The sequence below is a fragment of the Zea mays genome, chromosome 5, assembly GCF_902167145.1.
Source record: "Zea mays cultivar B73 chromosome 5, Zm-B73-REFERENCE-NAM-5.0, whole genome shotgun sequence".
NCBI lineage: Eukaryota > Viridiplantae > Streptophyta > Magnoliopsida > Poales > Poaceae > Zea > Zea mays.
In genome coordinates this window covers 208,504,237-208,575,381 of record NC_050100.1, presented here as the reverse complement: position 1 = coordinate 208,575,381, position 71,145 = coordinate 208,504,237, and the positions used below count along the sequence as shown (strand labels likewise).

Genomic DNA, 71,145 nt, shown 5'->3' with positions numbered 1-71,145 from the left:
GTTTCATGATCAAAACAAATGGGTCTTTTAAAGAGGTAAGAATGTGTAACCCTAATGAAAACCCTAAATAAGCCCCATGAGCAAATTTAAGAAAATAAGGAAAAAGGGTATGAAAAACTTTAAAATTATGAGTTGAGCCAATTATAAAAATTAAAGTATATTTCATAAGCAACAAGAAAGGTTGAGAAAAGCTTAGCCAAATTAACTTAAATAAATTCTCAAATCAGCCCTTGAACTATGAACCCTTAGGGGAATTCAGATTTCTGAATTTCTAAAATTCAGACCTCTTTCCAAAGATCGACTGCGTTCTCTGTTTTTCGAAACTCAAAACCAAGAAATCCAAATATCAAAGTTGTGCCAAATTCCCTTGAACACATCCTGGAAAAGTTTGAACTCAAACTAAATTCGTTTGACACGGTTTTGGCGCGGTTTGACCTCGGGACCAGACATTCTGACACTGGCACCTTGGTGACGCTACAACTCCCTCTCCCTAGCCTAAAACCGCGTGACGTCCACACATAAAAGACAAAGCTTGGTCAGGTGAACAAATCCTTCACAGCGATCTTGCCTAAATTCATGAAGATTTGCTCCCAATAAGCGTTTGAACTCGGGCAAAAGCATCGGGCACACGTGTTCGACCATGGCTGACACCTCCGGTTCACGCCCGTTCGCGCACCCGCGCCTTCCAGTGCACGCCCGCGCGCGCTCGCCGGTCCACGACTGCCCGTGCACCGCGCCGTGCCTATAAAGCCTCCCCAGGCGCGCCTCACTTCACCCCGCACTCACTAGCGCCAGCCGGCCACCTTCCCTTAGCTCCGGCGAGCTCATTTCCGCCCGCCATTGCCGCCAGAGCTTCGGCCGCCGTGGCCAGCCCACTCCAGCCACCCTCGAGTCGAGCCAGCGCTTCGGCTAGCTCCGCCAGTAGCCCGTGAAGCTCGCCAAGCCCTCGGACCAGGCCGGACTTCACCGGAGGCCCGAGATCGACCTCACCGAACTTCGGTCTTCCGCCGCCGCGCGTGGACCGAGCTAACCAGTGAGTCTCCGTCCAATTCCTTGCACCCATATCTTCTCTGGCATCCCGTGAACCCTTCTGACCCATCCAATTGATCTATTCCGCCGTGACCAGGCCGGACTCCCCGCCGCCGACGAGCATCCCCGCCTGCGCGCGTGGACCGACCGACTCCGGCCATCCCCGACGGTGACCCGCACCTCGTTGTGATCCCCGATACCTCCCCTACGTCCTCGACCACTTCACCGGAGCCATCTCGCCGCCGGTAAGCCCCTCCGCCCTGTCTTCCGCCGCGGTTACTTTTTAACTTAGAAGAAGGAGCTCGGGTTAGGAGGTGAAGAACCCGAGGGGTTTTCTGTAACGTCAGTGACTCATGTGAATAGTAGCCTAAGGACTAATCCGCGAAGAAAACTTAGAATATCCGCCAGGGACCCCAGTGCAAAGTGGATTTCCATTTAATCAATTCTGATTAACCTTTTTAAATAACCAGAGAACTTGTAAAATCCATAACTTAATAAATCCTTCATAAAAAGTTGTCAAACTAATTTTGTTAGTTCCTGAATATTATGAACTATCATTTAAAAATGATAAACCCTATACTTTCTGTTCTAAATTTTAGAGTTTAAAATTAAAAACAGAAACCTACCAAACCTAGCTTAATTAAGGAAAATTAGTTTTTCTTCTGCACTGAATTTGAAAAAATTTGTAGATGTTCAACCCTCATTTAGACACTGTTTAAAAATAGTAGGAACCCCAGCATTGAAAAATATGATGTAGATATTCATTTAAAGCTATTTTGCCCAAAACTTAGGAAAAATCAGAAAGGCATTAGAAAGTAATGAACAGTGAATAGAATTATTTTTCCTAGTTTACTTAAGTAACAAAGAATCTAGGAAAAATAAAGAGACCTTTAGTCCAGATCAGTTTTAGATTAGAATGCTTTATTTAGCCTTATTTGAACTGAAAATCAATTATTAGAGTTACAAAATTATGCCCAAAATGGATAATAAAAATCCAGTGGACTTATAACCACCAGAGCCCCACTACAAAAATGATGAACACCTCAGCCCAACATATTAAGTAAGGAAAATAAATATAGAATGATAAGGAGGTAATTTCCAAATAAATCATGAACAACCCCTAATAATGTGATAATGGGCAACCAAAAATTGACTAAGTCCATAATAAGATAAACCACCAGAGAAAAATACAAACCCATGAAAAAGGAGCAAACTCTTACCTATTGCTACTGTTTTATGAGAAAGGCCACTAAATTCAAATAATGCATACCACCCCTTCCCTTAAGCAAAAAGATGCCAAACTTCAGAATGATTGCTCTTGCACAAAATAATAACCAAGAAAAATAATAACTTTGTTGTTTGATATTTTTCAAATATAGTGGTAGTAGAAAGCACCTAATTGGCTAGAAACTTGAGAAAACCACAGTAAAATAACTAAAAGGTATTAATGGCTAGAAATTTGTATCAAGTCATGTTATAAATCCTAAAAGCCAGCAAAAATAAGTTTTAGAGAATTACCCACTGTTAAATAATAGTTGTAGTTCAAAGCACCCCTTCTGCCCTAGAATTTAATAATTTTGTCCAGAAAAAATTATTCACTTTCTGATCCCCAAATTTTGAAACAAAGAAACATACCCCAGTGCCAAGCCACTGTAATTTTTGCAGAATTTTTGGAATTTTATTAAAGCAACTTGTAGTTCAAACCTACTCCCAAAACATTTAAGAGAATAAAAGAAAAGGAAAGAAAACATAAACCTCACTCTAATAAGCCTAATCTTGAATACTTATTAACTCCCACTAAGACTTAAAAAGAATTCAGTGGAACCCCCTACCACTTGCCTTAGCTAAGTTTAACATAAATTACCAAGTATACCACCCAAGGGTATTACATAAGTAGGGCTAACCTGGTTTAACTCAAGTAGGTCATACATCGTCAAAAGTTGTAATTTCTAAAAGCACATATCATATCATGCATATATCTTACGCATTGCATTCATTAGATTGTAATCTTACCGACGGAGAGTACGTGCTCATCCCCGAGCAAGGACCTGTCCAAGAGGAGGACCAGGAGCAGGCTTCAGAGGCTGCTATTGAGGATCTCCCCGCAGCCCCAGCAATTGAAGGCAAGCCCCGGTTGTATGCATAACCGTTTATATATGCTATTTTACTACACTTAATGTTTGTAGGTTTGTAATGTGCACTTAAGTGTAGGAGTTGCTTGAAACCTCTAGCTGCATGAACTTAGGATTCCTTTTTGAGATGAATACTAGTATGCTAGGTCGAGTAGCGGCTTTGCTAATCAGGATCTCGGTAGAAGTCGAGTGATTTTTCTAGCGCTCGCGCGAGGTCAGGAATTGATTGTATTCATCTTGATAACGGGGTATATGTTGGTCTATAGACTTGGATCCAGGGAGGATGTCTTGTCCATGAGACGGGAAAAAGAATTAAGGATTAATGTGTGGATACCTGAGTCAAGCTTTTGAACGTACTAAGCACATGCCGGGAAATATGGTAACCGGTAAACCTAGTACCTGAGTGAAGCCGGGCGCCGACCTTATCCCTCATGCGACCTGAGACTGGGTCTCCCATGCTAGCTATGGTGGGTACAAGTGCGGTCACTGCACGGCGGTAGCCGGGGTCAGTGGAGCATTGTATGCCAAGGCGGTGAGGCCTGGACGCGAACGGGGAATCGATGGGGACGGTTGTCATGTGTGGGGTCGGAGTACCCTGACATGCCATGTGTTTAGGTTTCCCTTGCAAGGTTAAAACTCGATTCGAATCGTCTGCTTCTCGCAGCTAATGAGACTGCTTGACCCCTTGTACTGCATCGAGTAAGAAGTGAAATGAGGTTACATGAGATAACTTGTTGATTGAACTAAATGCGTGTTACCATGTATGCTTAGAAGAAGTAAATCTAGCTAAGTTAATGATGATAGAATTGGAAAAACTAAAAGTTGATTTTAGAAACAGCTAGTGCTTTTGGCAAACCAAACCCCTCAGCCAAACAGTTGCATAGTCTAGAGGTAGAGGAGCAGACTCCTCACACCGGGTAAGTCTAGTTGAGTATTAGTATACTCAGCCTTGCTTGTGGCATAATTTTTGCAGGTACCATTCAGGAAATGGTTGATGGTGTGACTTGGCCTACCACCCTGCCACCGGGTTGGACGGTCGAGTGGGATGTTGCTCCGGCAGGAGAGGAGCACGAGGAGTAGTGGGCTAGGCCTTGCCCAATTCCTCGATACCGACGACATCGATTATCCGCTGCACTTTATTTTGTGAACTTCATTTGCTACTCAAAAACTCCGATTAATGTAATAATTCAGTACTTAATTTGAGGTTTTCCTGTTTTATTGTATTTCTTCTATGACTCACCTTCGAGTGAGATTGTGGAATTTGATCCTGGTTAAGTGGCTCTATCAGACTAGATCTGAGGGACTGACGGGTTATTCCGATTTAAGTGTGTTACGGCCCTTGAGGCGTGATTTAGGCACTTAAGCTGGAATAATGCGGGTGGTTCCACCACAGCTGGTATCGGAGCAAATTCCACCACAGAGAAGGACAATAAACCATGAATACCGATTTTCAAAATCTAAAACTTGCCTAGAAACTGCTATGGATCGTCAAGACTAGACCGCTAGACCTAGGACGAAAGGCCTTAGGCATAGAGGGAGAATTAGGTGGCTAATTACTTAGGCCCTGTGGGCCAGTACTTATATTTTTATGGATGTCCTAAAAAGCACCCTATTTTCCTTCGAGAGGCAACGTTTCCCCAGCATGCATGCATCATAAAACACAAAGAGGAATTAAAATTTGAGCTAACCCACTTTCTTTAAAACCATCCGGGCTCCCTTTTTCTTTTTCCTTCCACCATAATCTTTACCTTTGATTCCCTTCCGCAGATGAATTCACCCACCCCCGCCAGTGGAGGAGACTCTAGTTTCAGTTCTGACTTCCTTTCTCGCGATGGTTTTCCTTCCATCTTGTGGGAAGTGCTTAACTCCGCCTGTTACCCTACGCCCCCCTTGTACACGGTGCAGTTGTATGAGGAGCATCGGGTACCTCGTTGTCGGGTCTGGCTGACTTTGGAGGCTCATCCCCTTCAGCCGGGTTGGCGTTCTCTTGATTCCGAGACAATTGGACTCAGGACGGACGTCACCGTTGAAGCAGCAGCCATGAAGGCTCTAACGACTTTCTGTGGCTACCATCCCCTAGAGATGGTGATGCACCCCTTGGGACTCTTCCCTGCTGAGAGGAAGGATGATCCCATGTGGTGTAACCGCGTGAGCCATGTGAAGGATGTGTGGGCAATGTATCCTGACTTGGTTGGGAGGGTCACTGTTCAGTGCATGAGTGCGCTGTACCGCCTTCAGGCCCTTCAGAGCGACGCTATGGCACACCTTGCTAACATCGCTCAGACCGCCAAGCTCACTCTCGACAGTCGAGAAGATTTTGTGGTTGATCTATCCACCGAGTTGGTAGAGAAGGATCTGCAGGTGGAGAGGCTGAGCCAGCGCATCACCACCTTGGAGCAGCAGGTGGAGATCCGAGACAACACTATTGATGTCTTGGAGAACCAGCTTCACGATGTGCAGAGGGAACTCGAGGAAGCAAATGACCACCTGAACATGCACCACCTGGAGATGGAGGCCAATGAAGCCGGAAGCGAGGGAGAAGAGGATCCTGAGGAGCTAGGACCAGCCCCTGGTGCCAATGGGACTACCTCCGTGATGCCTCCTTCACCCGTATCCAGTGTCGCTTCCACCGCTCAGGGTTAAGCAGTCACTTCGACACTCTTAGGCGAATAGAAACCCATGCGAGCTTAGTTAATATCAGATTTTGGACTAGGCTTATGGGTACTTTCCCCTGATTGATGTAACCCTGTGAACTTTTGAATTCTATGGGATAATTGTCACCATGTTATCTTAAATTCGAACCTAATATTATGATTATGGCATTTTTCCTTCCATATGGGATAATATTCTGACGTTCGAAACTGTGAGTTGGGATAACAATGGTGGCAATCTCTGTTTTCAGATGGCAGCTAGGCAGCGTCGCGGGCATAACGAGTAGGTTCCCCCGCCACCTCCTCCAGCTCCCACAGTGCAGGAGCTGATGGCTCAGCAGAATGAGATTCTGCGACAGCTCTTGCAGCGCCAGCCCCACCCTCAGCAGCATGGTGGAGGCCAGCATCAGCGACCTCCGGCTATGGCAACATACCAGGAGTTTCTGAGCACGCAGCCGCCCTTGTTCACCAAGGCAGAGGATCCGTTGGACGCCGACGTATGGCTTCGCGTCGTCGAGTCCAAGTTTCCCCTCCTCACGGGAGACTGCCTTGATGCTACCAAGACCCGCTTCGCCGCGCAGCAGCTTCGTGGATCTGCTCGGACTTGGTGGGACCACTTCCGTGCTATGCTCCCCGCTGATAGTGAAGTGTCTTGGGAGGAATTCAAGACTGCCTTCAGAGGACACCACATCCCAGTTGGCATTCTTGATCGGAAGTTGAATGAATTTCTGGCCCTTAATCAAGGAACCCGCACGGTACTGCAGTATGTGCAAGCCTTCAATGACTTATGTCAGTATGCAGGGTATCATGCTGATTCTGATGAAAAGAAGAGAGATCGCTTCCGCAGGGGTCTCAATACCAAGCTGCGGGAACGACTCAACACTGTCCGGGCTGATAGCTTCAATGAGTTGGTCAATATGGCCATCTCCCAGGAGGATTGCATTGTAGCTCACCGGGCAGAGAAGAAGAGGAAGGCACCAATGGCAGCACCATCCGCTCAGGCTCAGAGGTTCCGGATTGTTTCTCACAACCAGAGCAGGGGTTTTCAGCAGCAGGCAGGCAGATGGGTGATCAGGCCACCTCAGCAGCAGCAGCCGGCACCCAACCGCTTCCCAGCTCCCGCTCCAAGGAACAATCAGCCTCCGCAGCAGCAGCAGTTCCGCCAGGGCAATGGGAACAAGTGTTTCACTTGTGGCAATGTGGGCCACTATGCCAAGAATTGTCCCAGGAACCAGCAGAGGCAGTTGCCAGCACCAAATCAAGACAAGGGAAGAAAGCAGAAGGTGCAAGTCAGGCAAGGGAAGCTCAACTTCACTACCCTGGAGGAAGTACCTGAAGGAGCTCCTATCATGATCGGTATCTTTTCAGTTTATAATCAGCCTGCTTTAATTCTATTTGATTCTGGTGCATCTCATAGTTTCATTAACCAAAAGTTCAGTGCTAAATGCAAACTGCCATTCTCTCACTCTAAAGGGTCATTCATGATAGTCACACCTGGGGGTAAAATTGCAACTAATCAATTAAACCAAAGTGTGGCTATTCAACTGGGAAGCCACATTGTCAAAACCACTCTTCTTGTGTTGGGATTGGAAAATGTGGACATTATTCTAGGAGCAAATTGGATGACCTTACACCAAGTTGTGCTTGATATAGCCAGTCGTACCGTGGAAGTTAATTCTCCGATCTGTGGGAACTTCACTTTAATTCTGCCCAGTCAAGGTTCTACTCAGTCATGTGCTTTCTCTATGACGGAGTTACCTTTGAAGAAGATCCCAGTGGTCTGTGAATATGCAGATGTCTTCCCTGATGAACTGCCAGGAATGCCACCGAACCGGGATATTGAATTCGCCATCGAGTTGTAGTCGGGAACGACCCCAATTTCCAAGAGGCCCTACCGAATGCCACTCGCTGAGTTGGCAGAGTTGAAGAAGCAATTGCAAGAGTTGCTGGATAAAGGATTTATTCGCCCAAGCACTTCGCCTTGGGGATGTCCAGCACTATTTGTGAAGAAGAAGGATGAAAGCTTGAGGCTGTGTATAGATTACCGCCCTCTTAATGCGGTAACTATCAAGAACAAGTATCCTTTGCCTCGTATTGATGTTCTTTTTGACCAGTTGGTCGGGGCCAAGGTATTCTCCAAGATAGACCTTCGCTCTGGCTACCATCAGATCAAGATACGAGCAAGTGATATTCCGAAGACGGCATTTTCAACCAGATATGGGCTATATGAATTCTTGGTGATGTCATTCGGGCTGACAAATGCACCAGCATATTTCATGTATCTGATGAATTCTGTTTTCATGCCTGAATTGGACAAGTTCGTGGTGGTTTTCATCGATGACATTTTGGTGTACTCAAAGAACGAAGAAGAACATGCCGGGCATTTGCATGTAGTGCTTCAACGTCTGCGAGAGCACCACCTTTATGCCAAGTTATCCAAGTGTGATTTTTGGCTGAAGGAAATCAAATTCTTGGGTCACACTATCTCTCAGGCTGGAATAGTTGTTGATCCTGATAAAGTGCAAGAGGTGATGAACTGGAAGCCACCAACAACTGTCCGTCAGATTCGGAGTTTTCTGGGATTAGCTGGTTATTACCGAAGATTTATTCCGGACTTCTCTTGAATTGCGAAGCCTATAACTGAGTTGCTAAAGAAAGAAGTCAAATTTGTTTGGAGTCAGAAGTGCGAAGATGCCTTCCAGGCATTAAGGCAGCATCTGACCACAGCACCAGTATTGGCACAACCCGACAACAGCAAGCCTTTTGATATGTATTGCGATGCATCTGGCGTCGGGCTAGGTTGTGTCTTGATGCAAGACAACCGAGTCATTGCTTATGCCTCAAGAGCACTCAGGCCTCATGAGCAAAATTATCCCACTCATGACCTCGAGTTGGCAGCAGTGGTTCATGCATTGAAAATGTGGAGGCACTATCTAATGGGAACCCACTGCAACATCTTCACTGATCATAAGAGCCTTAAGTACATTTTTACTCAGGCTGATCTCAACATGAGGCAGAGAAGATGGCTAGAGCTGATCAAGGATTATGACCTGGAGGTACATTATCGCCCAGGAAAAGCTAATGTGGTAGCAGATGCCTTGAGCCGGAAGATGCAGTGCAATTGTATTCTGATGGATTCTCGCATTAACACCTTGTGTGATGAGTTGAGCAAGATGCAAATTGAAGTGATTCCTTCTGGTTCTTTGTCTCACACTTCTGTTGAGCCAGCTTTGCAAGACCAGATTATCATGGCCCAGCTCAGTGACAAGGGAGTGCAGCTTATCAAGAAGAATCTCCATCAGAAGGTTGAGAAGTATAGTTGTTTCCGCCAGGATGAAAAGGGTGTGTTATGGTTCAAAAGCAGATTGGTGATTCCTAAGGACCCGGACCTCAAGAGGAAAATTTTGGATGAGGCTCATCTCTCCAAATTCTCTATGCATCCGGGAAGCACCAAGATGTACCATGACCTAAAGCCTTTGTACTGGTAGACCAGAATGAAGAGGGAAATAGCCCAGTATGTATCAAAATGTGACACCTATCAGAGGGTAAAGGCTAGCCACTTGAAATCAGCTGGAGCCTTGCAACCACTGTCCATACCTTCGTGGAAGTGGGATGACATCAGCATGGATTTCATTGTGGGTCTGCCCAACACCTCTCGTCATCATGACTCAATTTGGGTTATTATGGACCGATTGACAAAAGTGGCACACTTTCTTCCTGTGCACACCACTGATAAGGCTCAGAAGTATGCAGAATTGTATATTGACCGGATCGTGTGTTTGCACGGATTAGCTCGGACCATTGTTTCTGACCGAGGAGCCCAATTTGTTGCCAGATTTTGGGAACAATTGCAAGAGTCTCTGGGAACTAAGCTAATCAGGAGTTCAGCTTACCACCCACAGACTGATGGTCAGACGGAAAGGGTAAACCAAATTCTAGAGGATATGCTGAGAGCTTGTGTGATCGATTGTGGCAAGAACTGGTATAAGCACCTCTCCTTAGCAGAGTTTGCTTATAATAATAGTTATCAATCCAGCCTAAAGATGGCACCTTTTGAAGCTCTCTATGGAAGAAGGTGTAGGACACCACTCAATTGGTCTCAACCTGGAGAAAGAGAAGTTTTTGGACCTGACTTAGTGACTGAAGCCGAAAGGAAGGTCAAACTAATCAGGAAGAATCTAGAAGCTGCTCAGGCCAGGCAGAAAAGTTACCATGATAAAAGAAGGAAACCTCTCCAGTTCGAGGTGGGAAGTTTTGTATACCTCAAGGTATCACCCACCAAGGGAGTGCAGAGGTTTGGGATCAAAGGCAAGCTAGCCCCTCGTTACATTGGACCTTATGAGATCATAGAAGCATGTGGACCCGTGGCATACAAGCTGAAGTTACCTTCAAAAATGTCTGCCATTCACAATGTATTCCATGTATCTCAGCTAAAGAAGTGTGTTCGATTGCCGACTGAAATCTTAGCAGAGCCAAAATTGGAGATAGAGCCAGATCTATCGTACCAGGAGTACCCCTCCAAGATTCTGGATTGCAAGGAGAGATCAACTCGGGCTAAATCGATCAAAATTTACAAGGTCCAGTGGAGTAATCACTCAGAGGAGGAAGCTACTTGGGAAACCGAGGAATTCCTGAGATCCAACTTCCCTGATTGCCTACCCAAGGAAGCTGGTATGTAATCGCGCCCAACCCCTCCTCCTGCCCTTCGAATCTAATTTTCAAAAATATGATTTCAATTCAGAATGAAGTAACTATGAAGTAAAGCTTAAAAAGGACTTCCTTCTGAAGTTGCAAAGAGAATGACATTCGAAGAGCAGTTTTACCCAAATAATAACAATAATCGCCCATTTCCTGTAAGTCTCACCCTTCGCCTCACCCCGGGAGGACTCTGTCCCGAATCTCGGGACGAGATTCCTTTAAGGGGGGAAGGCTGTGACACCCCAGTGTCACCTAGGGTTTCTCTTAAATTGCCAAACCATGAACCATCATTTTATGTGAACCAAAGCAAGCATGAGCATCAAATTATCTTAGGAATAAAGAATTCTCCAAGCATATGCTTAAAAGTTTCATGATCAAAACAAATGGGTCTTTTAAAGAGGTAAGAATGTGTAACCCTAATGAAAACCCTAAATAAGCCCCATGAGCAAATTTAAGAAAATAAGGAAAAAGGGTATGAAAAACTTTAAAATTATGACTTAAGCCAATTATAAAAATTAAAGTATATTTCATAAGCAACAAGAAAGGTTGAGAAAAGCTTAGCCAAATTAACTTAAATAAATTCTCAAATCAGCCCTTGAACTATGAACCCTTAGGGGAATTCAGATTTCTGAATTTCTGAAATTCATACCTCTTTCCAAAGATCGACTGCGTTCTCTGTTTTTCGAAACTCAAAACCAAGAAATCCAAATATCAAAGTTGTGCCAAATTCCCTTGAACACATCCTGGAAAAGTTTGAACTCAAACTAAATTTGTTTGGCACGGTTTTGGCGCGGTTTGACCTCGGGACCAGACATTCTGACACTGGCACCTTGGTGACGCTACAACTCCCTGTCCCTAGCCTAAAACCGCGTGACGTCCACACATAAAAGACAAAGCTTGGTCAGGTGAACAAATCCTTCACAGCGATCTTGCCTAAATTCATGAAGATTTGCTCCCAATAAGCGTTTGAACTCGAGCAAAAGCATCAGGCACACGTGTTCGACCGTGGCTGACACCTCCGGTTCACGCCCGTTCGCGCACCCGCGCCTTCCAGTGCACGCCCGCGCACGCTCGCCGGTCCACGATCGCCCGTGCACCGCGCCGTGCCTATAAAGCCTCCCCAGGCGCGCCTCACTTCACCCCGCACTCACCAGCGCCAGCCGGCCACCTTCCCTTAGCTCCGGCGAGCTCATTTCTGCCTGCCATTGCCGCTAGAGCTTCGGCCGCCGTGGCCAGCCCACTCCAGCCACCCTCGAGTCGAGCCAGCGCTTCGGCTAGCTCCGCCAGTAGCCCGTGAAGCTCGCCAAGCCCTCGGACCAGGACGGACTTCACCGGAGGCCCGAGATCGACCTCACCGGACTTCGGTCTTCCGCCGCCGCGCGTGGACCGAGCTAACCAGTGAGTATCCGTCCAATTCCTTGCACCCATATCTTCTCTGGCATCCCGTGAACCCTTCTGACCCATCCAATTGATCTATTCCGCCGTGACCAGGCCGGACTCCCCGCCGCCGACGAGCATCCCCGCCTGCGCGCGTGGACCGACCGACTCCGGCCATCCCCGACGGCGACCCGCACCTCGTTGTGATTCCCGAGACCTCCCCTACGTCCTCGACCACTTCACCGGAGCCATCTCGCCGCTGGTAAGCCCCTCCGCCCTTTCTTCCGCCGCGGTTACTGTTTAACTTAGAAGAAGGACCTCGGGTTAGGAGGTGAAGAACCCGAGGGGTTTTCTGTAGCGTCAGTGACTCATGTGAATAGTAGCCTAAGGACTAATCCGCGAAAAAAACTTAGAATATCCGCCAGGGACCCCAGTGCAAAGTGGATTTCCATTTAATCAATTCTGATTAACCTTTTTAAATAACCAGAGAACTTGTAAAATCCATAACTTAAAAAATCCTTCATAAAAAGTTGTCAAACTAATTTTGTTAGTTCCTGAATATTATGAACTATCATTTAAAAATGATAAACCCTATACTTTCTGTTCTAAATTTTAGAGTTTAAAATTAAAAACAGAAACCTACCAAACCTAGTTTAATTAAGAAAAATTAGTTTTTCTTCTGCACTGAATTTGAAAAAAATTGTAGATGTTCAACCCTCATTTAGACACTGTTTAAAAATAGTAGGAACCCCAGCATTGAAAAATATGATGTAGATATTCATTTAAAGCTATTTTGCCCAAAACTTAAGAAAAATCAGAAAGGCATTAGAAAGTAATGAACAGTGAATAGAATTATTTTTCCTAGTTTACTTAAGTAACAAAGAACCTAGGAAAAATAAAGAGACCTTTAGTCCAGATCAGTTTTAGATTAGAATGCTTTATTTAGCCTTATTTGAACTGAAAATCAATTATTAGAGTTACAAAATTATGCCCAAAATGGATAATAAAAATCCAGTGGACTTATAACCACCAGAGCCCCACTACAAAAATGATGAACACCTCAGCCCAACATATTAAGTAAGGAAAAAAAATATAGAATGATAAGGAGGTAATTTCCAAATAAATCATGAACAACCCCTAATAATGTGATAATGGGAAACCAAAAATTGACTAAGTCCATAATAAGATAAACCACCAGAGAAAAATACAAACCCATGAAAAAGGAGCAAACTCTTACCTATTGCTACTGTTTTATGAGAAAGGCCACTAAATTCAAATAATGCATACCACCCCTTCCCTTAAGCAAAAAGATGCCAAACTTCAGAATGATTGCTCTTGCACAAAATAATAACCAAGAAAAATAAGAACTCTGTTGTTTGATATTTTTCAAATATAGTGGTAGTAGAAAGCACCTAATTGGCTAGAAACTTGAGAAAACCACAGCAAAATAACTAAAAGGTATTAATGGCTAGAAATTTGTATCAAGTCATGTTATAACACCTAAAAGCCAGCAAAAATAAGTTTTAGAGAATTACCCACTGTTAAATAATAGTTGTAGTTCAAAGCAACCCTTCTGCCCTAGAATTTAATAATTTTGTCCAGAAAAAATTATTCACTTTCTGATCCCCAAATTTTGAAACAAAGAAACATACCCCAGTGCCAAGCCACTGTAATTTTTGCAGAATTTGTGGAATTTTATTAAAGCAACTTGTAGTTCAAACCTACTCCCAAAACATTTAAGAGAATAAAAGAAAAGGAAAGAAAACATAAAGCTCACTCTAATAAGCCTATCTTGAATACTTATTAACTCTCACTAAGACTTAAAAAGAATTCAGTGGAACCCCCTACCACTTGCCTTAGCTAAGTTTAACATAAATTACCAAGTATACCACCCAAGGGTATTACATAAGTAGGGCTAACCTGGTTTAACTCAAGTAGGTCATACATCGTCAAAAGTTGTAATTTCTAAAAGCACATATCATATCATGCATATATCTTACGCATTGCATTCATTAGATTGTAATCTTGCCGACGGAGAGTACGTGCTCATCCCCGAGCAAGGACCTGTCCAAGAGGAGGACCAGGAGCAGGCTTCAGAGGCTGCTATTGAGGATCTCCCTGCAGCCCCAGCAATTGAAGGCAAGCCCCGGTTATATGCATAACCGTTTATATATGCTATTTTACTACACTTAATGTTTGTAGGTTTGTAATGTGCGCTTAAGTGTAGGAGTTGCTTGAAACCTCTAGCTGCATGAACTTAGGATTCCTTTTTGAGATAAATACTAGTATGCTAGGTCGAGTAGCGGCTTTGCTAATCAGGATCTCGGTAGAAGTCGAGTGATTTTTCTAGCGCTCGCGCGAGGTCAGGAATTGATTGTATTCATCTTGATAACGGGGTATATGTTGGTCTATGGACTTGGATCCAGGGAGGATGTCTTGTCCATGAGACGGGAAAAAGAATTAAGGATTAATGTGTGGATACCTGAGTCAAGCTTTTGAACGTACTAAGCACATGCCGGGAAATATGGTAACCGGTAAACCTAGTACCTGAGTGAAGCCGGGCGCGGACTTTATCCCTCATGCGACCTGAGACTGGGTCTCCCATGCTAGCTATGGTGGGTACAAGTGCGGTCACTGCACGGCGGCAGCCGGGGTCAGTGGAGCATTGTATGCCAAGGCGGTGAGGCCTGGACGCGAACGGGGAATCGATGGGGACGGTTGTCATGTGTGGGGTCGGAGTACCCTGACATGCCGTGTGTTTAGGTTTCCCTTGCAAGGTTAAAACTCGATTCGAATCGTCTGCTTCTCGCAGCTAATGAGACTGCTTGACCCCTTGTACTGCATCGAGTAAGAAGTGAAATGAGGTTACATGAGATAACTTGTTGATTGAACTAAATGCGTGTTACCATGTATGCTTAGAAGAAGTAAATCTAGCTAAGTTAATGATGATAGAATTGGAAAAACTAAAAGTTGATTTTAGAAACAGCTAGTGCTTTTGGCAAACCAAACCCCTCAGCCAAACAGCTGCATAGTCTAGAGGTAGAGGAGTAGACTCCTCACACCGGGTAAGTCTAGCTGAGTATTAGTATACTCAGCCTTGCTTGTGGCATAATTTTTGCAGGTACCATTCAGGAAATGGTTGATGGTGTGACTTGGCCTACCACCCTGCCACCGGGTTGGACGGTCGAGTGGGATGTTGCTCCGGCAGGAGAGGAGCACGAGGAGTAGTGGGCTAGGCCTTGCCCAATTTCTCGATACCGACGACATCGATTATCCGCTGCACTTTATTTTGTGAACTTCATTTGCTACTCAAAAACTTCGATTAATGTAATAATTCAGTACTTAATTTGAGGTTTTCCTGTTTTATTGTATTTCTTCTGTGACTCACCTTCGAGTGAGATTGTGGAATTTGATCCTGGTTAAGTGGCTCTATCAGACTAGATCTGAGGGACTGACGGGTTATTCCGATTTAAGTGTGTTACGGCCCCTGAGGCGTGATTTAGGCACTTAAGCTGGAATAATTCGGGTGGTTCCGCCACATGTTGTGAGTCTTGAGTACGGCCGGACCGTCCACCGGAGCTCTCCGGACCGTCCGGTGGGGTCCCGGACCGTCCGCGCCTACGTGCCGGACCGTCCGGGATACGCAGCACGGGTTCCTGCATCTGTCTCCCTGTCTGCGCTTGCCCCCCAGTACTGGAGGCTGTGATGGTCACCTTTAGGGTCTCCCCTCCATCGGGAGTCTTCTCGGCTACCACTTTCCTGCAAGAAACTTTACGATCCCCATCGACCTCTTTAGCATTGCCGATGATTGTCTCTTTGCCTTTGTCTTTATCGGCTGTGTTTGGCCGAACTAGGACTTTCTTGCCCTCGAAGTCAATCATGTTCATTGGAAAAGGCTCTGTATCCACCTTCATTTCCTGAAATTTCAATCGTCCCTCGTTAATGGCCGATTGAATCTGTCGCCGAAATACATTACAATCATTAGTGGCATGAGAAAATGAGTTGTGCCACTTGCAGTATGCACGACGTTTTAGCTCGTCGGCAGATGGAACAGTGTGATTTATTTTAATGTTGCCATTTTTTAGTAATTCATCAAATATTTTATCACACTTGCCAACATTAAACGTAAACTTTACATCCTCCTGTCGTTTCTTTTGAATCGGCTGTAGGGAAGCACAAGCCGAAGATTTGGCCTGCTTTGGCCAAACCATTTCAACAGCATATATTTCTGTTGACTCGTTCTCTGAGCTACTTTGATCGCACTCTACTATATGTACGTTATGACGAATTGCTTTAGCAGTTTCTTTGCTTCGGCTTTCACAAGTCAAAGCTCTCTGGTGTAACTGTGCTAGTGTAAAAAATTGGATGCCTTCTAATCTTTCTTTTAAATAATATCGTAGACCATTAAAGGCTAATCCTGCTAGTTGTTTCTCTGCTAAATGAATTTGGAAGCATCGGTTTCTTGTATCTCGGAATCTCCGGATGTAATCATTAACCGATTCATCTTTTGCTTGTCGTAATGACACTAAATCTACCAAATCCAACTCATAGTCACTGGAGAAAAAATGATCATGAAATTTTTGTTCTAGATCCCCCCATGATGAAATGGAATTAGGAGGTAAAGTGGTGTACCACGCAAACGCAGTTCCTGTTAAAGATAATGAAAATAAACGTATGCGAAATGCCTCTGTGTCGGCCAACTCTCCTAATTGTGCTAAAAATTGGACTATGTGTTCACGTGTGTTCTTTCCTTGATCACCCGAAAATTTCACGAATTCGGGTATCCTGGTTCCCTGCGGGTATGGGTGGTGATCAAATCGGCTGTCATAAGGTTTCCGATATGATTGCCCTCCAGGGACCATGCTTACTCCGAGCTTATCTCGGAATGCCCCGGCTATTTCTTCCCTTACTATATCAATGGCAGCCGGTGCGAGACCACTGGCTCTCTGATCAAACATAGGTGGGGTTGGCTGGATATTAGCATATTATCTTTCCCCCATTGGTTTGAACTACGTGGTGCATTGCCACTTGCCCTATATGGTTCATATGTTTGATCGTTCCTTTCCAGCCTTCTCGGTGGGGCCGAAAAGTTTTCCTGGGCTCTAGATCTCGAATTAATGGGTTGATGCGTTGTATAGTGCGATGGGAAGTGCTGTTGGGACGGGTGAGGATTCAGGTAACAATCCTCCTCAAAAAGGTCATGTGCGGACTGTCCGGACATTGGCCGGACCGTCCGTGATTATGTGCGGACTGTCCGTCGTTGTACGCGGACGGTCCGACTGGGTAGTTTAGATTCTGTGTCGTGTGTGGTGGTTCGGGCGCATATCTAGGTAACTCATTAAAAATAGGCACGACTGTTGTTGGTCCGGACGGTCCGCGCTCACGTGCGGACGGTCCGGGCATGTGCAGATCGGCTGATTTGCTGCCGATTTGCGGTTGCTCAGGGTATGTGTCCATCGGCATCCCATAAAGGGGTTGTGACTGGTCGTGACAACCTGTAGCCGATGTGTTACGCGTGTTACCTCCTAACTCAACCTCGTGCGAAGGAAAATTTGCGATACTAGATTTATCAAATGCACGTACTAGTCTCTTAAGATCGCTTTGCATACCCCCTATGATGTTCTGCATTTGTTCATGTTGCTCTTCTACATAATTTCTAAGAGATTGTAGCTCGTTGGTATTACTTACATTGGGGATATCTGGCGTGGGTAGGAGCGAAGTCGGATCCGTCGCCCGGTGTCGGACGACCTTGTTGTTCCTGTCCACTTTGAAGTTGGCCAAGAATTTTGCTTTCGCCTCCTGGATCATCTGCTCCTTGTGCTCCTCAAACTGGAGCTGCTCGTCAGCCGACAAGGTTTCCCAAGTCGGCTCTATGATGTTGCTTGGAGAAATATCAGAGCTATCCCTTGAACCGGCCATTGAGGGCCGATTTGATGAGCCTAGATGTGTTGTCCCCAGCGGAGTCGCTAAAAAGTATGTTGACACCTTTTTGGAGGCGCCAATCACTTCAAAAGAACCAGTGGCGGTGCTCTCTGGTCAGGCGCGGACAACAGGGCCGGACGGTCCGCGACCTGGCGCAGGAACTCGGGTTCCCTGCCTGACGGCCGGACGGTCCGCGCCCTAGGGCCGGACGGTCCGCGCGTGCGCAGGGGCGGCAGAAGATCGCCGGCGGTGCCTGGATCTCGCTCCCGGGAGGGACCCCGTCGGGGAGGAGAGATCCTAGGTGGTGTCTAGGCTCGGGTAGACCGACCTAGACTCCTCTAATCGACGTAGAGTCGAGGAGAGGCGGAGAATTTGGGGATTGGAAGACTAAACCTAAACTAGACTAGAACTACTCCTAGGATAAAATGTAAATTGTATTGATTGAAGGTTCGATTCGTTGTTTCAAATCGGCCGTAGACCTCTCTATTTATAGAGGAGGAGGGTTGGACCCGTTACAAACAAATTTCCGAGTGAATCCCGTGAATCTAGCTAACAACCGTAGCACAAAACTCGGAACCCTAAACTGCTCTGCGCACGCGCGGATCGTCCGCTCTGCTCAAAATGGGCTCCAACACCTTGTCCATATTTATGTAAGTTTTCTACGATCACCGGGGGGGGGCATGGGTATATTGCGATGAGCCGATGGCTGTAATATGTACGCACAGCACTAGTAACGAACAAAAGGTGATAAGTTTTTGTTTTTTTTAAAAAAAAGAGAGAAGTCTTTGGCATCCAACTTTGGTATTGACAAATCTGACGCCTGACGGGCTTTAAAAGGGCCCACACTGTCAAAACATGGTAACCAGGCCCGACTCTGCCCATAGAAGTTAATGGGCACCAAAAAGCTCTGTTTCAGAAGAGACCGACTTGCCGGCCAGATGTATCCTCCCTCGTCCTTGGCCTTTTCTCATTGCCGCCGTGGCCTCGCCGTTGCTGCTGGGGATTCGAGGTGAGTACCAAAAAAAAAACTGTAAATAAGCTCCCTCGGTTCTTCCATGCTTCATGTACCCAGCTAGCTAGCGCAGCCTTCATGACTACTGCACTCGTGCGCAAATGTGCTGTAGACATCCGTCCACGATGTGGCCAGGCTTCTGTAAGAAAGAAATCGAGTGGATCGTGATTGCTTGGTTCTCTCCATTATTTCGCACTGACTTTACACGTCACGTGTAGGGTGTAGCCGAAGAAAGTATCATAGCTGGCCGTGCATTGGTTATCGGTTATCCCATTCCAAACATCGCGTGGCTCGTCACTGTCGCTCCGAACACTCCACGGCGAGTAAATATAACGTCGCGTGGCCGCCGTGTCTCGCCCGCCCTCGGCCTCGGGTTCTCGGTCTCACGCTGACCTGCGGTAAGTCTAGCGGATCAGGCACGACGCTGCCAAAGCCAAGCCTGTCCGTACCACTCCCACGCGCCCGCGGGGCGGTGGTCTGTCCGCCTCGGCGCACCTACCCGATCGCCGCGGGATCGAAGGAGCCAAAGCTACATCGTCGCCAGTGGCGAAGAAGACGATGCATGAGACATCCCCATGTGTGCTCGCCACGTACTCCGTGGCCGTTAGCACCTCGGCCAGAGCGGCAGCTTGGAGCGCACCGGCCGGCGGTCGCGTACGCGTACGTGCGCGCGCTGCTTTGCTCGCGCGCGTGCCCTCACGTCCAAGGCAGTAGTAGTGTTCCCGACCTGGCATGGCACGGTGCTGTCGGCGCACGTCCCTCGGTACGCTTCACAAGAGATCTATTATACGAGCGACTTACGAGGTAGGTTGCCGTTGTCACTATAGCGTTTAAAATCTGCCGTTGTCACTATAACAGTTCGGGGTATACATGTCCAAACGGGCCGACCCGGTAGTGGGCCCGTGACCCGGCACGGTCGTGGCCCGGCACGAGCACGGCACGGCCCGACTAGAGGCGTGCCCGGGCCGGCCCGGTTCAATAGCCGTGCCGGGCTTGGGCTGGCCGTCGGGCCCGCGGTGCAGGCACGGGCCCGGCACGGTTAATTGGTAGGCACGGTAACGGCCCGTTTGAGGGACTTGTAATATGTGTTTATATGTGTATCTAAAATTCTTTTGTCTAAATATGTATCTAAAATTATAAATATAATTAATAAATCTAAAATAAATTTGAATATTACATTTAAATTCTGAATTTTGAAGTGTTTTTTTTTGTTTATGGGACCGGGCCCAACCCGGCACGACAGGCCCGCCGTGCCTCCGGCCCGGCACGGCCCGTGTAAGGATAACCGTGCCGGGCTTGGGCCGCGTTAGCCAACCCGCGGGCCGGCCCGGCACGGCACGATACCAAACCGTGCCGGGCTTGGACTAGTGTCTTTCGTGCCGGGCCAAGCCGTGCCCGGGCCGGGCCGGCCCGGCACGGCCCATTGGACATGTATAGTTCGGGGCTTCGCGCGCGGTGGCCAGTGGTTAAGATCTGCACTGCTGCTTCGCTTAACAGGGGAGGGAAACTGGGCCACGACGCCACTTTGAGCCAAACGATTCGTTGGCTCTTCATCATCGCGCAGCTGCTTGCCGTGCTTGCTGTGTGGTCAGTCAATCTGAGCTGCATCCATGTATCTATCTGTATCCTGTAGTTTGCACTGAACATCTGATGACTGCCTTACTGGCGACGCGGCCAGTTTATATATGGTTGTACCTTGTGTCCTCTGTTACATCTCGGCACAACATAACTTGTGTGTTCATAACAAGCAATATCCGTATAGAGATCGACCTAATATATTTATTGGCGTGCCCATAATCGATGATGTTTTACATGACACAGATGTACACACACAATTCTTAGACATATCTTGCGTAGACTGACTGACGGAAACAAGACAGATGCACGATCCTGGATCGGAACAGGAGCCTACACACACACACACAAAAACAGGTGTCGATCGCCTTCTCTTGTTCTCGAAAATACGGAAACATGACTTCGTAAATTCAAAAAACGGATGACCAAAATAAACACACGACTTTATGTCAGAGACACTGCAAAGTAAGCTGCTAACAGGTTTCATTAAGAAAACCGTACTGGCGACAGAACTTTGCGTGGTTCCAACGGTCATTTTTTTAAAAAAAACGTGAACGAGAGGAGAGCTGTTTCGTTTCAGGCCCAAGTAAAGTAACCAACTGGCATTCAACGTACATATATTTTATACTACTGTATATATACTGCACAGTGCCACAGCCTGACCGGCCCATATGCAGCCTACTCCCGCCGTCCCCGCGCCGTACTCGGTACGCCGTTCCGATCCACGCACCGCGGCGGCGCCGGTGGCCACAGCACGCCGTTCCGTTCCCGACGGGCGACGGCTCACGCGACGCGACGCGAGGGTGCGTGTGTGCGTGTTATAATCAACGGGCCCGAGAAGCACAATTGCGCCCGTTTGTCGCCTCCCGCGCACGGGGACGGGGCATTGCGGATTTGCGCGGCCCGGGGGGAGTTGGGACCAGGAAGGACATCGGCATGTTTGCGTGCTCCAAGCACCAGCCGATGGTCCATGGACGGCTTTTGTTTCTACCAATCCTTCTATTCTTCCGCGCTAATCAATGCACTTGTTTTTTTCCTGCGCGCGTACGCTCTTGGGCCTCGGCGACGGCGAGGCTGAGCCATCGGTCCAGCCAGGATCACCGAGGCCTTCATCTGCACCGTAGCGACACATCCGTAGAACGGAGAAAACACCGTAGCATTTTCGGCTGCACGTACAGGAGGTGTAGTGCTCGCTCACGTGAGAACGGGTCCTTCAGCACCCTGGTTTTCATTCAGGCCGTCCTTCTTTAGTTCTTTCTGGGATCCAACGGCTTTTCTGAGTTCCGACGGACTCCCGGTTCTCGGTCACTGTTGTGAATGAAAGGCGGGCCAGGGGTTTCTCGGTCAGTCCTGCGGGGAAGGGAAGCCGAATGGATTTTTTTCGGGATCTTAAGGAGTGAAACTGACAACGAAGAAAATGACAGGACTAGCCTAGGAGCGGTGGCAGAGGCCAGAGGCCAGAGGGTGGAGTGTGGCAAGAGAAGCAAGCAAACGATCCGGCATCGCGGGTTGCAGAGCATTGGATGCTGTGTGCCCCCACCCCACCCCACCCGGCGCATGCAGATGGCTCCAACCCTTTTTTCTAGTGGCGGACCTGACCTGATCGCCTCGTGGTTTGTCATTGCAAGGTGCAAGCAAACTTGAAAAAAAAAACACACGTCCTGCTCCGTCCGAATCGCTACTCCGCCGCGCTTCTCATCACCGTCAAGAGATAGTCAGACAGTTCCAGCCCCCTTTCCACACGCACACTCCTCTCCCTTCCTCTCCTCCGCTTCCATCCCTGGGCTGTGCGCTACTACTCCCCCTGCTGGCCGCTGCTCTGCTCTCACGCATGTTTTCACATCCAAGCGCCTGCCCCTCGCCCTCGCCGCCACAGTGGTAACCCGGTAAAGAAGAAGCTTTGCTCTCTCCCTGGATGAATCGCTTGCTGTTGCTCTCTCTCCCCGGCTAAGTCGATTTAGCTTCTCTTCTCGCTCGCAGATCCATGCCGGGCGGCGGCCGCTGACTTGCTGCTGTTGGCTTCAACGGCCGCAGGCAAAGGTACTTCTGTTCTGCCTTCTATTCTATCTCCCTCTACCCCCGCCGACATTTTGCCAAGCGCTTGCTATTATGTTATCTCAGGAATGGCGCGGGCGCCGGCGCCGGCCGTGCCGTTCCAGTTCCCTCTTCTCATCTTTCTTCACTCGCGCCGGCCTCCCACACAAGTGTCGTCCCGTAGGCGGTAGCGCCACCCACCAAAACCCAAGCACTTGCCACCTGACCTAGTCGGAGCCGGCGCCGTAATCAAAGGCGGGAAAGAAAGGTTGAGAGAAAGAGCGGTCAATTGAAGGCTGGTTACTCTGGCCGTGAACCATCAGCGCGCTGCTGTACGTGCTACGCGAGTGCTTTGTCTGAAAAGAACAGTCAAATTCCGGCCTTTTTACCGCTGCAGCCTGCAGGTGTGCTCTGGTTTTTACTACCCGCCTCCTCGCCTTTTCAGGTCGTCATCGCTTTCCGGCAGCCCGTTTCATTGGGAAAGCGACGACGAGGCGAGGCGAGGCGACGGCCGCGCCCTGCCCCAGCCGTGCCGCACTAACCGAGTAACCGACCGACGCTTGCCGTTGCAGCCCCACCACGCGCAAAAAAAAAAAAAAAACCGCACGTCCTTCCCCTCCACAGTCCACGGCTCCACGCCTGCCCAATTTTTGTCCAGCCCATTGGGCAGTTCCTTTCCTCCACCAGTCCCCCCAGTTCAAATTTCAAACGCCTCCGCACGGTCGCCGCCGCGCTGCGTCGTCGTCTCCTCGACCGCGGATCCCCTGATGCTCCTGGTGCTGTAAGGCGCGGTACGTCAGGACGGCTGCTACCAGTGGAGGCCGTTCACGGTCGGCTTATCAGGACACTATCATTAGCCGCATCTAATTGCAAGATTACCTCCTTCTCGTCCGGCTACAGTGTACCTCCTTTCTTTGATGGCCTAATCATTAGGCTATCTCCAGCCTCCCCCTATCACGAAAAGGCGCGTTGCGAGACCCCTGGTGTTTCGTGTGCGTTGGGAGCTCGGAGCTAGCTCCGTGTCCGGCCGGGGTGTGTGGTGGCGCGTCGCGGCAGTAAATAAATTAAAGCTGGGCTTCTTTTCTGCGGGCGGTCGCCATGCACGCTGCCCCGTGATTATTGCGCTTGGGAGTACCGGTAGACAGTGAGCGGTAGGGGAGAGGACTCCACAGTGTTGTGCCATCTATCTTTGCGAGATCGCAGCGCATTTATTTTTTTGCAGCAGTTTGCGGTCTGACGACCGGCCCCCGCCTCCTCATTCATCAAATCCTGATGCTATACGGTGGGGTTTCGCCTCTTCATTCATGTCTTTCAGTTACTGCTGGTAGCGCTAGCGCGGCGCGGCGGCGGCGGCGTAGGAGGAGGGGTCGGCGGCGGAGATGAGGATGAAGACGCTGGCGTGCTGCCGGCGGCGGCCTCAAGACTTCAGCATCGATATGGACCAAGAGCCCGACAGTAAGCAAAAACTCCCTCCCTGCCCACAAGATCCTCCCTCACCCCTGGTTCTCCCTTTCTTCCTGCATCAGCGCAGCGCAGGCTTATGGTGTGCGCTAGTTATCAGTCGTTGGGCTGTTCAGCCTGCCCCGTACCTCGGATCTCTTTTATAAACTTAGATTTTTAATCTAGATTCTAGGGTCTACCAAACTTTATTCACTAGTTTTTTTAAAAACAAAAATATCCAGTAGCTGTTCGCCTGCCCAAAATCGCACACAGGAAGATGAGAAGCAAGTTTGTTCATATAAAAAAAAGGATACACATTACTACAGCCTAGAGGCTAGAGAGGCACGGCACCGTGGGCGCGAGGTTACGGCCGAAGTGACCATTCACCAGAGCCCTACAGTGCCACCAGAGCCCTACAGTGCCCTCTCCCCTTGATCAGCGACTGCAGCGCCGCGCCGTGCAGGCCGTGCTGTGGGCACTGGGAACGTGCGAGTAATGGGGGTCACGGGAAGATCCCAGGGCACTCAAAGGAGCAAGCAGCCACGCCCACGCGGCCTCGTGCCACCTGATGCGACCGGCGGCCGGCCCGGCCGCACCACATGTTCGCATTCATAGCTGATGGTAGCCTGCTCCTTCCATCGCAACAGCCGGTAGACCGTAGACTCCATGAACCCTTTTTTTTCTCTTTGTAACTCTGACGGGCATTTGTTTGCCTTTTCTTGCTGGCTCTCCATGGATCTCACAATCGAACCAGAGTCCCTCTTGCTACTTCCGATTATCTTTAGATTAGAGTTCGTCAGCACTAAGTAGCAGGTTTGTAAATATACTTGTACAGATCAAAAGCGGTCCCCCGGCTGTTTTCTGCAATGTCAGGTGCGGGCGGTGCCGCATCCATGGCCCTCATTGACTTTGTGCGCAAAAGACTAGCCGGTAGCGTAGTGGAGCGCTGCTTTTTAGACACTGCGCAGGGGAAAGGCACCCCGTCGTTTTGGACTTATTACGTTGTTGCAAGAATCTTGCGACTGAACAATTCTCAATGGCATGCCATGTGTGGGCTACTGGGCTAGCCGGCTAGTTGACAAATTGCAGAATAAAACCCTACAGTACTGTGATTTCAAAATAAAGTAGCTCTGGTCTCTGTGTTGTTACGATTGGAGTAGATATCTGCTAAGTCCTTCCATTTTAGTTTCTTTTTTTCTTTCAATCCTTTAGAAGGGTGGGCCTGGTGCAGTGGCAGAGCCTACCATCTGTAACTAGAAGGTCCGGGTTCGAGCTATACCACAACTTACCATTAGATTTTCTTGTACTTTCTTAGTTTAAATTGATGTTCTATTTGCATCCATTTGCTGTGCTGACTATCTAGTCATTTGATTTTCCCTTCTGTTTTGGTTCTAGTCGAGTGAATAGGCAGGTTCTGCATTGTAGCCGAGGAAGTATTTTTGTTACAGACTTACAGCCAATGGAAACACAAGATTCACAAACAGCTTCTAGGAAGTTCACACAAGCATGTCCAATGGTCTTCTTAATTGTTGTGGTGGCATTCTAATCACGCACTATGTATAAAACTTAAACTCTATAGCTAGCACTGCACAGCAAACAATTGCTGTGTTTCTCCGTTGGTTATTTAGGACTCTGCTGGTTTAGACGCCGGTGTTTCAGGGCACCTTGAAATTAGCTCTCTTGACGATAGCTGTGATTTGTAAATGGGTTGCCCTGTAATCTGTTTTCTTCTTTCCTTTTATTTAGCAAAATCCTAAGTGCAGGCAAGTTGACATCTGTCTGAAAACATATATTGCCAAATTGTTTTCCTGAATTACATTTTTTTTCTATTTCATTATGGTAAAGATAAGTTAAAATACATGTTGATGTAGGGGTGGTGACATATAATGGCCTCGAGACCTGCATTATCAACAGTTCCACCTATGACGATGACAGTGGCATCAGTGCAACAACAGGCGGAGATGGCTGTATCACCACTGATTCCCTTGATGATGAAGTCTCTAGTTGCTCTAGTAAAGATGCTTCTGGTTCTTCCTTCACTTCACACAGTCTTAGCAAGCAGGAGGAGCATTCACTAGATGAGTTGGGTACACCCATGGCAATTCATCTACTCCCTTTCAAAGGGAAGAAAACAATCACATATACCTTGAGTGCTTCAGATATTGAAAACATGAAGGAAAAATTTGCAAAACTATTGCTTGGTGATGATACTTCAGGAGGAGCTAGGGGCGTTTGTGTGGCTCTGGCCTTGTCTAATGGCATAATCAATCTCTCTGGTACACTTCTAGAAGCAGTTTATTTTGTGTATATTGTGGTGTCCCTGTGCTCCTTGATCATGACAGAAAAAGTGACTTAATGTTACAGCAACTGTCTTTGGAGAACTCTGGAAGCTGGAACCACTGTGCGAAGATAAAAAGATCAGGTGGAGAAAAGAAATGGACTGGTTGCTGTCTCCTACAACTTATATGGTTGAGCTGGTTCCAACAAAGCAAAGCGGAGCAGATGGATGTACATTTGAGGTGATTAGCCTCCAAATAGAATGTTCCTCACTTGCTCTGTGTCTTATTACAAGTAAAATGATTCAGAATCAAAGTTATGAAGGGCAGGCCTGGTGTAGCGGTGAGACCTGTCTCACTGAGTCGGATTTGAAATAGTTTCTCAGCATTTGTGGAGGGAAGGCTTGTCTCGATTTATCTCGAGACCTCATTCATGTGGGAGCCTCTGGCTCTTTATTCAGAATCTAACTTGGTTATTTTTCAACTGAACCATGCAGATTATGACTCCAAAGGCCCGCTCAGATGTCCATGTGAACCTTCCTGCCCTTCAGAAGCTTGACATGATGCTCATTGTATGTTGTCGTCCTCTAATCTGTGCATATGCATCATTAGGATTTAGGACATTTCTCCACTCTGTAGCATACTCCTTTACTCTGTGGAATATTTTGTATTTAGTAATGCTGTATGCAACAAAATATGCAGGAAGTAATGGACTCAATGATAGATACAGAATTCTGGTATGAGGAGAGTGGCAGCAGAGCTGATGGTCGGGGGAAAATTACAGGTCCAAGGAAGAGTAAAAAGTGGTGGCTCCCGTCTCCTCGTGTCCCTGAGCAAGGGCTATCTCAATTCCAGCGGAAAAGGCTTGTTTTTCAGGCTAAGCTTGTTCACCAGATCCTCAAAGCCGCAAAATCCATCAACGAACAAGTCCTGTCCCATATGCCTATTCCGGCCGCTGTCATGGATGCCCTTCCGAAGGCAAGTATCCACTCTAATCTAATCATGTGTTAGTACACTACAGCCTTTTGGCGATCTTGCTGCAAGCTTTGTGCTCCATGTTTGCCTACAAAACTAGTCACCGACTGAGTGTGATTCTGATGCAATGTAAATATTTTGGTCCTTGCAGTCTGGGAGGGCTAGCTTGGGTGAAGATTTGTATCAGGCTATAACCACAGATTATATTCCTGTAGAGGAAATATTTGTTTCGCTCAGTTTGAAAACCGAGCATAGTGTGCTCGAGACTATTAACCGGTTGGAGGGCGCCGTGTTTGCATGGAACCAAAGAATTCTGGAGGAAAGAAGCAAGAGGTCCCCAGGACGCCATTCCTGGAGCTTCATGAAGGATAGCTCGTCGGAAGTTGACAAGATGTCCGCATGCATCGAAAGGGTTGACGCTCTCGTGCAGCTTCTGAAATCCAGATATCCCAACCTGCCCCCGACTTTTATAGATGTTTTAAAGGTCCAATACAACGTGGTAAGAAAGTTCGACCATTGGCTACGAGCATTTTGATAGGCCTAAATTATAAAATGGTGTGATTCTGAACGTTGACTGAAGAATGGCAACTGGATGCAGGACGTGGGCCATGCAATCGTGGAGGCCTACGCTAGGGTTCTTGTTGGGGTAGCGTTCAGCATATTGTCGCGCGTGGCGGAGATACTGCTGGAGGATGACCTGATCAAGAAGCCGAACACCCCCATGACCACGCTGAAGTTCGACCTCTCCTCTGACGTGTACTTGGCCGGCATCACCGAGACGCCACCGGGACACATCCGGCGGTCCCTGATGGACCAGATCAGCATGGTGGACGGGCGCTACGATGCCGTTGTTGGCAAGAAGAAAGAAGTGAAGCAGCTGAGGTGGTGAGGGCAGTCAGCAGCTGTTGTGTGAATCTTTTGCCGATGTACAGGGTGATGCGGGGCCCAGTGTCCGCTCCACAAGGTTACCTTTAGCAAATAGCGCGATGTAATGTATTTTTGCGACGAGTTTATAGCGTACTGTACTGTAAGATCAGCATTAGGCGAGTCCTGCCTGTCGAAGTCTCCGGGTGTTGCTGTTGCGTCTGAACGATCTGACGATGCTCTTGGTCAGCCTCTGCTGCTTTTCTTGCTGGCACCTTGATGATGATAGCATGTCGATGACGAGACCTTGCTTGAGTGCTTGACGGGTTCATGCTGACGCGTCTTCCGTTCTCGAAGCGCGGTCCGTGTTTCTGGGGCGTGTGGCCCTGTGGAGTTCGGGCTTCAGAGAATGAAGGGACCGTGCCCATTCAATTCAGAGAAGAGAATGAATGGAGGGGCCGTGTCAACTCTGAAGTCAGATTTGGAGTCAGTCGGGCTCACGCTATCGGCAGCACTCTACTCTAAATTCATACTCTAAAAGATTATATCATGATACTCTACAGTCACGATTACTCTATATCTTAACCACGTACTAGCTACTATATATTATATTATTTCTTTTCACTTCACTCCTTTCTCTGCACAAATCCTCCTCTCTTCGTCACCTCCTTTACAAAGCGTGTGCGATAAAAATGGAGTTGCTCGTACCCTCTAAAGACTATCCGCACTCATAAAACTCTAAATTTCTACCCTAAAAATAATGTTCTATCCTTATCAACGAAATTCTTTATCATATATTACGATTCCTCGCAGTCATATTCACTTCATATCTAACTCTATACCCAACGTACTGTATCCTACCATATCATGCCATGCAGCGTTCGTGCACTACTGCTGCATGCACATAATGTTGCATGCCATGCAGCCGCATGCACACACTGCATCAACAGAGAGGAGAGCGAGATAAAGGCACAGCCGCACAGGTACGTTGTAAATAAGGTATCTGGTGTCCGTCTCTATTTTAGAGTAGACAAAGGAGTTCACCGTTGTAGCTCATATCAAACTGTATGCCATACTCTAACTCGATAGAGTAGTTCGTAGAGTGTGTCACTGCGGACAACCTAAGGTTTACAGATGTTAGTAGGGTACCCGTTGAAGAGTTTTATTTACTGTATGTTGGTAGCATTCTCTCTAGAGCAGGTCAGTAGCCTGAGGGTTTTCAAATAGGAAAAAAATGCACTCAACACGAAGCACGACAAATCCGCACGGTCATTCGGCAAATTCTCCTAGTCGAATACTCGAATCGCCCCGGCCGGCTGCACAAGAACGAGCTGCGCGTAACGCAACTCGCCAATCGTCCCGGACTTGCGGTTCCCGGGTGGCCGCCGTCTGCCGTGCGCGTGGTTCCGGTCCTCGCTAGCGTCCCTGATTCCAAGATCAAAACGCGTTGGGGTTCTGCTCCAAGGGGCAGCTAAGTTCAGGTGTAAAGAGCCACACTTTTATGTTTTATCATTGACCTACGTGTGCTGTCTAGAAAACGTGTTGGAGGTTCTTTTGTATGTAGCACATCAGACTGTCTCCAGCAACGTCCCCTAAATTTCATCCCCTAAAAGAACATTCTCTGTCATTTACAACACTCTCTAAAAGATTTTGTTCTCTATATTTTCTCCATCTCTAGTAATGTCCTCTAAATTTCATCCTCTATATCAACACTGTACCATATTTCACATTCTATATTGATTTTTACCAGTCATGTCATGTGAACGAACAAACACAATAAATAAGCATAGTGTATAGAGTAGAACCGTACGCCCTCCATTTCTAGCGGATGTATGTCGTGCTCTAAAATTTAGAGGATCCTTTACAGTCTCTTGTTGGAGACAAAATATATTTTAGAGGACAGGACCATTTACAGGTCCCTGTTGGAGGTAGTCTCAGGCCCATTTTGATGCCTATTTCCCCTACCTCTAGCCACCGGCCGCCACGGAGCGACCCACTAAAGCTATCTCTAGCAGTTCATATCACATTTACTGTCTCATCCTCAATTTCAAACTTTACTACACAAACATTGTCAAACATTGTCATCTACTGTTTAGCGTTCTATATTTTACATTACCCGCTGGAGACGGTCCAAGGCCTTGTTTAATTAGTCTTTTCAGCTTCTGACCACAAAAAATGTTGTGAACTACCGAACAGTCAACTTTTCGGTCTGCTTCTATAAGAATTGATTTAGTGAAAGCCGTCTAAAATTAACGTGAACACATAATCGACTGAATCACCGTGATAATAGGAATCCGCCACTTTTTAAAATCCTAAACCCTATGAACTCATTGATCTTCCTCCGCAATTAATCACCATGATATTCAGATTCTCTCCATAGTCAGATTATCAGAAAAGCTTCTTAAAAAAAGCTAAACCAAACAGGACCTGTCTCGCCTAAACTGCTGGCCACGCCGTGCGCATGCTATCAAATCGAAGGCTAACAAAGATTGCCACTAGGCTCTAGATGAGAGTTTGACTCTCATTGGTTTTAACCACTATGTAATTTGGACTAATGTAATACCTATTATAATGTAATTTGGTTAGGTTAAGGCTACCATGTATTTCTCTAATTATACATATTATAATGGGTTTGGTCCACCTAATTCTCCTATATAATATATACTTCCAGCTCTAGATTAGGGTTATGTTTTATATATTCCAACTTGGTATAGAGCATGTCTTCTTTCTCTAGTCCTCCCTCCCTCCTACAGTCGCCGACCACACCATGGCCCCACCACCGACCACCACCAAGGCACATCCCCACGCGCTGCCTCCCCCCTGCCCCCGTGTGGACCTCTACTTGCGTCCCCTCACTGCATCGCGCCACCACTGGCCGCATCGCCGCCCCGACGTCGTCCCACCCTTGTCGAGCTGCAACATCATCGTCGCCCCAAACATCCGCGCCAATCATCGCCGGTCCCGCACCGCGACCCTCTACTCTCTAGCATCATTGTCCACTTCGGGTCTTCAGCATAAAACAAACATCAACCATCATATGCTTTTATTCTCTTACCAATCTATAGTCTATACTGAACAGTACAAGCATGCAATACATATTCAACTAAATCAAATTTACGCACACAAAGAAAAGTTGGGTTGTCTAATTTAGAGAGAGCAACAAATATATTGGTATAATAAAATCCATACAGAGCCCGATCAGATCCATCCAAGTTTGGCGAAGCAATTGACAAGTAAAATGAAAAATACAGGAACATATAGGGCTAGTTTGGATCGGCGCGCCGGCGGCCACGCCGCGCCACACCTGTGGCGCTCAAAACGAGCGCCACACTGGTGGCGTGGGAAGTGTGGCGGGCGGCGGCGGCTTAGGCGGCCATCCAAACATCCCCATAATCACATGATCGTGACCATACAGTATTATCATATTTTAGCATAAATAATGAACCATAAACAAGCAATGTTATTATTTACATAAATTGGGGGAGGGCACTGCATATTTTCATATTACAAACCTTGATTGTAGCAATAGATCTCATAAGGATGTGTATATACATCAATCTAGAAAGAGCAAGTTCTGTGATACAACTGCATCCATGGTTACTTATCAACTATTGACAACAAATCAAAGAGGACGTGTATATAAAAGTAGGATTAGTCACTACATAGAAACAAAACCTAAATGAAAATGTCAATCCCTAGGACCCGAGGCCCCAAGAAATGTGGGGCCGATGCCTACTGGATAGGGAATGCCTGACGATGTCCTTCGCCGCCCACCGACGTCGGCTGCTGGCCGTAGAGTGATGCACGCACGCGAGCGTGCCCCACCGGCGGGAGCACCCCAACGTGGGCGGCCGATGTGCCGCCACCTCCCACTACCGGTGTTAGGGGCTCGAGGAAGTTGGGCTTGGCCTTCTTCCCATGCACGACCCTCACATCGTTGTCGTATGCACAAACTCCCTCCTTTGGAGTCGCGTATGAGCCGAGGAACAACAGGAGGATGCCCTCGTCGTCCATGATCTTGTCGACGTACAAGTCGTCTCGCCTCTAAAAGCCAGCGTACATATGCACCCGAGAAGCGAGAGCTAGAGCAGACGCGAGTTAGGTGCTAGATAGAGGGGGTAGGTAACACCGCCTAGGGGAGGGAGAGAAGGCACCGTGACGGGCATGGTTGCGAGGCACCGAATCAAGAACTCATCAGCTAGACCGAGCCAGGCAAGAAAATGCCCCTCAAGAAGGACCACAATGGGGGACATAACCCTTACCTACACACCCGATAAGCGAGAGCCAGATTGGAGGCAGGTTGGGTGCGGGGCAGGGGGTGGAGGTAACACCGCCTCGAGGAGGGATAGAAGGCGCCACGACACGCATGGCTATGAGGCACTGAATCAATAACCCATCAGACAGACAAGAAAGTGCCCCTCGAGAAGGCCTGCGACGGGGAACAGAACCCTTACCCTGAAGGTGGAGTGCGAGGACGTGGATGTCGATGAGCCTGATGCCCATGCCCCCCACCCCTATGGAGAGGAGAAGCGAGAGTGTAGATTGTGGTGCATGATTTTTGGTAGAATCGTCCGGTTATGATTATGTGTGTGTGATTATAAATGGCAAGGGGTAAATTTTAAATAAAAGGAGGATTGTAGGGACTAATTTTTTTCTTACTCAATTTTATGGGCTAGTTTGAGAATTCTAATTTTTCAAGAGATTTCTATTTTTCTAAGAGAAAATGAACAAATTTTTATTAGTAAAATGAAAATCTCTTGAAAAATAAAGTTTCTAAACTATCACTAAATAAGAGCCATTGGCAATTTTGCCATTATCATTTGTGGGCTTCGCCAGTATGCCATCGGACCCACAAATCATAGACACAGACGGTCCCACCAGTCATAGACACGGGATGGCATAATAACAAGCAGCCAAATTTGAGAGTGGCAAAACAGCAAATTTCTCCACTAAATAAGAGGAGGATTTTAGTCACTCTAATCACTTCCGATTTTGTAGATCCAAAAGACAGCAGCAAATAAAAGAGGGGGAGGGGACGCTGACGGAGCCGAGACGGGGAAGGGGGAAGAGAGGGGACGAAGAGGGAGAAGGAACTGGGACTTGCCGCCCCCGCCTCCGAATTCCCCACTCCTCCACCACCGCCACCACTCACCCCTTGCTCCGCTCGGCCTCCTGAATCCGGCGTCGTCAAGCAACCCCACTCCTTCTGCCGTTATCAGAACCCTAACCGATCAATCCGTCCGATTCCCAGCTGCCGGTTTCGCGTTGGGAGCGCCGGAGCAGGGGAGGGGCGGAGGGTCGGATCGGCAGCCGCAGGAGCATTGAGCGATGGCTGCCGTGTAGGATGCAGCTGGACTCCGCCGGCCGCCGCCTAGCTGCTGCTGTTGTTGCTGAAGTTCCGATGCTTCAGCAACCGCGATCTTAATAGGAGCGGAGGGTGGAGTACCGGTGGAGTGGGCCGGACGGCTGGTTGATCTCCGTGAGCTCCAGCGCCTACGCACTGGGAGGTGGGGAGGTGATTGCCGGAGGCGTATGGAGGAACCTGGGAGGGAGGGGGATTCCCCCGGGCCGCCGTGGGCGCCAAGTGAGTCCTCAGCTTTCCGGGCGTTCGTTACGGCGGTGGGGGAGCGGGCGGTGGCGTCGCCTTCAGGCTCGGACAATGGGGATTCCGTCTGCTCAAGCAACCTCCGCGCCGTCAGGAAGAGACCTGTACGTTTCGTGCAGACGTGCACCTTCCCTTCTCTTGCGGCTACCCACCATAGATGCTTGCTTCCTGCTTCCGTTGTACGGCCTCGATTTGCTGAGTTCTCAGTTAGATTAAGCAATTCGCAAACGTCGGTGCAACTGGGACGTAGTTTCGTGCTGGACTGCTCGTAGTAAATCAAAAGCTTAAATTCCTACGACTTAAACTATTCAAACCACCATCGATGCTGATCCTGCTGCTATTTCTCTTGTTCTTGTTGCTTGCACGCATAGTTCAAGCAACTATGGTGACCAGGTGGTATAGTGTTTCACTCAAATTGTATTTTGATTCTTATAATTCCGTTAAGTGCAAACTTCATGCGGTCATGCCTCTTTCAGGATAGCTAACCATATATTTTGTATGCATCTTATACAAATTTCGTTTGCACCATTGTATTATAAGTAGTACAGAGTATTTACTAGCTTCATATTTTTGAGTCTCTGTTCTAGTCTTGTTGTCGCACTGGTTTTCGTTTACCACTAGCGCAGCAGAACATGTTCGCTTTTAATTTGATTATAAGTGATATGGAGACAACTTACATCATGTTTAGGGTTTTTGTTAAGTCAGAATCTTTCTTTATGTTGTTATCGGTGTTTAAATTATACAGACCTGATTAGAGGACACAATGCTGTAAGGTTATCCTTCAAGATGAGTGGGTTTGATACAGCTCATTTTGTCACAGTCGTTGTTGTATATAATATGCACCTCTTGTGCATATACCTCGGATGACGGATGATCTACTCTAAACTACATTTGTTTATTCATGCAGTTTGTTGCAAGATTAACCACATATATCATCCAAACTTTTGAAAAATGCAATCCTGAGTTTAAGTACTCAGAGTCACTAAACCCCAAGCGCTTTCTCACCAATCCCGCAGTTCCTGTTCACAACCATGGTCTTGACAATGCAAACTCTGATCTCATATTGTATGTCAACCTGGAACTGCTTAATAAAAAGTCAAGCCGGAGGTTAGTTTTCTTCTCTTTATTCTTTATGGAGTACCAAATTCTGCCGTTCACAATATAAAGCCATTTGCTCGGGTGTTTTCATTTCACAATATAACTACTACTTTAATGATGTGTAAGAGATTAGGTGGTTGTACTATACCATACAATAGATGCATGTGTTTTCACTAGCCACCAAGTTTCCCTTAAGTTTATTGCCTCCTTATTGTATTTGTTGGGGGTTATGGAATAATATTTTGAAAGGACTGTGTAATATTCTGTTCATTTTTATATTTTTTTGGGTGAAGTTGATTTTCATATAAATATTTGAGATCTGTTTAGACAAGCCTTGATGAACTCAGTTGTTCAGTGTAGTTGGGCTTTTACAATGTTTAGAATCTTCTTTATATGCATGGGGCTTATATGATGAAGCTTCACTGTTCCACTACTATTTGACATTTTACATTTCAGAGTTCAGGATTTTGAAACTATATATTGTTGTATTTGTTGGGTTTATGGACCTACGTTTTGAAAGGAGTGAGCATTACTATTTGTCTCGTAATTTTGCTACATTTTTTACAAGATAAATTTTGTTCTGCGTTAAGTTGATTTTCTATAATATTTTATAACAATTAGACAAGCCTTGATGAACCCAGTTACCCAGATGTTTAGTGTAGTTGATCTTTCAGAATGTTTGGCGGTTTCTTTCGTTTCGTGGGGTTTATAGGATGAACCTTCACTGCTCCACTACTATTTGAAATTTTACATTTCACAGTTCAGGATTTTAAAAGTTAAAACTACGGACATCATTAAAATAGGTCAAACTTATTTTGATATTTCGTGAATTAGGTATGTTGTCCAAGAAATGCTTGGCCAAGGTACCTTTGGACAGGTTGCGAAATGCTGGGATGCAGAAACTAACAGTTATGTTGCAGTGAAGGTTATAAAGAATCAGCCTGCCTTTTACCAGCAGGCTATCATGGAGGTCTCTTTATTAAGATTGGTATGGTAACTATGTTGCAATTTTGCATTTACTTTTACTGGATGCTTGCAAAAATATGAATCACACTGTGACTATAATATTGCCTGCAGTTAAATGAGAAATTTGATCCTGATGATGAACATCACATTGTCCGGATGCTGGATTTTTTCCTCTACCAAAACCATTTGTGTATAGCCTTTGAAATGCTTGGTAACAACCTGTAAGATAACTTTCATTTAACTTCATCAATCTAACTATCTGCACTAGATTTGATTCATGCGGTGACATAAACCTGCATTTTCATAGGTATGAGCTGTTGAAAAGGAATAGTTTAAGAGGTTTGCAAATGAAATATGTTCGAACTTTCTCAAGACAGGTGTGTTGTCATTTTAATATGTTGACTGGATGTCTAATGTATATGTTACAATACATGATATGTATATTCTTTTCAGATACTGGATGCCCTGATTATCATGAAAGATGCTGGCATTATTCATTGTGATCTAAAACCAGAAAACATCCTTATAGCTCCAACGTGAGTTGATTCTTCTCACTGTCAGTGTTGAATTTCATCAATCCTGTAGCCTAATGACTAAGCGGTAACTTTTACAGTGTAAAAACAGCAGTTGGAGTGAAAGTAATTGATTTTGGATCAGTGTGCATGGAGGGTAAAACCATTTATTCATATATTCAGGTTTTATTTGAACCCACTCAATAGTCAATATTCTGAATTTTATGCTATAGTAGTATTTTATCAATTTAAATTCAAGCTTCTACTGTTTCCTTTTTCAGAGCCGTTATTACAGGTCTCCAGAAGTACTTCTTGGTTATCCGTATCCTGTGTGTCATCTCTATAATCAGACGCATTGCCTACAGTTACACAAGCATCTCATAATGCATAGTTGTTCTGCTTTTGTTAGCCTATGTTGAGGGCTTGAGGCCTCATAATGATTTGTGGCTTTGTGAATTTTAACTTGTCAACTTGTGCGCTTAACCAATGCCAGATATACTACTGCCATTGATATGTGGTCATTCGGTTGCATCGTTGCTGAGCTATATATAGGGCTGCCTTTATTTCCTGGTGCATCAGAATATGATGTTCTTTGCCGTATGATTGAGATTATTGGGTCAGTGCTTCCTACTGAAAAATTGACCCCTTGGTTTTAAGTTCCATTTGGTTATTTTTGTGGGTGAATCATCTATACTGGATTAGGTGGTAACTGTTTGAGCTTTTTCACTTTGATTAAGAAAACTCGAACTCCATAAATATCTGCTTTCTCGAAATTCAATTATAAACAGTGGGCAACCACCAGATGATCTGCTACGTGAGGCTAAAAACACTGGGAAATTTTTTAAGCATGTTGGAAGTATCTATCCTAGTAGTGAGGCTCGGAATGGCGCTAGCAGTGCATACAGAATTTTAAGTGAAGATGAGATCGAAGCAGTAAGTTTAATGGTTTTATTGAAGCTGTCCTTATGGTTTTGTCAATATACCATGCCTTATTCATTACCATCTATAACCTGATTACATCCTTCAACACAGAGGGACTCCAAGAAACCGAAGGTTGGGAGATGGTATTTCCCTCGTGGAAGGCTTGACAGACTCATATATACATACCCCTGGAAGAATTTGAGCGAGGGAAACTTGCCAGGTTGATACTGGATCGTTGCTTTAGCGTTATATATGTTCCCAGAGATTAGTGTTTCTTCATCACTATTTTTTGCCCACCCAATGTTTATTTGAATAAGCATATCTCTTGCACAATAAAGGTTCCATATTGAATTAATCTAATGGCACTTCCATTTTTTTAGTTTGTAACAACTCACAAGGGATGTTATGGAGGCCCCTCAACCTTAAAAATTTATATGATACTGTGTAACTATTTTCTTCAGTCGCAGAGCTGGTATTTATATTTACCAGTGACGTCTGCACTAATGTGGATTAGATGATGAGTCTGCAGCTCAGTGAACTACACAGTAGTTAGGACCTAACTCCAGCTGCATGTCTCATTCAGATTGTGTGCTGCAGTTGAATACTTGAATATGCTTCATGAACTGGATAAATTACATGGACTTATAACACTTGCATGTACTGGAGTTATGCAGCACGTTGATGCCTTATTAATGCCCAATTGCATCCATTGCACTGACAGAGTGCATATTTCTTGAATGTAAAATGTCATACCCATGCATTTTAAAAAAAACAACAAACCAATCAAAGTTTTCATTACAAAGTTGAAAGTACCATAATATATTCTCACTTGCAATTTCTGTTCAGAGACAGAAAAGGCTGATTGCTTGGCATTAGTTGATTTCTTGAGAGGACTTGTTGAGTTTGATCCTAATAAGAGGTGGTCACCGCTGCAGGTATTTGCCAATGGCACCGGTACATTTTCGTTTTTGAGTATAATACTGTCTTTGTAAACTGGAATATATTTCAATCCTAATGACTCTAAACTTTATATTATTTTGTTTCTATGGGACTAATTTGTATCTTGAAGAATCATTATATGTTCTTCACAAATGTGAAAACCTATTTTAGGCCTCGTATCATCCATTCATCACTGGTGAAGCCTTCACTGGTCCTTACGAGCCTGTTCAGGAGACCCCACGAATTGTAAGTGCAGTTTTAATCCAGAGTTCAGATTGCTTGCTGCACGAATTTTCTCACATCCTACTTGTGATGAGGAAATCAGTTGTGCTTCCCTGGCCTCATCAGCTGGGTGGAGACGTTTTGACGTCTCTATTTCTTATGTCTTTGTTTTGAGATAAATTAAATTGTGAGCAGTGAACATACTCCAAAAAAGCACGGGGGATAAGTTAGTAAGTATGTAGCTTGTAAGTCAAGCGTCTTATGTCTTTTTTTTGTGTGTTGTAGCCTGTTGGACGTGCTGCAGTAGTTGACCACAATCCAGGAGGAGGTCACTTGCTGGGTGCTGGTCTTTCTCCTCAGGTTGCAAGTGTTTTCTCTTATGCTTCTGTTTTGTTGATAAGCTGTAAGATATTCCCATAACATCTTATTGTTGTTATTAAGTCCTGTTTCCTAAGCATTCTCCTAGTTACGTATGCTAGTTAATTATAGTCATTAAAGACCTTGAGCAGCTCAACAGGTGTGTGCGGCTGCCAAGGCTCCTATCAGATTAGCTAAGCTCTAATGAGCTGTTATGTAATCAATGTGACTCATCTTTCTATATAATCAAGCAATGATAGCTGAGGTTAATTGTCCCGGCAAAACACTCTGTCTACCTCTAACATTTGGTACCAGAGCTTAGGTTAGACACCTGAGAGCCTCAAGGCCGACTCCTCTCTTCTCTACTCATGTTGACCTCTGCTGAGCGCGCTGCCAGGCTCAAGGCCAAGGGAACCAGCGAAGGAGAGCTGGGCGACTTCTCCAGCCGGGCTGCGCGCCTGAAGGCTGCAGAGGAAGCAGCGGCGCTGGCAGTCCAGGCAGCAAAGCAGGCAGCGGCTGCAGCAGAGGCGGCGGCAAGGACGGCGCAGGAGCTGCGGGCTGAAATCGCCGCCGAGAAGGGAGAAGATGAGGAGGTCGAGGAAGAGGAGATGGAGAGGAATCGGAGGCCGCGGACTCCTCCGCGAGACCGGAGGCGTTCGCAGTCACCACTGCGGGACCGGAGGCGCTGCCGCGGCGGTGGTCGCTACGAGTTGCCGCAAGGAAGGGTGGTGTACCGCGACTCCTGCAGCGGCACGGCGTGGCCGATGCTGGACAAGACGAATTACTACGAGTGGAGCCAGACTATGAAGCTGAGGATGCAGGCGCGCGATCTCTGGGACGCCATTGAAGGCGGTCCTGTCGAGTTCCGCGATGACAGACGCGCACTGGAGGTGATCGTCGGGGCTGTACCCAAGGAGATGGGTCTCCCACTGCTCGACAAGGCTACGGCGAAGGAGGCGTGGGACGCCATCGCTGCGACCCGCATCGGCGTGGACAGGGTCCGTCGAGCAACGTTGCAGCGCCTACGCCGTGATTGGGAGAACATCAGCGTCAATCCTGGTGAGCAAGTGGATGACTTTGCTGTGCGGTTGTCAACTCTGCACCAGCAGCTTGCCATCCATGGTGATAGGGACATCACTGAGGAGCGCGTGGTGGAGAAATTCCTGCGCACGGTGCCGGCCAAGTACTCGCAGATCGTCGTCGCCATTGAGCAGTTCCTTGATTTTGAGGCACTGACTCTTGAGGAGGTGACTGGAAGGCTTAAGGCGGTGGACAATCGCGAAGAACAAGTACTGACCGAGCCGACCGAGCCGGTGGCCATCAATGGCAAGCTGTTGTACACTGAGGAGCAGTGGAAAGCGCGATGCAGAAAGAAGAAGGGAGACGATGCAGGTGGCTCTGGTTCCAGGAACCAGCGCGGTGGCGGTGGACGCAGCCGCGGTGGTGGACGAGGACGAGGCAGAGGAGGTGGACGTGGTGGCGGACGAGGAGACGACAATGTTGCTGGCCGTGTCGGCCCCAACACCTGCCTCAACTGCAACCAGGAAGGCCACTGGGCACGTGAGTGTCCGCAGCCGCGTCGTGAGGATGCAGAGCGCGGCGGTGGCAACCGTGGTGGAGGTCGCGGCGGCGGAAATCAGGCTGGACAGCGTGGCGGGAACCAAGGAAGGCATGAGGCGCGCGTCCAGTACGCCGAATGTGAAGAAGATGGTGCTCTGTTTCTGGCACATGGCTTTATCAGCCTGGAACAGAGCACGCTGGCGCACAGCTACACGGCGCAGCACGTCGAGCTCTCTGAGCCACGTGCCTGTGCCTACCTTGGCGTGGATGAAGAAGATATGGACAGCGGTTGGTACCTAGACTCTGGCGCAACACATCACATGACCGGGCGTCAAGAACTCTTTGTTGATCTGAACACTGGCATTCGAGGAACGGTCCTGTTCGGGGATGCATCGAAGGTGGAAATCAAGGGAGTTGGATCCATCATTTTTCAAGCCAAGACTGGTGAGCAGAGAGTTCTTCACGGCGTTTACTACATTCCAGCGCTGAAGAACTCCATACTAAGTCTGGGACAGCTTGATGAAGGAGGGTCCAAGGTTGTGATTAACCATGGCGTGCTCCGCATTTGGGACAATCATCACCGATTGCTGGCCAAGGTACATCGAGGGAAGAACAGGTTGTACATTTTGCACCTCGAGGCTGCACAACCTATCTGTCTCGCGGCGCGCAAGGATGTTGAGGCATGGCAGTGGCACGAACGTTTCGGCCATCTGAACTTCGATGCACTCCGGCGACTCAGCAAGGAGGAGATGGCGCGTGGGATGCCGGTGGTCGATCATGTGGAGCAGGTATGTGACACTTGTGTCACCACGAAGCAGAGGCGGCGCTCTTTTCCGGCCGCAGCAGCATATCGTGCCCAGAATCAACTCGAATTGGTGCACGGTGATCTGTGCGGCCCAGTCACGCCAGCGACACCGGCGGGCAACCGCTACATCCTGCTGCTCGTCGATGATGCCACCCGTTTTATGTGGGCTGTGTTGCTGCCATCCAAGGACGCAGCGGCGGAAGCAATCAAGAAGATCAAGGCGGCAACAGAGGTGGAAAGCGGGCGCAAGTTGAAGGTCCTGCGCACCGACAATGGCGGGGAATTCACCGTCGCGGAGTTCGCCGCATACTGCGCTGATGAAGGTATTAAAAGGCATTTCAGTGCTCCTTATTCACCGCAACAGAATGGTGTGGTTGAGCGCAGGAATCAAACTGTGGTGGCCATGGCACGAGCTCTGCTCAAGCAACGCCGGATGCCTTCTCGGTTTTGGGGGGAGGCTGTGATGACGGCTGTGCACATTCTGAATCGATCTCCAACAAAGGCACTGAAGAATGTCACTCCGTATGGGGCATGGCATGGCCGGGCACCAACAGTTGGCCATCTCAAGGTATTTGGCTGCGTGGCTTATACCCGGCGGCTTACTCAGCTCCAGAAACTTGATGATCGTGGTGAGGCTGGAGTGTTCATTGGCTATGCAGAAGGGGCCAAGGCATATCGTGTATTTGATCCAGTGTCCCAGCGCGTGCGAGTCAGCCGTGATGTGGTATTTGATGAAGGACGTGGCTGGGACTGGGCATCAGCGGCAGCAGGTACTTCAGAGGCAGCAGGCAGCGATTTTGTTGTTGAGTTTCCATGGGCAGAAGAGTTTTCTTAAGCATAGAGTTCAGTGTTACCCTCACCACCTCTTCAGCCACATCCTACATCACCTAGTCTCCCTTTGGTGAGTGCAGGAGAGTCTGCAGCAGAAGCAGAGGAACCCGCAGTGGAGACAGAGGTGTCTGTGTTGCCTAGAACACCTACACCAGCTCCAGCAAGCCCGCAGATAGAGCATGTGACTCCTCTGGAGAATGATAGTGGAAGGGTGGATGCTTATCATGATGGTGAAGAGCTTCGTTATAGGAAGATCCATGATATTATTGGTAATCAGCCAACCCCTTTGCCGGCACAGAGGCTGTTTGCAGAACTGAACCTCACTCATGCCGGTGAGCCCACAAGCTATGAAGAGGCCAAAGATGACCCAAATTGGCAGGCAGCAATGAAGGAAGAGCTGAGCTCAGTTGAGCGGAATGGGACTTGGGAACTTGTTACTCCTAGTCAAGGTCATCGCCCAATTTCATTGAAGTGGGTGTTTAAATTGAAGAAGGATGAACATGGTGCTGTGATCAGGCACAAGGCAAGACTTGTGGCCCGTGGCTTTGTTCAGAAGAAAGGGATTGACTATGAAGATGCCTTTGCACCAGTTGCAAGAATGGAATCGGTACGTGTTTTACTTGCTCTAGCAGCACAAGAAGGTTGGGCAGTACATCACATGGATGTGAAGTCTGCATTTCTGAATGGAGAACTCAAGGAAGAGGTTTATGTTACTCAGCCACCAGGCTTTGAAGTATCAGGAGAAGAGAAGAAAGTGTACAGGTTACACAAGGCATTGTATGGCCTAAGACAGGCTCCTCGGGCTTGGAATGCCAAACTTGATTTGACTCTCAAGCAGATGGGTTTTGAGCAGAATGTATATGAGGCTGCCATGTACAGGAAAGGCTCAGGTGATTCTTTGCTGGTAATTGGAGTCTATGTTGATGATTTGATCATCACTGGAGTCAATCAGCAGAAGATTGAAGTTTTCAAGGCAAAAATGAAGCAGGCATTCGAAATGAGTGATTTGGGTCTGTTGTCTTTCTATCTTGGGGTTGAGGTAAGACAATCAGAGGGAAGCATTACTCTGAAACAGACTCATTATGCTAAGAAGATACTTGAGCTCGGTGGTATGGCAGACTGTAATCCAGCCACCACCCCCATGGAAGAAAGGTTGAAACTGAGCAAGGAAAGTACAGCAAAGGAGGTAAATCTAACTCAGTATAGAAGACTAGTTGGTAGCCTGAGATATCTAGTGCACACAAGGCCAGATTTGGCTTTTGCTGTAGGGTATGTTAGCAGATTTCTGGAGAAGCCAACAGCTGAACATCTTTAGGCTGTAAAAAGAATCTTGAGATATGTGGCTGGTACTCTAGATCATGGGCTATGCTATACTAGAATGACAGGCAAGGCAAGATTTGTGGGTTATAGTGACTCAGACTTGGCTGGAGATATTGATACAAGTAAAAGCACTACTGGATGTTTGTTTTTCCTTGGAAACAGTCTGGTCAGCTGGCAATCTATCAAGCAGAGAGTTGTTGCCTTGTCAAGTTGTGAGGCTGAATATGTGGCAATGACAACAGCTGCAACCCAAGCCTTGTGGTTGTCAAGGCTGTTTGCAGAATTATTGGGAAGAGAAGTTGAGGTGGTGGAACTTAGAGTAGACAATAAATCTGCTCTAGCTTTGGCAAAGGATCCTGTTTTCCATGACAGGAGCAAACATATTAGAATCAAGCATCACTTCATCAGGGACTGTGTGGAAGAAGGTAGCATCAAAACAGAATTTATTCCCACTGCAGATCAGCTTGCTGATATACTGACCAAAGCCTTGGGCAAGACCAAGTTGGAAGATATGAGAAGCAGAATTGGGATCAAGGAGATCAAGATCAGTTGAAACAGGCCTTAGGGGGAGAAATGTTGTTATTAAGTCCTGTTTCCTAAGCATTCTCCTAGTTACGTGTGCTAGTTAATTATAGTCATTAAAGACCTTGAGCAGCTCAACAGACAACAGGTGTGTGCGGCTGCCAAGGCTCCTATCAGATTAGCTAAGCTCTAATGAGCTGTTATGTAATCAATGTGACTCATCTTTCTATATAATCAAGCAATGATAGCTGAGGTTAATTGTCCCGGCAAAACACTCTGTCTACCTCTAACACTTATTATGGCATTTTTAGGTTGGAAGCATTAACAGATGCTTACGATTTAACAACGCTTTGCAACCAAATATGCCTTTTTCATATGGAAGCAGTTGTGGCAGTTTTGGGAGCCATGGTAGCTTTAACGATAATGCTGGCTTTAGCTATGGAAGCTATGATTTTAACAGTGTCGACATATATAATTCACCAATGGATCCTTCTGGGTTTAATTTACGTTCACAACTTGGAGGATCGTTTCTCGGATCTAGCCCACATATTCGACGAAGACCTCATCTCTCACATGGTGGTGGCATTCGGTTAAGCCCTGGTGGTCCAGGGCATATGTCTCTTGGGGCCAGTCCATCACAATTTACACCGCCAAATTCCCAGATGCAAATCCCAACAGGTCCTAATGGAAGGTATGGTGCCTCTCCTTCAAGAGGTGGACATGGCTCTTCGTTGGGAAAGGTTGCTGTTGTAGGCCAATACAATAGGAGGAGGAATCAGGGTTATCCACCTATGCCAATGCCACCACATGAACACACATCTCAACTGATCCAGGGGCACCAAGGAGATGGTGTCAGTACTGCTCGCTTTGGTGCATATGCCCAAGGAAATTCTACCTACCTACATAATGCACTCCCTAATTCTAGTCATTATAGTTGGAGATCGCAAAGGGGATCTGGCAGTGGTTTACCTTTGGACCCTTCTTCTAGCCGTGGTTCTTTTCCACCCACCAATTACTATGGCTTTCCTTTACACTCCGATGCGTCAGCAGATACATTGCCCTCCACCTCATCAGTATCAGATCCAGCCGATTGGGATCTCAACTCTAGGTAATGGTGCATTTTAGCATTTTAAAGTTATTTATTTGAATGTATCCTATAACTTAAAGGTTCCTTTGCTATTATAATGTGCAGTGACAAGTCACTCCTGCAAGAGGACCGAACACTGTCAGCTGGGTTAAGTGATCTTCGCTTGATAGACGCAAGTGGCCAAACAAACAGATCTAGCAGATTGGCTCCTTTCCAAAGTCATGATATTTTAAGTTCAAACCCTTCGACTATGAATCAAAGGTATCATAGTAATTTATTGATGTGATATCAGGTGTGCCTAACAGAAATTACCTCTCTTTTGAAAGCTTCTGATCAACAACTAGCAGCCCAGCAGGCAAAGGGGCCTGTAGCCTAGTGGTTGCAGTGACCCTAGATCCTGTGTTTGAATCCCCACTGGAGCAAATTCCAGACTGGGTAAAAAAGATCACGTGTCGCTGGTTCCCCAGGTCGGCACATGGGTGAACCGACCCGTGGTGGACGGCCCTCGTGTAAGAGGCTGATAGTGGGTTGAGCTTCAAAGCACATGTTAATGTATGAGGCCCAGCTTTCATGACTTCTCTTGGTTAGGCTCCGCTGCTCACGGTTGTGCTCTTCTTAGTGAAATACCGTGGGGTAGTCTTCACACACCGGCCGTTTTTTATGAACAACCAGCAGGGATGCATTAGTGTCAGTTTATTTTACATTATGCATGGACCAAGTATGCATTTATATAGTTTGTTTGTATCTTTAGGAAGAAACACAGCTCAAAGTTACCACCTTTATAGCTGTTCTACTGGTTTCTATTGCATCACACCTTGCACCGTAGCGTGCCTTTGAGGAACTACCATCATTGAAAACGATGTTCCACATGAAAGTAATATTGATTTTTCCACTTCTTTTCATTGATGTTTTCGTGACTCTGTTCAAAGGATCTAGATGCACACTTATCATTTTCTTTAGGGTTAGTTTGGAAACTCAAATTCCCTCTGGGATTGAGGGAAAATTAGTTTATTTTGTCTCCAATCCCCTCCAACCCCTGAGGGGATTTGTGTTCCCAAACTAGCCCTTAAGATAGGTCAAGTGGAGTTGCTGCTTTACTAGTATACATGTTTTTGCGGCAGAAATGGACACCTATTTCATGCATCATCTCTGGGAGAGAGTACACATACTCCAGGTCATGTCACATTGGATGGATACGAACACACAACTTATTCTCAGCGAAGTTTCCCAATCTATCGTGGGCAACCATTTCAGCAGTACAACAACATGACTTCCAGTTACATCCGACCGATGAGGGCTCATCACAATGGTCAGCCTGTCTGGTCTAATTATAGGCTGACAGAACCTCCACCAACTACAATGGGTGACGGAATGCTCTGGGGTAATTTTCATGCTTTTCATACTTAGGATTATCTTATCTGTGTGGTTGGTATAGCCATGTACTTCGCATAGTTAATAATTATTATATTTCATTATGCTTGCAGTTCTCTGTTAAACCTTTGATCTTAGGCAAGGCATGTTTCAGAAATTTAATTGGCATTATCTTGTTGTAGTCCCATCTTAACCGAGTTTGCGTCGTTGCAATACCTTGTAGCTTTTACTTTTAATATACAGGGAAATGGATGTTGAAGTGTAGGTCTGGTGCAGTGATGGGAGCTGTCTTATTGAGCCATTAGGTCGCGGGTTCAAAGCAGTATCTCCGCATTTACTGGAGAAGGCTTGTCTTAGTTTATCTGTTAGAGGCCGTATGTCATGGGTCTACCTGGCTTAGGCTAGCAGTATATCATATTAATTTTTCGGGTTAACTAAGAGATAATGATCGCTTGCTTAGGGGTCAAGTAATCGTCCCCTCTAGATAAGGATCACTTGCTTAGATGTCTAGTAATTCTCTTGTATAAACAAATGAGATTTATCAATCTTATCAAGCATGAATTAAGAAGGAAAACCTTTTCCTCTTGCTCGGACATTGGAAAGGCCCTCGGCTAGCCTCTTGCGGTTCCTCAATCCTAGCGGTTGCTATAACATTATTTCTTTCTGAGAGCCCACTTATGTGGGAGCCCCAACACTAGGTCTACCTATACGTTTAGAGAAATGGATGTTGCAGTTTTAGTTGATGCTAAAACTGTTGTGCACCCAAATTACAAAAAGTCATAAAAAATTCTCAAAAAACTTATAGATGCACTTCATTATCTACTCTATCAATATCTCAAATCTCAAGTCTATTTCATCTGATGTCAAGAGATATAAAAAATAAAAAATTCTATCCAACATGAATGCTTAAACAAATAATCCCTCAGTCCCATTGATTAGTGTGCATAATTTTTTAGCACGGTCTTTAAAGCAAAACTTGACTATTCATATCCTTAAAATATATCATCAATAAATACAAAATACCATCATCTTAAAGTACTTTTGTATATGAATCCAAATATATAACATGCATACACTAAAAATGTGTTTTCTGGCTAAATTATTAGTCAAAGGTTTAAAAGGTTGAATTTTCTAAATACATGCACACCTTAATCAATAGGATGGAGTAAATTCTCCTCATTTTTAACGTAGGATGGATTAGAGCTTGAATTTTGATATATTGATAGAGTAAATAATGAAATATTGAGACTTTTTTTATGATTGCATGGTGATTACACGAAAAATTTAATTGCACAACAGTTTTTGTATTTAGCAGAAAAAACATAGTATGTTCGATCCTACCGTTCTACCTGCTTTTCTATGCACGTGGGACCGGTTTAAAAGTTGCTGCTACTTTGGACCTCAATATCTGACATTTTTGGCAACTAAATTAGCTCTATCCTACGGTCGGGAACGTCAAATTTTTCTTACCAGAGGGGTTCTTGTTAAATGCCCCCTTAGTTCCAAATTAGTATTCACTTTAGCACTTTGTTTTTATGTCTATATTCAAATAGATGATGATGAATCTAGACACATTTGCAAAACACATACATTAATTATTGTATAAATGCCCTAAATGGCCAAAACAATTTTTATTTTGGGACGGAGAGAGTATTAATTTATACTTGCTCTATTTTAAATTGTAAGTTTGTATATGCTTTCTATTATGTATCTAGATAATAATGTATATCTAGGTGCGTAATGAAACTATGTATGTAAAAAAGTCTGAATGACTTATAATTTGAAATAGATGGAGTATGTTGATCGTAGCTTGCTATGCAATTACATTTATTTCAAGAAACACATTATATCTTTATCCTATTCTGCACTTAGACTCGTCATCCCTATCTTATTTCTATTGCGCATTTATTACTTTCTCTATTCCAAATTATAAGTAGATACGTACTGAAAGCTACACTATCTAGACATAGTTAAAAACAACTTGTAATTTGCAATCGAGGGTGTATTATTGATATCTGCGCTCCAGTTGGCTTTTTATTTGGAACTGCAGTAGGTCTTATCTACATGTCATTCAAGCATAATACTGATGCAAATAAGTGTTTGATGTGTAGGAGGGAGGGGTGGCCATTCGTTTGCAGCGAGCGGACTGCCACCTACACTTAGGAAAGATTTTGGGAGAATCTTTTAGTCCTGAATCCGGAGGAATGCCGAATGCCACCAAATTGATGGCATCAGTTGTTTGCATCTGCAATTCCGGGTTGGATTATTTGCTGGGGGTGCCTACTGGTATTGCAATTTGTTGTGTTCCTCCGATGTCTCCCAGGATGTTCGGTTCAAATGATTATATGGTACGGGATATGATTACAGTGCTCGTTCTTTGCTATACCTGCACGATCTAGTAGAAAAATGTCAGTTGTGCTACTTGATGCGAATCTTGCTAGTTCGAGGTTTGGGAGAGTTTTTCTGTCTCGGTTATTGTCTTCCTTTCTCTATTCTATTTTTGACAGAGGGTTAAGTTCCTGAACCTTAACATGGCTAAGACTGAAGTGAAGGCCACGTGGTCGTGGTGACATGATTTCGTTTTCGTGATACTTGAGGAGCCGACTATCTGTTTTTAAGCATCTTTCTGTTGTTGTTTTGCTACAACAGGTTTTCTAAGGGCGTCTGTGTCCAACGTGGTATTAGAATTTGATGGATCTGAGTCATCTGACTGTAAATTCTATAAGCAAACTCAAAAGGGGTATAAGAGCAACTCCAAGAATCTGCCAAAAAACTTTTACTAAAAATTATATATCGGAGGCTTCACTAAAAAAATACTTTCCCTAATATCTTATCTCCACACAGAGGATCCCTAATTATTAACTGTCCAATAATTTAAATCTTTGACACATCAGCATGTGGGCTCATATGTATCGCCGATTATGCTGGTGTAGACTTATTTCGAATGATAAATCATTGACACTCAAACGGTGAACTTGGAACACGAGGTTATAATGGTTTAGGTTGGAGCCACAGTCTAGTGTAGTGCTGATTGTAGTATTGCAATAGAAAGCGTTACAACTCGTGTGCTTATGTCGTAGAGGAAGAGGGGCCTCCCCTTTTATATCTCTAGGGGTAGGCCTTACATAGTTGTTTCTCTTAGATACAGATAGAGAGTCCTTTGGTTGTTGTGGTGGGCCCTCCTCCTTTGGTCGTGCAAACTTGTGCTTCCGTCATGGTGTCGCCCGGTACACTTGTTCCTACGGTGGGTTCGTGGCTGACGTCCCTGGGGTGACATACGACGAGTACCATGGTTCAACCTCGGGGCTTGATTCATATGGCACGACTTTCTCCTGTCGTCGTGGGCCCTTCGCTGTCCTTCCGTATGTACAGATTCTTCTACCCGGTATAGCGTCACGTCCTGTCGCTTCTGACATACTATTTATTATGGAGATTCTGCTGACTGGTGCCGCTTGGTCCCATCAGACCGTGCGATATGCTTATATTAGAATGGTGCGTATAGTCGTGTTGATGGCTATCGCGCGGGTTCCTAGTGACGTGTCCTGCTGTGGTCGACGTGTGCTCACGGCTTCATGACTTGGACCGGCTTCGGCGAGGGCCTAGTCGTCCGTTGCGCCTCATAGACTTGCTCGACAGGGACTTGGTCGTTCACTCTGCCTCTCGGACTTGCTCGGTAGGGACTTGGTCGTCCGCTTTGCCTCGCAGACTTGTTCGACAGGGATTTGCTCCGTCTCGTAGATTTGCTCGACAGGGACTTGGTCGTTCGCTCCACCTCGCCGACTTGCTCGACATGGACTTGCTCCGCCTCATAGTTTTGCTCGATAGGGTCTTGGTCGCTCGGGGTTTACACTGTTTGTGTGCATTTTTCGAGACCGATCCTTGACGGTTTTTCAGAGCCTGGTGTATGTCCATCTGTTTTAATGCCGAATCATTGCCCTTAAGGGCGATACTTCCGGTCACTACTTGTCTTTTTCCGTGCACACATCTCCCCCGTACAGGATTCTTTTCAAAGTCTTTCTTTTAGGGGAGGGCCTTCCTCCTCCGACCTAGTCGCTGAGGGGAAGGAGGTCGTCGAGCTACAAACGGGTTACCCAAGTGAGATTTGACCTCTCCTCCGGTAGGGTTAGGTCTTGGCGAGCGATCTCAGTGGGAGTGCTCGACCCGTTGGGAGCATCTCATTGAGTCCTTCTTTATTCGATCCTATTACGGTGGGGCCAGTGGTCACCCTGTCAGCTAGGTTTCCACGGGAGAATTTGAGGTGCGACCTTGGACGTGGTGCCGAGCAAATGACCTATGAGACGGTCACCTAGCTTGCGACTCGCTGGGAGCTTGCTCGGTCCACCCCTCACTCTGCGCGTTGAGTTGAAGTGCATTTTGGTTTTTACCTGATTGGCATGATGTAATTGTCATGGCGGCGTGGTAAAATATGGGGTCATCATTACGTCGCTCGATGTTGACGACCCGATGGGACATGAAATGACACATTCGCCCTATCACGCACAGGTGGTGTGATTGGGTGGTTAACCTCATGAAAGGGAAATCGGGTTAACCATTTTCTATAATTAATTTTGGTGGTTGATAATCAACACAAACACATGGACTAACTAGTTTGTTTAGAATTCATGTATTACAACCTACAGGTGCATAAGGTTCAACACAAACCAAGAAAGAATTCAAGTTAGGGTCACAATTTTACTAGAGCAAAAGGACTTGACGTGCTGAAAATTGGCGCACCGGACAGTGTCCGGTGCACCAGGTCGTACATATCCAAACCAGCCACTCTCGGGAATTCCAGGGCGCGCTCCGCTATAATTCACCGGTCTGTCCGGTGTGACACCGGACTGTCCGGTGTGACACCGGACTGTCCGGTGAGCCAGCGGAGCAACGACTATTTGCGCCAACGGTCGACTCTGCACAGATGAACAGTACGCTACAGTGCCATGCAGAAGTCAGAGCAGCGAAGTCAGAGGGGCACCAGACTGTCCAGGTGCCGCAAGAAGACAAAGCCTCCAACGGTCGACCTGCTCCGAACCCTAACGGTTGGGTGACGTGGCGTTGCACCGGACAGCGCACAGTACCTGTCCGGTGGCGCATCGGACTGTCCAGTGGCGCACCGGACTGTCCGGTGCACCCATTGCCAGCAGCCTTCCCAACGGCTATAGAAGTGGTTGGGGGCTATAAATACCCCCAACCACCTCATTCATAACCATCCAAGCATACCAAACATCTCATTCAATACAAGAGCAAAAGGCTCCACTCCAAGACATATCAAATAGATTGAATCCTCTCTAAGTCTCCAAATCAACTCAATTCCATTAGGGACTTGAAAGAGGGTGTTTTTGTGTTCTTTGTTGCTCTTGTTGCTTGGCTTGGCCTTTTTCGTTTTCCATTTTTATTCTCAAGTGCTTTGTAAGAGAAGCAAGAGAAACCAAGTGTATGGTGGTCCTTGCGGGGTCTTAATGATCCGTGAGATTAAGGAAGAAGGATCACTCGGTCTAAGTGACCGTTTGAGAGAGGGAAAAGGTTGAAATAGACCCGGTCTTTGTGACCTCCTCAACGGGGACTAGGTTCTTTGGAACCGAACCTCGGTAAAACCAATCATCGTGTTCACTCGCCTTGATTCTTGTTTGATTTGTTTTCCCCTCTCTTTCAGACTTGAATTTAATTCTAACGCTAACCTCCGACCTTAGTGCGTGCTTAAGTTTATAAATTTCAGGTTTCGCCTATTCACCCCCCCTCTAGGCGACTTTCACCTCCCTGCTTGTCCCCTGAGCCCCTTCCACCGTGTGCTCTCTTGGCACTTGAAAGTCGCCTAGAGGGGGGTGGATAGGCGGAAACTGAAATTTACAACTTTAAACACACTACAAGCCGGGGTTAGTGTTAGAATAAAATCCGAGTCCAGGAGAGAGGGGAAAATAAATCAACCAAGAAAGTAAAGCGGATGACACAGTGATTTTTTTACTGAGGTTCGGTTCTAAAGAACCTAGTCCCCGTTGAGGTGGTCACAAAGACCGGGTCTCTTTCAACCTTTTCCGTCTCTCAAACGATCACTTAGACCGAGTGAGGCTTCTTCCCTAATCTCACGGGTCACTGAAAGGGAAATGTGCCCTTGGGAAATTTCTATAAGTATTTTGGTGATTAGATGCCCAACACATTAATTGAGTACTTATGTGCGAGAAGTGCAAATCAGAGACAAAGGTATGTTTCTAGACTTGGTATATTGTTTTACGTACTAACATGGTTATCCAAGTGCTAGAAACAGTGACTAAAGAAGAAGAGAAGGAAAGGAAAAAGAGTTGGCTGTGTGCAGCCAACACCATCTCAGTCTGGCACACCGGACTGTCCGGTGCGCCAGGCTGGCCGGCGGTGAACTGGCTGCTCTCGGGAAAACGCAGAGGCGTACATCTATAATTCACCGGACTGTCCGGTGGTGCACCGAACTGTCCGGTGAGCCAACGATCGCTAGTGCCAACGGTCAGCCGCGCGATCTGCGGGCGACACGTGGCCCTCAGCAACAGTCGGTTGGGCACACCGGATAGTGTCCGGTGCGCCAACCGACCCCGAGGACCAACGGTCGGATGCGCTAGAAAAGGAAGGAGATCGCGCACCGGACAGCTACAGTGACTGTCCGGTGTCCGGTGCACCACCCGACATAAGGCAAGTTTGGCCTTCCAAGTTGGCCTCCAACGGTCCTAGCTGCCTTGGGACTATAAAAGGGACCCCTAGGCGCATGGAGGAGAACACCAAGTATTCTCTAAGCAAACTAAGACATTCAGACTCCGCTCCCACGCATTTGGTTCATCGTTTTAGTGATTTGAGCTCCATTCAAGTTGTGAACTCCCCGTGTTGTCATTTGAACTCAAGTCTTCACTTGTGTGCGTGTGTGTGCTGCGGATTGAATCTTGTGTGTGTTGCTTTTCCCTCCCTTACTTCTGTGTTTCTCTTGTGATCATCATTGTAAGGGCGAGAGGGTCCAAAATTGTGGAGATTCCTCGCAAACGGGAAAAATACTCTAACGGGGCGTTTGGATCCCTTCATTTTAGAGGAATTGGAATTCACTTAATAAAGTAACTTATTTAGTTTGGAATTTTACATTCCACCACTTTCTAAAGTTTAGATATAAGCCTATCTCAAATTCATGGGGTGGGGGTGGGAAATGATTTTATGCATTACTAGAATTGGTTTCTAATCTATAACTTACATGACACTCTTCTTCTCACTCCCCTATAGTAAAAATGTAGCACATAAATATCTCCGACATCTTGCTAATAATAGTATACAAATATATTTTTGCATAAAACCGAATTAGCTTAATTAATATATGCCTAAATTACTATTATTAGAATGAAATTCAATTCCAATGATCCAAACGGGGCATAAACGAAAATTGTGGAGACTGCTCCTCATCTGACTCCGACGATGAAGGATTGGCTGCCTCGGCCTTCAACAAGTCTTCGCTTTTCCCCAACGAACGCCACACTTGCCTCATGGCTAAGGAAAAGAAGGTACGTATTCGAGATTCCCCTAAGTACTCTTCTTCTAGTGATGAGGAATCCTCCGATGATGAAGTAGATTACTCTAGTTTATTTAAGGGTTTAGATAGAGCCAAAGTAGAGAAAATTAATGAATTATTTGATGCTCTAAATGAAAAAGATAGACTGCTAGAAAAGCAAGAGGACATTTTGTATGAGGAACATGACAAATTTGTTAGTGTACAAAAGTCTCTTGCTTTAGAAACTAAGAGAAACGAAATGCTATCTTCTGAGTTATCTGCTTGCCATGAATCTATTTCTAGTTTAAAGAATTTAAATAATGATTTAAATGTTAAGCTGGAGGAAGTTAGTAAAATAAGTTCATGTGTAGAGCATGTAAGTATTTGTAATAGATGTAAAGACTTTGATGTTGATGCATGCAATGAACATCTTATTTCTATTACTAAATTGAATAATGAGATGGCAAGTCTTAATGCTCAACTTAAGACTTGCAAGTGACTTTGATAAATTAAAATTTGCTAGGGATGCCTACACTATTGGTAGACACCCCTCAATTAAGGATGGACTTGGTTTTCCAAAGGAAACCAAGAACTTAACAAGCCAAAAGGCTCCCGTTCTCAACAAGGAGAAAGGGAAGGCCCCTATGGCTAGTAGTCCTCAAAGGAACCATGCTTTCATTTATAATAGGAAAATTGCTAGTCATTCCAATTATAATAAGAGTTATGTTCATACTGCTTACAATGATTCACATGCTATGTTTGCCTCTAGCTCTACTTTTGTGCATGGTAGAAGAAGGCCTAGGAGAAATCATGTTGTGCCACATGTGCCTAGGAAAATGTGCAATGAACCCACTACTTTTTTTCGTGCTTGCAACACTTCTTTTGTTCTTTCATGTAAGAATGCAAAAGTAGTTGCTAGGAAGTTGGGATCCAAATGCAAGGGAGACAAGACTTGTATTTGGGTTCCGAAAACTATTGTGACTAACCTTGTAGGACCCAACAAGAGTTGGGTACCTAAAACCCAAGTATAATTTGCCTTGCAGGTTTATGCATCCGGGGGCTCAAGCTGGATTATCGACATCGGATGCACAAACCACATGACGGGGGAGAAGAAAATGTTCACCTCCTACGTCAAGAACAAGGATTCCCAGGATGCGATTATCTTTGGAGATGGGAACCAAGGCAAGGTTAAAGGATTGGGAAAGATATCCATTACATCCGAGCATTCTATTTCCAATGTGTTTTTAGTTGAATCGCTCGGGTACAACTTATTATCTGTGAGTCAACTATGTAACATGGGTTATAATTGTTTATTCACAAATATAGATGTATTTGTCTTTAGAAGGAGTGATGGTTCATTAGCGTTTAAGGGTGTATTAGACGACAAACTCTATTTAGTAGATTTTACGAAAGAGAATGCCGATCTAGATGCATGCTTAATGGCTAAGACTAATATGGGTTGGCTTTGACATCGCCATCTAGCACATGTTGGGATGAAGAACCTTCATAAACTTCTAAAAGGAGATAATGTGTTAGGACTAACTGATGTCTGCTTTGAGAAAGACAGGCCTTGTGCAGCATGTTAGGCAGGGAAACAGGTGGGAAGCACTCATCACAGCAAGAATGTGATGACGACATCAAGACCACTGGAGCTTCTCCACATGGACCTTTTTGGACTCGTTGCCTACCTTAGCATCGGGGGAAGTAAGTATGGTCTTGTAATTGTTGATGATTTTTCCCGCTACACTTGGGTATTCTTTTTGCAGGACAAATCAGAAACCCAAGGGACCCTAAAGCGCTTTCTAAGGAGGGCTCAAAATGAGTTTGAGCTTAAAGTGGAAAAGATAAGGAGCGACAATGGGTCCGAGTTCAAGAATCTACAAGTTGAAGAGTTTCTTGAGGAGGAAGGCATCAAGCACGAGTTCTCCGCTCCCTACACACCACAGCAAAACGGTGTGGTAGAGAGGAAGAACATGACACTTATCGACATGGCGAGAACGATGCTTGGAGAGTTCAAGACACCCGATCGGTTTTGGTCGGAAGCTGTGAACACAGCTTGCCACGCCATAAACCGGCTCTATCTGCATCGCCTTCTCAAGAAGACCTCCTACGAACTCCTTACCGGTAACAAACCCAATGTTTCTTACTTTTGTGTATTTGGGAGCAAATGCTACATTTTGGTGAAGAAAGGTAGACATTCTAAATTTGCTCCCAAGGCTGTAGAAGGGTTTTTACTAGGGTATGAATCAAATACTAAGGCGTATAGGGTCTTCAACAAATCATCAGGATTAGTTGAAGTCTCTAGCGACGTTGTATTTGATGAGACTGATGGCTCTCCAAGAGAGCAAGTTGATCTTGATGATATAGATGAAGATGAAGTTCCAACGGCCGCAATGCGCACGATGGCGATAGGTGATGTGCGACCACAGGAACTACAAGAACAAGATCAGCCTTCTTCCTCGAAGCTGGTGCATCCCCCAACTCAAGATGATGGACAAGTACCTCAAGAAGAGGAGCGTGATCAAGGGGGAGTACAAGAAGAACAGGTTATGGAGGAAGAAGCACCACGAGTCCCTCCAACTCAAGTCCGAGCGACAATCCAAAGAAATCACCCTGTCGATCAGATTCTGGGTGATATCAGCAAGGGAGTAACGACTCGCTCACGTTTAGCTAATTTTTGTGAGCATTACTCGTTTGTCTCTTCTATTGAGCCTTTTAGGGTAGAAGAGGCCTTGCAGGATCTGGACTGGGTGTTGGCCATGCAGGAAGAGCTCAACAACTTCAAAAGAAATGAAGTTTGGAGCCTGGTGCCATGTCCAAAGCAAAACGTTGTGGGCACCAAGTGGGTGTTCCGCAACAAGCAAGACGAGCACGGAGTGGTGACAAGAAACAAAGCTCGACTTGTGGCAAAAGGTAATGCCCAAGTCGCAGGTTTGGATTTTGGGGAGACTTTTGCTCCTGTGGCTAGGCTAGAGTCAATTCAAATATTGTTAGCCTATGCTGCTCACCACTCTTTTAGGCTGTTTCAAATGGACGTGAAGAGTGCTTTCCTCAATAGGCCAATAAAGGAGGAGTTATACGTGGAACAACCCTTTGGCTTTGAGGATGACAGGTATCCTGACCACGTGTATAAGCTGTCTAAGGCGCTCTATGGACTTAAGCAAGCCCCAAAAGCATGGTATGAATGCCTTAGAAATTTCTTAATTGCTAATGCTTTCAAGGTTGGGAAAGCCGATCCCACTCTTTTTACCAAGACTTGTGATGGTAATCTCTTTGTATGCCAAATTTATGTCGATGACATAATATTTGGTTTTACTAACCAAAAGTCTTGTGAGGAGTTTAGCAGGGTGATGATGCAGAAATTCGAAATGTCGATGATGGGCGAGTTAACATACTTCCTTGGGTTCCAAGTGAAGCAACTCAAGGACGGTACCTTCATCTCCCAAACAAAGTACACTCAAGATCTTCTCAAGAGGTTTGGGATGAAGGACGCCAAGCCCGCGAAGATACCGATGGGAACCGACGGGCATGTCGACCTCAACAAAGGAGGTAAGTCCGTTGATCAAAAGGCATACCGGTCAATGATAGGTTCACTACTTTATTTATGAGAAAACATTTTGCAGGTTGCGTAGTGAGCTAAATGTCTTAGATTCACGTAACTTGGATTGATCTATATCATACATGTGTTCTATGCTTTTGATCATGTTACTTTAAGCGTTTACATTATTCATTGTATATTTGTTGTGCTCAAGTTGTACATGACCTCCCCGGACCTCACAAGTCCATATGCAAATGGTGCACATATTTAGGGGGAGATGAACTACAACTTGACCCTTTGAGACTAACCTGTCTTGTTGAGTATACTTGATGTAGTCTCAAAGGTGTATTGAAAGGGAAAGGTGAACTTGGACGATGCAAAGTCTTCCACTGCACTCCGGTATTAGTGTAATTAACTCTAAGTTCATACTTATGCTCTTATTGCCTGTTTGCTCTTATTTGAAAAATTTTGGTGAGGCAATGAGATTAAAGGGCCAAGAATGATCCCGTTTTGGTGCTTAATGCCAAAGGGGGAGAAATTAAGGCCAAAACAAATGGATCAGCTAACCACTTGAGAATTTTGAAAATAGTAGAGTTAGAATTTGATTTTGTCAAAATACTCTAATTGCAAAATTTGGTCTCTTATGGGGAGAATTTTGATTATGGGAAAAGGGGAAGTTTTTGGCACTTGATCAATTTTTCTCTTGGAATATCTCTTAATTTGCCCAAACAAGTGAGTTTGACTTAGAGATAGGAAAAAGGATTTGATTTACAAAAACAAACAAAGTGGTGGCAAAGAGTGATCCAAATATGCCAAATCATTAGCGAAAACAATTTGGTCTTCAATTGCATTGATGTTGCACTTCTTTTGTTGCTTTTTGATGTGTTGGCATAAATCACCAAAAAGGGAGAGATTGAAAGGAAAATGTGCCCTTGGGAAATTTCTATAAGTATTTTGGTGATTAGATGCCCAACACATTAATTGAGTACTTATGTGCGAGAAGTGCAATTCAGAGACAAAGATATGTTTCTAGACTTGGTATATTGTTTTACGTACTAACATGGTTATCCAAGTGCTAGAAACAATGAATAAAGAAGAAGATAAGAAAAGGGAAAAGAGTTGGTTGTGTGTAGCCAACACTAGCTCAGTCTGGCACACCGGACTGTCCGGCGGTGCACCAGGTTGGCCGGCGATGAACTGGCTGCTCTCGGGAAAACATAGAGGCGTACGACTATAATTCACCGGACTGTCCGGTGAGCCAATGGTCGCCAGCGCCAACGGTCGGCCGCGCGATCTGCGGGCGACGCGTGGCCCGCAGCAACGGTCGGTTGGGCACACCGGACTGTCCGATGTGCATCAGATAGTGTTCGGTGCGCCAACCGACCCCGAGGACCAACGGTCGGATGCGCCAGAAAAGGAAGGAGATCGCGCACTGGACAACTACAGTGACTGTCCGGTGCACCACCCGACAGAAGTCAAGTTTGGCCTTCCAAGTTGGCCTCCAATGGCTCCTAGCTGCCTTAGGGCTATAAAAGGGATTCTTAGGCACATGGAGGAGAACACCAAGTATTCTCTAAGCAAACTAAGACATCCAGACTTCGCTCCCACGTATTTGGTTCATCGTGTTAGTGATTTGAACTCCATTCGAGTTGTGAACTCCCCGTGTTGTCATTTGAGCTCAAGTCTTCACTTGTGTGTGTGTGTGTGTGCTGCGGATTGAATCTTGTGTGTGTTGCGTTTCCCTCCCTTACTTATGTGTTTCTCTTGTGATCATCACTGTAAGGGCGAGAGGCTCCAAAATTGTGGAGATTACTCACAAACGGGAAAATACTCTAAACGAAAAGACCGTGGTATTCAAGTTGATCATCGGATCACTTGAAAGGGGTTGAGTGCAACCCTCGTCCATTGAGATGCCACAACGTGGAAGTAGACAAGTGTTACTTGGCCGAACCACGGGATAAAAATCGCATGTCTCTTATGTTGCTTTCTCGGTGATTGTTTTGAAAAGAACTCGCTTCAAAGCTACTTAGTCGCACTAACCTTTAATAACCAAGTGTTGTGGCTATTTAGTGTTGATTATTCAGGATCACCTATTCACCCCCCTCTAGGTGCTCTCAGTCACTTAGACCCCGCAAGGATCACCACACAATTGGTGTCCCTTGCCTCGCTTACAAAGCATTTAAGTGTAAGAAGTGAGAAAGAAAAGAAAGCCAAGCCAAGCAAACAAGAGCAACAAGAAACACAAGTGATCCTCTCAAAAGTCCTAATGCGCTAGAATTGAATTGGGGACTTTGATCAGATCGGTGGCTTTGATTTGTGTCTTAGAGTATTGCACTTTGCTCTTGTATTGAATGAGGAGTAGTGAATGCTTGGATGGTTGGAGTGGAGGTGGTTGGGGGTATTTATAGCCCTCAACCACCAAAACAACCGTTGGGGAGGACTGTTGTCGATGGACGCACCAGACAGTGTCCGGTACGCCAGCCACGTCACCCAACCGTTAGGGTTCTGATGCAGTCAACCGTTGGAGCGCTAACTTCTGATGGCACCGGACAGTCCGGTGCCGCACCGGACAGTCCGGTGCCGCACCGGACAGGCACTGTTCACTGTCCGGTGCGTCTCTGACCTCTGTTCTAACTTCTGCCACGAACTGTAGCATTGTCAGGGGCACTGTGCAGTCGACTGTTGCGCCGAAGAGCCGTTGCTCCGCCCGGACAGTCCGGTGAATTATAGCGGAGCGCGGACTCAGAAACCCAAAGGTGTCGAGTTCGGACTTGTACGGTCCTGGTGCACCGAACACTGTCCGGTGGCACACCGGACAGTCCGGTGCGCCAGACCAGGGCACACTTGGGTTTGTTTGCTCATTTATTTTTGAACCCTAACTTGATCTTTTTATTGGTTTGTGTTTAACCTTTATGCACCTGTAGAATATATAATCTAGAGCAAACTAGTTAGTCCAATTATTTGTGTTGGGCATTCAACCACCAAAATTATTTATAGGAAAAAGTTAGATCCTATTTCCCTTTCAGCACTCCGTTTGAGGTGGTTGGTTTCTTGCAAAAACATACAATCTTTCGCCTGTTTTTCGAGGCGATGTTACCCTGGCACGACACCCTTTTTCTGAGTGGTTTGCGTGGGCCCTCCTCTCAAGCGCCGCTTGGGCTTCCCTCTCCTACCCATAAAACAAAGTGGGAGGGTGCTAGGGTTTGGTTACGCTCACCGCAATCTCGTGCCAAAGAATTTTCTTCTTTCCCTCGAAGCCTTTCCGCGCTCGCCCGTTCATCTTCCTTCTTCATTTGCGTCTCCTGCTAGTCCCATGGTCTCCTTTCCCGCACGCTCCCAGACTCGGAGTCGTCTTGAAGATCTGGAGAGGAAAGGGTTCCTCCCTCCCCCCGGCCAGTCTTTGGATGCCAGCTTGAGGAATAAGGTGGCGCTCCGGCGCCGTGGGATGGCGAGGTGGTGGTTCTTTTCTCTTTTCTATGAGCGCGGCCTTGGGTTCCCCTTGCATCCGTTCGTTCTGGGGATCCTGTTCTACTACAGGTCGGAGCTGCAAAACCTCCACCCAAACACCATCCTTCAGATAGCGTGCTTCATCACGCTATGCAAGTCTTACCTCATCATGGCCCCCTGGAAGCTCTGGAAGAACCTTTTCAGCGTGCGGGTGAGCCTAGGCCGGGGTGGCCAGTCATTCGCCGGCTCCTTCAATGTCCAGCTCTGTGGATCGCGCATGGTGTCGAACCTATCCATTCCCTTTCCTTCCTCGGTGTGCGGTTATGAGGGCGAGTGGTTCTATGTTCGGAACCTAGGGGGAGCGCGCCTGCGTTCATCAGTTGCACCCCAATTGCCCAGGCCCATTGGACTTATGGTACAGAGGAGTTTAGGTCGAAGATCGACTATATGCTGACCGCCATCGCCAAGCAGCGTGGGCGGGGGCCTTATCGGCGAGAGGCTCGTCTGCATCTTCGAGCAACGTTGCCTTCATCCACTTGTGGCCCTCCAGCGTCATGTGGCAGTTCATCGGCGCAGGTGACTCTGATCGCCACTCCACGTGATCTTGGCGAAGGAGGAGGTGGTGGCGCGCGTCCTCGCCGTCACAGTGAATATAATGTCAGATTTCATGGGCGAGAGTGGTCCCCTACCTTTCAACCAGGTGAGGTTGAGTGACCTGGTGAGTCTTACCTTTCCTCTCCCCCTTTTTTTGCTTTGTCATGCGCCTTTGCAGGGGATTAGGAATTAATGTCACGGTTTCTTCGCCCCTCTTCCTGAAGACGCCAGTATCAAGGCGAAGAGGAAACGAAAGCGAGAGGTGGAGGAAGCAGTGGCGACGACACGCTTGAAGCGTCGTCACAAGAGGAAGAGAGAGAAGAAGCAAGATGGGGCTTCATGAAGCGACGTCGGGGCGGTCGGGCCATCCTCTACTCCCACCGTGTTGGTGGGGCGCGAGGGCTGTGGCGAGATGGCGTCGCCTCCTCTGGCGTTAACCGATCCAGTGACAAGCCGCGGGGAGGTCTTGCTGTTGATTGTGCCCCCTCTGGCTCCCCTACACCGGTGGTTGGGGTCTCCCGGTCGTGAAGGGGTGTGGTTGAGTACATGCTTTAACTGGTATGTAGTCGATCACTTATTCTTCCTTCCTCGCCCCTATTCGATGTTTCTGATTCTGTCGATTTTGTCAGCGCGTACGTGCTGGGAAAGATGGTTAATGTCGTGGCCCTCGCGGCGAAGGGGGGCATCGGCCTCCCGAGTTCTCGCATCTCCGGCGCATGCTAGGGGTGCCTCCAGCCGTCCTGGTCGGCTCATCTGTGGCCACTGCGTCTGCCACACCTGATGCGAGCGACCTTCGCCGCCCGGGGTGTCCCAAGGGCGCCCACTGCCGATGTCCCCTCGTGAGGCGCATACGTCCTTGCGTTGCCTCGAGGTCGTCCCTGCAGCCACCGTCGTCGCTGCAAGTGTTCGTCCTGTGGTGGATACGATGGCTGCCTCCCCCCCACCTCGCTGCCGCCGGCGGTGGCCTTGCTGCCTTCGGGTGTCGCGGTGGCGGCCGGTAAGACTGGGGTGGTGGTGGTGGCTGCGGCCACCGCCGAGCCCTATGCTCTATCGCCGCCCTCACGCATTGTTTCCTCCTCCACTGCGCTCCTAATGCCTCCCCTTCTCGGTCCTGGAGGGGACGTCGGGAATCCTCCCCCATTCATGAGGACTTTGGAGAGACATTTCGGGCCGATGATCGGCCCAACGATGAGGGGGTAAGTCCTGGGATGCGGTTGCGTTGGTTAAACATGATTGGGACCTCCATCCATGAGGGACAGTGATGGCGCTTGCCGCCGTTCCTGCGCTGACGGTTGGCGATGGAACCGGATGTTGGCGATGGTGCCTCCCCCATCCGCCGCTTGGTGGGGACAGTGAGTTGGCTTGGGCGTCGCTTAAGGGCAGCGGGCCAGCGGCATGCTTTCTACGGTGTTTGTTCCTGAGCCTGCTCCTGGTGGAGCACCCGGGCGCCACACTTGCGACGGTTTGTGCGTTGGGATTAGCGAGATAGAGGTCTCCAACAGAGTTTGTGAGGAAGTTGAGGGAGCCAAACTTGATGCTGTTATAGGAGGATATGATGAGTTGTCTTTGGATAATGAGCTACTATAGCATACTGGGATCTGACTAGTCACTTTGCGTCTAGGGACTCATAAAATAAAGTTAAAAGTCTAAAATGGTAATAAAAACTAAATAAAAAGAGGGAAAAAATAGCTTCACAACTTGTAAGGTCTTGCTAGATTTACAATCAATGAGAGCCTTGCTCGAAAGCACAATACATGCACTAGTTAGAATGGTATTTATAGCCCCCAACCCCGTATAGTTGTTGGTGATCCACTACAAAAGGCTGCATATAATTCGTGTGCAACAGACCTCAAATATTGTTTGTACCGGTGCACACCGGACATCTGTTCCACCTATCTTGTCAATAGCAGTTCTAAAAAAGTTGTCAGTATGCACCGAACCATCTAGTGCACCGCCAGACCGTGCCACGTTGGCGCCACGTCACGTCTGGTACTCACCGGATCACAGTCCAGTGCACTCGATTTCTTCTCCAAAACAGACTATCTGGTAAACTGGTCTAGTGCACCACCAGAACTAGTCCGGCGTGCCAACTCGACTGAGTCCAAAAACAAGTTCTCTAGAAGTTTAAGTAGAGTACACACTGGAAGTTAGTTTGGTGCCCCAACTACTTGGGTTGACTCAATCCTTCTATATTCGGTGCACCACGGGACCTGGTCCGGTGCACCTAGAAACAACCTGACTTAACCAAATTTAAGTTGTTTTCCATTGTCTTCATTTCGCTTATTCTTTTGAGCACTTCTATGACTTAGACAAACATATTCTTAGTCAATCCAAACACTCGAAGTCATAGGTCTTCATCGTTTGATCTAAGTGCATATGCTCATTTCTACTTAGCTTTTTCCAAACTTAGCTCCTATAACTCTTTTTGCGCATACCTTAATGTTCTAGTCACTCTTAAGGGTTCCAAAATGTTTCTAGAGACTTTTAGAATTTTTTGAACGTAATGACAAGAGCTCTGTCTCTCAATTAAGAAGAAATGGGATTGACCCTGTTTTAAGAAAAAATCAGACCCAAAACCTAACAAGTACAAGAAGGTAGCCCTACGTGGAGCAAACAAAGGACACACGAAGGGCTAACCCACCATCATGACGCGGAAGAGCACAGAAACTACCATGAGTCATCATTGCCAAGCATGATTGCAAAGCAACCAGCAACTCCGACTTCCAATGGCAACCCCAAACGAACCAAACGTAAACAGCCAGACTGCCCGAGACGAAAGGTCGCAATAGGCTATCGTTGACGAGCTCAAGCCAAAGAGCAGCTCCGACTTCCATACACGAACCCACGCCCCCGACTAATGCCCAACCACCAAAACAATCTAGCCCACAAAGAAGGGGGATTCGCCTCATGTCATCGTTATCGAGCCACGTCCCCTGACATAGAAGCTCTGACTTCACGTTGTAAAGATCCCACCTCCACCCGCACACCGGACGCCGAGAAGCTGAAAGTGCATTCATCACTTTTCTGAGTTTTGGTGATATGGATAACAACACATTTAAAGGTCTAACAAGTTTGCTAAGTGTTGAACAGGAAATTCAGTATGATGAACATACTTGAACAGTGTATAATGATCAATGAACAAAGGTTCAACATAAGGTTAAATAACAAGTGAGACAATGCAAATGGATATAATATGGTCTCTATATTGGTTTGAATATATGGACAAGACCTGAGAAATCGCTATGCATAAATATGATCAGAATAGAGGTTGAAGTGATTAAAAGGATTGGTCAAGCCAAAGTGAATGAGATATGAGGAATCATGAATTGACTTGACCATATTACTATTAGTCCATATATGCTTCTATGAGAATTAAACTAGAGCTTGATTGATCTTAGCATTTATATCTAGATGACATTCAAGCAAGGTTCACAATATCGAAGAAATGATTCTCTCAATGGATGCTCAATATGATGTGACTCAAGAATGGTTTGATAGGGTGAAGATAGCAAGGAAAGGGCTTCGAGGAACTAAGTGAAGGTGAAGGCCAAGCGACGGCTTATGGACCGAGGTACCATGGCTAAGGTGAAGAAGAGAGTACTTGCACTAGGTCGATGAACTAATCAGCTATGAAGAGTTATAATATGTTGATGCATCAGTAAGTTGACTTGAAGCCATGATTTGAACTCATATATGGTGAAATGGTACAAGTCACAGGGTTTGAGGGTTTGATTTGTGTTTGCTTCAAAAGGTGAGACAAAGATGTTTGTGATCCTTATGAAGCAACGCCATGGAGAAATCACACATGAGACACCAATGACTCAAGGAGTTTACTTAATTATATTTTATTTAACTTGAGTATAGGAATCGTCGTACTATCAAGGGGGATCCAAAAAGAATGTTGGTGTTGGTACTAAAGCTCAAAATCCTTGATCCAAAACTTCTATTTTACCCTTGTTAATCCTTAGTGAAGTATGTAGTACAACCTTTTTAAGTTTATCTTGGCCAAAATTGCTCTCTGGAAAATACTGGTTCAGCTGGTTTTCAGGCCGGTTCAGCTAGTATTCAAATACCAACTCAGCTGGTTTTCAGGCTGGTTCAGCTGGTATTAAAAAACCAGCTCAGTGGTTTTAGACCAGCTCAACCTGTTTTGTCTCCGGTCCACCCACCAGCTCAGCCGGTCACTGAACCAGAATTCAGTCTGGTGGAAACCAGTTCAACCGGTTTTAAAACCGGCTCAACCAGTTTTTTAGCAAAAAAGTAAAAACGGCTAGTTTTGGAGCCCCACCTATATATACTCACTCCTACCTCTCTCCCTCATAGGGGAGCATGACTCAAACACCATTCCTAACCTGAGAAACACCTCCCACTCTCTCTCACACACCTCTTGCCTCTCCCATTTCAAATCTTTGGAGAGAAATCTTTGAGTGAGATTGAAGAGCTACGGTTTTTTGTGCTTCATCTCTAAATCCTTCTTGTTCTTCTTGATTCGAGGTTTGGTACTACATTGAGTTCTTTGTGGATTCATTACTCTTGGAGCTTCTAGCTCCTAGACGTCTAGGTGTCGCATGTGAGTCTCCAAATCTTGTGGAAGACCACAAGAAAGTTTGTATTACCCGCTCGTGTGAGCAAAGATTAGTGTGTGGGCTTGACCTTTGTGGTCGGCAAAGGGAGGATTAGGTTTGAAAGAGACTCAGCTCTTGGTGGGTGCCTCAACGAGGAAGTAGGTGAAAGTCGCCTAGAGGGGGTGAATAGGCGAAACCTGAAATTTATAAATTTAAACATACACTAAGAATGGGGTTAGCATTAGAATTAAATCTGAGGCGGAAGATTGTTTTTCTTGCCACGAGTTGCTCAAATGATGCGGATGACGTTTGGGAGCAAACTTGAATCAATATTGGCAAGGAAACTTTAGAGAGAGGTAAAAAGGCAAACAAATCAAATGGAAATCAACACAAGTGGACACGGTGATTTGTTTTACCGAGGTTCGATTCCAAAGAACATAATCCCCGTTGAATAGGCCACAAAGACCGGGTCTATTTCAACCATTTCCCCCTCTCAAACGGTCACTTAGACCGAGTGAGCCTTCTCTTAATCACACGGGTCACTAAGACCCCGCAAGGACCACCACACACTTAGTGTCTCTTGCTTAGCTTTACAAAGCACTTAAGCATTGGAATGAGAAAGGAAGAAGGCAATCCAAGCAATAAGAGCGAAAATGAACACAAAAACTCTCTCTCTCTCAAGTCACTAAGCGGTGGAGTTGATTTTGGGACTTGGTGAGGATTTTGATCTATTGAATGTGTCTTGGAGTGAAGTCTTTTGCTCTTGTATTGAATGTTGAATTTAGAACACTTGGATAGCTTTGAATGAGGTGATTGGGAGGTATTTATAGCCCCAACCACTTCCTAGCCGTTGGCAAAGTCTGCTGGCAATGGGCACACCGGACAGTCTGGTGGCGCATCGGGTAGTCAGTGTTCACTATCCGGTGCGCGCCACGTCAGCGTGCCTATTAGGGTTTGGAGCTATTGACCGTTGGAGTGCTTTGTCTTTTTGCTGCACCGGACAGTCCGGTGACCTCTGACTTCTGCGTGGCACTATTCACCACTGTTCATATGAGTAGTCGATCGTTGGCGCGTAGGGAGTCGTTGCTCCGCTGGCTCACCGAACAGTCCAGTGGCACACCGGACAGTCCAGTGAATTATAGTGGAGCGTGCCCAGAAGAAACCCAAGAGTGGCTGGTTCGCTGGGTGCCTGGCCTGGTGCACCGGACAGTGCCCGATGCGTCATTTGGCAGCACACTCTGAGTCTTGCTCCGAATTTGATTGTGATCCTAACTGAATTTCTTTCTTGGTTTGTGTTGAACCTTATGCACCTGAGATAAGTGACATCTAGACAAACTAGTTAGCCCGCGTGGTTTGTGTTGGACGTCAACCACTAATCAATTATAGGAAATGATTAAGTCCATTTCCCTTTCACTAGGGCACCTTGGTGGTGTGACCGAACCTCAGGATAAATCTTATGTCTCTTGTGTTCTTGCTCATTGTGTTTGTTCATGTTCTTCGTTCTCTCACCATTCCGTGGAAGATTTGTTTATATCTTTTTGGTGTGTGGATTTTAAGAAGTGTCCTTCTCAGATCTACTACTTTGAACCTTGTGGATCAACTAGAACATCTCATTTTCAAAGTTAACTGGGTGAATTTTAAGATCAATTCAGTTTATATCTCATTCTTTAGTTGAGCTCGTGCAAACCGATTGAACCGGTTTTGACACCGGCGGAACCGGTTTTACCCAATTCGTTTCTAGTTTTTGTTGAAAAAGTTTCTGCTTGTCTATTCACCCTCCTCTAGGCAACTTTTAGAAGCGAAGCCATCAGCCGAAGGCGACATCGAGGCCGAGACAAACTTTAATAGCGACACCTTCAGTAAGAGAATGACGTCACCTGACACCACTGCTGCTTGTCCACGATGGACTAGGCTTTCGCCCATGGAAGACAATGTCGGGGAAGCGACGCCCTCAATAGGGGAAGCGGTGCCCATGGGCGTCACCGTCGTCGAGACTTTCGCCTAAGAAGTCCCACAACACATCGCTAGGCCAAGACACCGAGCCATAACAAGCTTCCTCTGTTGTCGTTGCTGCCCTGACATCCCGCACAAGCCCTTCGAGAGGGGCGTTGACAAGCAACAGCCGCAAAGCTACATCGGTCGCCACCCCCTTCGTCCCAGCATACGAATCCGGACAAAAAAACCTTTTCGCACACAACACACATCCACGCGCCTAAGCCGATGCCGAGTGCTGACGACGCCCCTGGCACTCGCAGCCACCGTAGCCAACTGCCACTAGGCGCAAGCGCCACGCCACCAGCCACTGCCCCCAGCTCACGGTCCTCGAATCCAGCCACGAAGATGGAGAATCCTGAGACCCAAGCTAGCACAGCCGCTCCTACCAAAACCAACTCCACCGGCGTCGCCCCAGACCTAGGGGCACCGGACCCAGCGGCCAGAACACTAGAACCGCCAGCACAGGTCCCCGAGCATCCCCGACCTGCTCGCTGGCGGGCACTCGCAGAGTAGCCATCGGCCAAGAAGCAAGAAGAAGGTGGAAGACTAGGTCGAGGAAGGTCACTAGCTGGCCCTGCTATTGACGAGAGGAGGGACCCGCCGCACGGGACGCGTGACACCCTCCAACGGCATGGCGCCCTAAGCCCTGACATGGTGCCATGGTCACGGTGCCCCTGTACATGGTGCCGAAACCGCCCCCGCTTAGGAAGAAGCCTCCGATGGAAGCCCCCCTACCCATAGAGGACACCTGCAGGTTTGACCCCACCAGCGACACCGACAGGCCCTGCACCGACGTCGTGCTCATCACGACCGTCAACGATAGCCACTAGGAGCTGAAGCCCCCTGACGGCGCCGAGGACGGGGACGACGACGGTGCAGGGGATGGCGCCCACCCTAGTCGCGCCCGCAGCTGGCCCTTCCTTCGCCTACTCCTGGCTGCGGCTCCGTCGACGTCGCACAAATGCCCACGGAAGAGGAACAGCCACGCCGACGTCGACCGCAACAAGAGCCCGCCCGCCGCCACAACACGAAAACCGTCGGGCACAGAATCCGCTCAGATCTGATGTAACACCTCGTCCAATCCCTGGACCGGCGGTACTTACTCTTGGCAGCTCTCTAGTATCATATATTGTCCCCACAGACCAACACGAGTCTTTTGTGCGCACTTTGTCCTCACTCATGCGCACCCGAGTAAAACTTCCCGGTCGGTCACCCATCCTAAATTGCTCCAAGCCAAGCACGCTTAACTTGGAGGTTCTTTCGATATAGGCTTCCGAAAAAGAAGATGCACCTTGTTGGTATGATTACACTATTAATTCTATTAAGAATTGGGCCAGGACATCCCATCCTAGGGGCCAGGATATCACAATCCACCCCCTTAGAAGACCGACGTCCTCGTCGGTCAACCCCAATCCAGGAACCTCCCCTCTTGGCCACGTCTGTATATCTAGTGTCGTCATATGCCATACCATGTGACCACTCCGGGTCCACATGCGTCATGCGCCATATACCCGAACCCCCTAGCCCACACACGCCCGTGAAACCGCGAGATACCACTTGTAACACCCCGTCCAATCCCTGGACCGGCGGTACTTACTCCTGGCAGCTCTCTAGGACATTATATTGTCCCCACAGACCAACACGAGTCTTTTGTGCGCACTTTGTCCTCACTCATGCGCACTCGAGAAAACTTCTCGGTCGGTCACCCATCCCAAATTGCTCCAAGCCAAGCACACTTAACTTAGAGGTTTTTTCGAGATAGGCTTCCGAAAAAGAAGATACACCTTGTTTGTATGATTACACTATTAATTCTATTAAGCCTTGGGCCAAGACATCCCATCCCAGGGGGCAGGATATCACATCTGAGCACATGGAGACCAAACGAATGGAGGGAGAAACGCCCCGCCACCGTCATCCTTGGAGTCCACACCGACCACCGGTAGACTCCTCCGGCGACAACGAGGGGAGGTGTCAGCATACTGCCATGGTCACCACATTGGTTGGCAAGTGGGGTCAATACAAGGTGATGAAGCTGTTAGCAAGCAATCGTCAGTGGAAAGAGATGAACAAGACAACAGAAACAGACGCGACAGAAGAGAAGGCACAAGCGCAGCGGAGGAGATCAGAGTGCGCCAGGAAGCCAAATATGAATGTGGTTGGGCCACATTGGGACATGTAATATAGACCTCAATACTGATACACTTGTGTGACCGCGTCCATATATAAATGGCGTGTATCTGTACAGAAGAGGGTATCGAAGAACAAAAATAACAATTCTATTATCGTCTACCCTGCTATCTTCTTCTTCCCCATGTCATATCTTCCCGTTCTCCACACCTCTAGCGACTGTTGTTCGTGCCCTAGCCGACAGAGTTGTTAACAGGAGGGGAGGAGGAGAGAGTAGATGCGCTAGGGTTTGGGGCCTCCCGTGTCGCTCGAGTGGAAGACGACGCGAGGGTGTTACTATCCAACAGATTGACGTTAGAATTTATCCAAACTCTTGAACCACTTATGGTTCACTTATTCCAAAATATGCCTTTTCTAACTAGGTTTTGAGTTATTTTTTATATTGGGTCCTTAATACTCATTATTATGAACCTAAAAACCATTCACTTAGTAAACTAGTTAATACATAATGTTGTGGTGATCATCAAACACCATAATCAATATAAAAATAGCTTACATTCCATTTCCTTTCCATGTGTTAGCCGAGCGATCCTTAGGTGGTGGCTCCTCATCACCGTATGCTCCTAGCATGGGAGACATTGAGACACTGACCCAAGGGGTCAAGGGATCTTCACTGCCGGTGAGCCCCTGAGGCACTCGACCCTAGTGACAGCGAGGCTTGACACCAAGTTGAATGGGGACTTCGTGAGGCCCCAAAGCGGGGGACACTATCATCGACCTAATCCCATGGTACGCTCGTGCAAAGCGGGTTGAGTCAGTAGCTAGAGTGGATATATCACTCAAGGTTAGTTTGGGAACTTAATTTTTCTAAAGGGTTTCTATTTTCCAATAAAAAATAAACTATTTTTTCTTAGGAAAATAAAAATCTTTTGAGAAAATAATGTTGCCAGATTAGCCCTAAAGAAGTCCATGCGTCGGTGGCTGCTGAGTGGCAAAAGCTCAAGGAGGATCAACACCTCCTGAACTAGATGAGAGCCCATCTAGAGGACACTATTCATGAAGCTCGAGTGGCGGCTGCGGCCGAGACCCTGCAAAGGAGGGAAATGGTGGAAGCCACCTAGAAGTTCAACGAAGAGGCCATACCCACTAGTACTGCCATGACATAGGCCTAAGAGGACACCAAAGAAGTTTGGGATATGTAATATGTTGCGGCACTGATTGTAGAACTAGCAGCGACCAGCTTGAGGTCATCGTTCAAATGGCGGCAACATCGACTAAGTGGGTGT

At 46.7% G+C, this 71,145-nt stretch overlaps 2 protein-coding genes across 9 annotated transcripts; both read left to right on the top strand.

Moving 5' to 3' along the window:
* Window positions 1-21,846: 21,846 nt before the first annotated feature.
* LOC100191505 (uncharacterized) lies at window positions 21,847-28,290 on the top strand. Of its 5 annotated transcripts, none has more exons than XM_020553006.3 (10): window positions 21,908-22,282; window positions 22,377-22,436; window positions 22,876-23,221; window positions 23,746-23,885; window positions 25,742-26,146; window positions 26,235-26,389; window positions 26,644-26,718; window positions 26,849-27,124; window positions 27,273-27,620; window positions 27,720-28,290. In XM_020553006.3, exons 4-10 carry the CDS (start codon window positions 23,810-23,812, stop codon window positions 28,008-28,010), a joined length of 1,626 nt encoding a protein of 541 aa, XP_020408595.1. In that variant the 5' UTR covers window positions 21,908-22,282; window positions 22,377-22,436; window positions 22,876-23,221; window positions 23,746-23,809; the 3' UTR covers window positions 28,011-28,290. The 5 variants fall into 5 exon arrangements, with proteins under 5 accessions (XP_008680971.1, XP_020408595.1, XP_035823549.1 ...); XM_035967656.1 differs by having other exon boundaries at window positions 22,876-23,581; XM_008682749.3 differs by lacking the exon at window positions 22,876-23,221 and having other exon boundaries at window positions 21,847-22,282.
* Window positions 28,291-32,967: 4,677 nt separating this feature from the next.
* Window positions 32,968-48,722, top strand: LOC100382570 (uncharacterized). Of its 4 annotated transcripts, none has more exons than XR_004849233.1 (18): window positions 32,968-33,694; window positions 34,498-34,697; window positions 35,523-35,676; window positions 35,766-35,875; window positions 35,962-36,031; window positions 36,108-36,190; window positions 36,268-36,349; window positions 36,448-36,488; window positions 36,660-36,782; window positions 36,955-37,099; window positions 37,199-37,307; window positions 37,934-38,022; window positions 38,157-38,272; window positions 38,534-38,608; window positions 43,955-44,751; window positions 44,836-44,991; window positions 45,852-46,111; window positions 48,213-48,722. XR_004849233.1 is itself a non-coding variant. In XM_035958731.1 (18 exons), exons 3-18 carry the CDS (start codon window positions 35,539-35,541, stop codon window positions 48,287-48,289), a joined length of 2,430 nt encoding a protein of 809 aa, XP_035814624.1. In that variant the 5' UTR covers window positions 33,035-33,983; window positions 34,498-34,697; window positions 35,523-35,538; the 3' UTR covers window positions 48,290-48,722. The 4 variants fall into 4 exon arrangements, 3 of the variants coding, with proteins under 3 accessions (XP_035814623.1, XP_035814624.1, NP_001355601.1); XM_035958731.1 differs by having other exon boundaries at window positions 33,035-33,983; window positions 38,198-38,272; NM_001368672.1 differs by having other exon boundaries at window positions 33,047-33,694; window positions 38,198-38,272; window positions 48,213-48,650.
* The last annotated feature ends 22,423 nt before the right edge of the window (window positions 48,723-71,145 follow it).

Excerpts from the sequence above, each read along its gene's own strand:
- LOC100191505 (NM_001136937.1), top strand. The coding sequence starts at position 23,810 with ATGAGGATGAAGACGCTGGCGTGCTGCCGGCGGCGGCCTCAAGACTTC. Across the intron at positions 26,390-26,643 it reads CAGATGGATGTACATTTGAG|ATTATGACTCCAAAGGCCCG; the intron begins GTGATTAGCCTC and ends TGAACCATGCAG. Across the intron at positions 27,125-27,272 it reads TCATGGATGCCCTTCCGAAG|TCTGGGAGGGCTAGCTTGGG; the intron begins GCAAGTATCCAC and ends TGGTCCTTGCAG.
- LOC100382570 (NM_001368672.1), top strand. The coding sequence starts at position 33,518 with ATGGAGGAACCTGGGAGGGAGGGGGATTCCCCCGGGCCGCCGTGGGCG. Across the intron at positions 34,698-35,522 it reads AATAAAAAGTCAAGCCGGAG|GTATGTTGTCCAAGAAATGC; the intron begins GTTAGTTTTCTT and ends TTCGTGAATTAG. Across the intron at positions 36,489-36,659 it reads GAAGTACTTCTTGGTTATCC|ATATACTACTGCCATTGATA; the intron begins GTATCCTGTGTG and ends AACCAATGCCAG.